We start from the raw sequence: 72,089 nt of genomic DNA, 5'->3' as shown, positions 1-72,089 counted from the left end.
CACTTGTTCTTGACTTCCCGTATCCTCTGTGCAAAACTCTCAACCGATTCATCATTACGCTGCCTTAATTTGACCAAATCGGTGATCTTCTTCTCATGGACCCCAGAAAAGAAGTATTTATGGAATTGTTTTTCCAGATCGGCCCATGTAATCACTGAGTTGGGAGGTAGCGATATAAACCAGGTAAAAGCCGATCCAGGCAATGATGATGAGAATAGACGAACCCTCAACTCGTCCCTGTTGCCAGCTTCACCGCATTGAATAATGAATCTGTTGACGTGCTCCATGGTTGACGTGTCATCCTACCCAGAAAACTTAGTAAAATCCAGTACCTTGTACCGATGTTGAAGCGGGATCAAGTCGTATGCAGGAGGATACGGTGTCCGATAAGAGTAAGTATTGACTTTGGGTTTTATCCCGAATTGGTCTCTCATTACTTCAGCAATCTTATCGGCCCAATAAGCATCGGCGTCTTGCCGATGGGGCGGTTGCGGATCAGGCGCCTGCTGGTAAGCCTCCACGTGCCTGTTCGGCGCACGATCTGCACGGAACATTGGGTTGATCATCGGGCCTCCAACCTGTGGACCACCAAGCTGTTGCCCGCCAATCTGCTGTCCGCTGACCTAGTGCCCGAGATTCATTGGCTGGTTAGAGATCCCCTGATTCTGGAACCCGGGATAGATCTGTCCTTGCTGGAACCCTGTAGCCTGATGACTCTGTTGGGGCGTTTGCGGAAAGACTTGCTGCCCAAGCCATCCATTATTAGCATTCATCGGCATAGGCCCTGCCGATGACTGGTAATTGGGCATCATCATTGAATTGACATACCCTGATTGAGCCATAGACCTCTGTTGCATCAGCATCGAGTCTGCCGATGCGTTAGGCATCTGGAACAATGGAGCTTGAGAATTCCCAGTGTAAGGTCTTGCAATAGTAGTTGTAGTGTACTGGGGACTCTGGTTCATCGGCATATTGGGAGGTGCCGATGCCATAGGAGTCTTGCCTCTCATATCAGTCGTCTGCGATGTACCCGGCGTTAACTCTGGAGGCATGCCATAACCCCACCAGTTGGGAGGAGGAGTTAACCCTGTCATTGCCGATGCTAACAGATCTGTGGCAAGTTTAATCTGTCCATCTGAAGTCTGTGGATTAGTTGTCATCGGCATAGACTGTCCATTGGTGACTCCCAACGTGCTTGGCGGAACAGGAATCTCCATACCCGAAGCGGCCGTAGCAGCCGATGGAGCTGTGACGACTGGTGACTTTGGCTGGTGATAAGTGGGGCCCACATAATCTGGTGGCAATTGTCCCTCCTTGAAAGTTCTTGCCACGGCATTGAAAACCGTATTAGACAGTACACCAGCTTGGTTGATCAAAGCACGGTTGATAGCGCTGTCAACCATCTCTTGAAGTTTGCCAGGATTGGACTCAAAAGTGACCTGCCAAGGTGCCGGCAGTGCATCCTTCTGAATCACCTCACCGCTCCTGTTTATGCTGAAGGACCTCAGGCATTGCTGCTCGTAATCCTCCATGGCTTTAGCAATAGCTTGCTTCTGCTCATCCTTGAGATTGGCTTGCGTCACGGGGACGACGTTTTCTTGATCAAACTCAGAAGTCGACATATCGATCTTGATCTTGAATCGGTCCCACCGAGTGTGCCAAAAGATGTGTTGGTGCAAAAGCTGGTCTGCAAACACAAAGGGCTAATACCCGATTCAAACGTTAAGGCGTGCCAGCCGATTTAACCTTACTATCGGCAAAGGTGGTGACTCGAATACTTTAGTCCTGACAACAGCGATGCGCCCGGATGTCATGGCTAAGAGGTACTCACGCGGAACTTGAGAACGCGCCGAGCTTAAGTCGACGAATTCCTAAGAACTCGTAATGAAAAGGAAAAAGTATGACGAAGTCGTCGAAAAAGTAGATGCTGGAATATGAGTAAAAACGTGTGTTTGATTGATTGATAGATGTCTCATTACAAGGCCCTAGGGTCTATATTTATACCCTGCTCAAAGAGCTACAATCAGACACGACTAGAACTCGAATTCCAAATTACACAGAATCCGTATACAAAATGACTTAAACAACTAAGGAAAACATAAAACTATCCTTCCGTGAAGAACTCAAACAACTCCACAAACCGATCGACAGCCTCCAGGCTCTTCCTCCATATCATCGGCATACTCCCTTGTCATCAGCAGACTTCCTTGTCGTAGCCATCGGCACAGACATGTCACCACTTATGGACTTAATCACGTTCGTTCACCCTTCCATCGGCGACCATCTCCATCGGCAACTCTCCCTGCAGACCAAACACCACCGCCTTATTCTGCCGATCTATACTTTTACCGATTATGGACACGTGCCCAAAAACGGTGTCAACAATCTACTATAGTCTTGCGACGCTTGGGAGGTGTCTCAAAAGCATTGAGAGCATGCTTCGGGGCTGCCTTTGGAGGGATGAAACGGACTTTGGCTGCTCTAATCCCTTTAAAATAAGGTCTTTCCTCCTCCGTAGTGTAGCGAATGCTGCTGATCACACCACTCTGGTTGGTCTTGACTCCAACAACCCTCTAATTGGGTCTAGGTGGAAGGATCCTCGTGCCGGTTGGCACCTTGATGGTGGTCTTCGTTTTGGATGATGATCCCTTGAGGAGTAGGGGTTGTGGCGGTGCAGTGAGAACTAGTTGAGCATGATAGGATTAGGTGGAGCTGCGTTGGCATAATGGCATGGCTTCTAGCTGTCGCTCTGTGTTGGCCGGGACGAGAGCACGGGCGTCGGGGTCTTCCGCAAGCTCCATGTTGAGGTTGAAGGGGACGACTTCCCAATTATCGTGGAACTTCTCGGCCATTGGAGCAGCAAGGAACTAATCAAGCTCTAATTGAAGAAGAAGAGAAGGCTTGGTGGTTTGGTGTTTGAAAACTAAGGTCAGGGGTCTGTTTATATAGGGGTCAAAAAGTGCCTCTAGGGGTTGTTCGGGTTGCTCCCGTCGATGTGCGTGAGAAACTTTCCATCTGAGGGATTATTCGGATTACCATAAGTGCATTTTCCATAACAGAGAAAATTGGGACCGAGGGGGAACAGGAGCTGGGCGCCCGCCCATCTGATCTGGGCGCCCGCCCTCTCTCTGTCTCCTCTGTGGGCCCGCTTGCTCGAGCGTGTTTCTAGATGCAAAACTATTTAGGAAAATATATGTATGACTCGAAAACGTCAGACTAAGAAGGTCGGGCTCTAATTCTTCATGGGAAGGTAAAAATGGTATACGTCTATTTCTTCTAATTCTTTATTGGGCTCTAAAAATAATTTAAGACGTTGACCATTTACCTTGAATAACGTACCTTCGTCATTTTGAAGTGTGATAGCTCCGTGGGATGATGAATTAATTACCTTGAATGGTCCTTCCCATTTGCTCTGGAGTTTTCCATGCCCAAAAAGCTTCACCTTGGAATTAAAAAGTAATACCTTATCTCCGGGTGTGAACTCCTTCTTCTTGATTCTCTTGTCATGCCACCTTTTGACTCTTTCTATGTAGATCTTTGAATTGTGATATGCTTTCTCTCGCCATTCTTCCAATTCTGATAGTTGCATTCTTCTATGGTCTCCAGCAACATCTAGGTCCATATTCCATCTCTTTATGGCCTAGTGTGCTTTGAACTCTAGTTCAACAGGTAGGTGGCAAGTCTTCCCGTACACCAATTGGTATGGAGACATTCCAATTGGGGTCTTGTATGCTGTCCGGTATGCCCAGAGTGCATCGGGTAACTTGTCTTTCCACGCCGTTCCCATTTCATTGACTGTCTTCTGAAGAATATTCTTGATTTGTTTGTTGAAAGTCTCTGCTTGGCCACTTGTCTGAGGATGATAGGGGGTAGCGACGTTGTGACGGATTCCATGTTTTAATAGATATTGCTTGAAGCGTTTATCGATGAAGTGTGCTCCTCCATCACTTATCACTACTCTGAGGACTCCAAATCTTGAAAATATAATTTCTTCAAACATCCTCTTTGAACTGATGTTGTTGGCATGCTTGCAAGGTAATGCTTCTACCCACTTGGAGACGTAGTCAACTGCCACCAAGATGTACTCACACTTCTTTGATGTAGGAAATGGACCCATATAGTCTATTCCCCAGACATCAAAGAGCTCAATCTGAAGGTTGTTGGTGAGTGGCATGGCATCTCTTGTATTTATGTTTCCGTGCCTTTGACATGGCCCACATCTTCTGATATATTGCTTCGTGTCTTCATACATTGTAGGCCAGTAGAATCCACACTGCCAGATCTTTGAATGTGTACGGAATGCTCCATAGTGACCTCCATATGGTGATGAATGACATCTGTCAATGATCATCCATCCTTCCTCAGTGGTCACACATCTCCTGAATAAGCCATCAGAGCAAACTCGGAAGAGGTATGGCTCATCCCATATATGTGAACGACTTTCTTGAATAAGCTTCTTCTTGTTTGCTCCTGGTGGTACATTCCCTGAAACCATAAAATTAACAATATCTGCATACCAGGGGTCAGACCTGGTAATGCCATAGAGCATGTCATCCCGGAGTGAATCATTGATGGGGGTTTCCTGTGGACTCTTAAAATACATTATAGACAAGTGATCTGCAACAGAATTTTCTACTCCCTTTTTATCTTTTATTTATAAGTCAAATTCTTGGAGTAATAAGATCCATCTAATCAGGCGTGGTTTAGCATCTTTTTAGTGAGCAAATATTTTAGTGCAGCATGATCAGTGTAAACAATTATTTTAGCTCCAACTAAATAAGATCTAAATTTATCAATGGCAAAGACAACAGCCAGAAGCTCTTTTTCAGTAGTTGCATAGTTAAGTTGAGCTCCTGTCAAAGTTTTACTGGCATAAGCAATTGCATGATGCTTCTTATTTTTAGTTTGTCCCAATACTGCCCCCACAGCATAATCACTAGCATCACACATAATTTCAAAAGGCAACGACCAATCAGGGGGTTGAATGATTGGTGCAGAGATGAGTGCTTTCTTTAATAAATTAAAAGATGTTAGACATGCATCATCAAATTCGAAAGGAGCATCCTTGGCTAGCAAAAGAGTAAGTGGTCTAGCAATAAATGAAAAATCTTTTATGAATCTACGATAAAAACCAGCATGGCCAAGAAAGCTTCGAATTCCTTTTATGTTCACAGGTGGAGGTAGTTGTTCAATTACTTCAATTTTAGCTTTGTCTACCTCAATTCCTCTTTCAGACACTAGGTGTCCCAGCACTATTCCTTCCCTAACCATGAAATGATATTTTTCCCAATTAAGGATTAAGTGCTTTTCTTCACATCTTTGCAAAACCTTGTCTAAGTTTTCAAGATAACTATCAAAATTTTTTCCATAAACAGAGAAATCATCCATGAAAACTTCCATAATCTCTTCAATCATATCAGAAAATATAGACATCATGCATCTTTGAAAAGAAGCTGGTGCATTACATAACCCAAAAGACATTCTACGGTAAGCATAAGTTTCCTATGGGCATGTAAAAGTGGTTTTGCTTTGATCATCGGGATGGATCGGGATTTGGTGATACCCTAAATATCCATCTAAGAAACAGAAGAACGAATGGTTCGCTAATCGCTCTAGCATCTCATCTATAAAAGGTAAAGGAAAGTGATCCTTTCTCGTGGCTTTGTTTAGTTTTCTATAGTCTATGCACATCCGCCATCCTGTGACGGTGCGTTGTGAAATTAGCTCGTTCTTTTCATTCATAATAACAGTCATGCCTCCCTTTTAGGCGCAACTTGTACTGGGCTTACCCACTCACTGTGCGGCACAGGATATATAATCCCTGCATGCAGCAACTTGATAACTTCCTTTTTAACTACCTCTCTCATAGTGTTGTTAAGTCTACGTTGGGGTTCTGTTGGAATACGATGGGTACAAATCATAGGACTGATTCCTGTAAGATCTTGGAGTGAGTAGCGGAAAACTGAGTGATGTTTCTCAAGAATGGTCATTAATCGCAGAGTTTGCTCCTGAGTGAGTTTATCACTAATGATCATAGGAAACTCTGGATTATTGTTTAGGAAAGCATAGATAAGACCGGGTGGTAAAGTTTTAAGCTCTATGGGGGGTCTAGGTGTTTCTGCAAACTCATCTAAGGGTTCAGGTTCAGAAGGTTCGGCGTCTTCTTCTATGAAGAAAGGAGTTTCGTCTTCTAAGTCTGGTTCATCTAAAAGTTCAAGAGATGCAGCCTTTACCTCCTCCATAGGATCAGGCAAAAGATATGACTCGGCCTTATTGTTTAAGGAGTGTGAAATTGTTATTGGGAATTTAAAGGTTTTTCCAAAAGAAATGTGTAGCTTTCCAGTATGGCCTTCATAAAGGAGTCTTCTAAAAGGTTGTCCTATCAACAGGTTGAAGTCCCATGTATCAAAGATATAGAAGTTCAAATGAACCATGGAGCCTTCTACCGTAAGAGGTAGGACATTAATAATTCCAAGTCTGGGGACTAATCGTCCTGAAGATTCCTTTATGACTTTCGTTGTGGGGGTTAAGACAAGATTTTTAAATAGTTTAAGTGCAAAAGATTCAGACATGATGTTGATCCCCACAATAGGATTATAGAGAGCATTAAATCGATCAGAATTATAAGCACAGCGTATAGTTATAGAGGGTGTGTCCAAACGGATCACATAAGAGGAAAGCTCTGATTCCTCCAACCACTCGCTACTCATGACTGAGATAAGCTCTCTCAATTGATATTCACTTGGCAAATAAATGCTAAACTAGCCGTTTTGGGGTTTGTCAATAGAATGGTAGTTTGAAATGTTTCCAAAATCGGCAAAAAGATCGGATTCTATATCCAACATGAAGTCCGGTGGTGGAATTTCTTCCTCTTGTGGCTCAGAACTTGGGATAGCTAAAGTAGATGAAGAAATTGGCAAAGTGTCTACTTCGGCTTCGTAGGTTTCATCATGAAGGGTATTATCCATCTCAGCTTCTAGGATTCTATCTAGGATCACTCTAGCTTCATCAGTAGGGATGCGAAAGAAAGAACCTCTAGACATTGTGTGTAGCATTTGTTTGTGATTTTTCTGAAGACCTCAAAATAAGTGAAATAAAAGAACAGGGTCTTCAAGATTAAGGTTTGGACCAGATTCTAAAAGATCAGAAAAACATTTCCAGGATTTTCCCAAAGTTTCATTATCTTTTTGTTTAAAAGATAGGACTTCGAGTCTAAGGTTGCCGATACGGTCGAGGGAATAGAAATCTAGACAAAAGTTGGCTCGTAAAACTCCCCATTCACCTCGTTGTTGACTTACCTTCTGACTGTACCATTGTCTAGCTTCTCACCTTACGGAAAAAGGAAAAAGCTTCCAACGTAAAGTTTTATCAGAAATGCCTTCAATGCGAAGACAATCACATGTTTGCTCAAAATCCTGGCAAAGATAGGTTTTGAATCATGGCAATCAACCTAGAACCTAACCTATACTGGGATGTTTGGATAGGCTGTGATGACTCCCATGGTAAAAGGTCAGTTTCCGAAGGTGTTGCAAACTGGTAGATTGATTTAGAATCTTGGTTTTCCATAAGGTAAGAGTAAAGAAAAAAGATAAAGAATATAAAAGATAAGAAAAGATAAAAGTATAGATACAAGCTAGTAGTAAGACTCAAGGTTATCTCAGCAAACCGTCTTTCTCCCCGGCAACGGCGCCAGAAATGCTTGTTGATATTTGGGAACGCAATAAGGAATTGATCCGCAAGCGCACGGATATCGGTGAGCACTTCACCCGGGAGGTTATCCAGAGTATCGTATTTATTTTTTTACCACTAGGAGAAAGAGTGCATCTGACTAACCCAGTCTATTACTACTAACCCTTTAGGCAACAAAGAATGTTTCTCGATGTGAGTGATAAATAGAGAAGACTACAACTGTAATCTCCTTCTAACCTTGGTAAGGATGATCTACTGTTCTATTGGGGAGGCTAACGGAATCTAGACACCACAAAGGATGTTCAACCCGCAATTATAAACCCTATCCTTCCTGCTAACGATATATGATCTGCAAAGGTAACTCAGAATTGTCACGTTCCTCGCTACTACCACGGTCTAGCTAGTCAGGGAATATCTATGAGTATCCTAGCTTAAACACCACGTCTACGCTAGAAATGATTACTCTAAACTCTACGTGAAGAGATTAAAATAAACTCATAAACCAAAAGAACAATAAAACAAGAACTTACTAGAATTTAGAAGTCGAAATACTGAAGAATTCTAGGAGCGTTAGGAGAACTTGATCCCGCAGGTACAAGCTCGGAGTAGACACCGATAGGTCGGGCTTCCTCTGATCTACACCTCCATTCTATCTCTCTCAATCTAGTAGAAACTAGAAGATCTATTTCTACTCACATTGGTTGCTAAGCCTAAAAATAAATTTTATTTAGAGAAGAGGTTTTCCTTCGAGGGCTCCCCTCAACTCTATGAGAAACTTGTCTCCTCCAGGGGCCAGGGGGTCTAGTTTTATAGTCCCCTCAAGTGAACATGAGCCGTTGGATCAAACCGACATCGATTGGACGGTTATCCTTGACCCTTTAGGTCGGTGGAACATCGTGTGCGAAAAGAGTCCTGATTGGAGTACAGAGGGGGGCGGGCGCCGTGGGCCTGGCCCCTTTCGGCCTGTGCTTCGTTCTCGTGGCTTCTGGAGTCTTCTAGATGGTAGAAAATTACGCGGTGCATTGATATCTCCATGTAGTCCCGACATGTGGGCCTTTCTTCCTTATTTCCTGATAACCCCCTGTAGAAACAGATAAACAACAAAACTCGTGGAATTCTGTCAGATCAAACCCTAATTCTAGGTGTTGTTTGTATATTGGTCCTTTCTCTTGTTTATTTGATAATTAAAATTGATACTTAAGAACCGTCAACAAGAAGGACACTTTGCTCATGAGTGTAAGGCACCACTACCACCACCCTTGCCCAAGCATGCAAGACCATTTGCCTTCAATGCTCACTACATTGTAAGAAAAGACAAGAGCAGCAAGGTCAAGGTTAGCTTCATGGGGCCGCCCAACAAGCAAAGGCCAAAGAAGATTTGTGTGCCAAAGCAACTAGTAGAGAAGGTCAAGGGCCCTAAGCAAATGTGGGTCCCTAAATCTCAAGCTTGATCTCTTGTGTGTAGGTAAACTACAAGACCGGTGGATCACATTGGGTAATTGATAGTGGTTGCACTCAACATATGACCGGAGATCCCCGGATGTTCACCTCTCTAGATGAAGATGTTGACAACCAAGAGAAGATCACATTTGGTGACAATTCAAAAGGCAAGGTCAAGGGACTAGGAAAGGTTGCTATATCAAATGACAACTCCATCACCAATGTGCTCTATGTGCAATCATTGAGTTTCAACTTGCTTTCGGTTGGACAACTTTGTGATCTTGGATTTGAATGCCTATTCAAGAAGAAGGAAGTAATTGTGACCAAGGAAGATGACAATGAAGTGATATTCAAAGGCTTCCGACACAACAACTTATATGTAGTTGACTTCTCATCCAATGAAGTTGATGTCAAGACTTGCTTATTCACCAAGACTTCACTTGGGTGGCTGTGGCATAGAAGGTTAGCACATGTTGGAATGGGCACACTCAAGAAGATGATGAAGAAAGAATTGATTAGAGGCTTGAAGGATGTGACATTTGAAAAGGACAAGCTTTGTAGTGCATGTCAAGCCGGCAAGCATGTTGCAAACACTCATCCAACAAAGGCCTATCTCTCTACTTCAAGAGTGCTTCAGCTACTTCACATAGATTTATTTGGACCAACCACATATGCTAGTCTTCGAGGCAACAAATATTGCTTGGTCATAGTGGATGATTTCTCCCGATATACTTGGACATTCTTCTTGCAAGACAAAGCCGAAGTTGCATCAATATTCAAGAAGTTTGCAAAGAATGCTCAAAATCAATTTGATGTCAAGATCAAGAAAATTAGAAGTGACAATGGCAAAGAGTTTGACAACACCAACATTGAAGAGTATTGTGATGAAGTGGGAATCAAGCATGAGTTCTCCTCAACATACACACCACAACAAAATGGGGTTGTAGAAAGAAAGAACCGGACATTGATCACCTTGGCAAGAACAATGTTAGATGAATACAACACTTCAGAAAAGATGTTGGCCGAGGCAATCAACACCGCATGCTATGCTTCAAACCGGCTCTTTCCTCACAAGTTCCTAGAGAAGACACCATATGAGTTGCTCAATGAGAAGAAGCCCGATGTCTCATTCTTTAGAGTGTTTGGATGCAAATGCTACATCTACAAGAAGCACCAACACTTGGGCAAGTTCCAAAGAAGATGTGACATTGGCTACTTGGTTGGCTATTCATCAAAGTCCAAGGCATATAGGGTCTTTAACCATGCCACAAACATGGTTGAAGAAACATTTGATGTTGAATTTGATGAAACTAATGGCTCCCAAGGAGCAAGTGATAATCTTGATGATGTAGGTGGTGAACCATTGAGGGATGCCATGAAGAACATGCCGGTGGGAGACATCAAGCCAAAAAAAGATGATGATGATGTGCAAGTCATTGAGCCACCATCCACCTCACAAGTACCACAAGATGAAGACAAGGATGTGAGAGATGCTCATGAAGATACTCAAGTCACTCGTGAGCAAGCGGTGGCACAGGCACAAGATGTTGATGCTCCCCAACCAACCGCTCAAGTGGCGCCAAGAAGAACATCACATCTCCTCCAAGATCACTCTCAAGATCTCATCATCGGGAGTCCATCACGTGGTGTAACTACTCGTTCTAGACATGCTTTGCTTATTGAACATCACGCTTTTGTGTCTCTTGAAGATGAACCAAAGACCATAGAGGAAGCTCTTCGTGATGCGGATTTGATCATGGCCATGCAAGAGGAGTTGAACAACTTCTCTCGCAACCAAGTATGGACACTTGAAGAGTGACCCAAAGATGCGAGAGTGATTGGAACAAAGTGGGTCTTTCGGAACAAGAAGGATGATCAAGGCAAAGTGGTGCGCAACAAGGCAAGGCTCGTGGCAAAAGGCTTTTCACAAGTAGAAGGTCTTGACTTCGGTGAAACTTTTGCACCGGTGGCAAGACTTGAAGCAATCCGTATCCTACTTGCATATGCATCTAGTCATGATATCAAGTTATTTCAAATGGATGTGAAAAGTGCTTTTTTGAATGGATATATTAATGAGCTTGTCTATGTTGAGCAACCCCCCGGTTTTGAAGACCCTAGGTACCCCAAGCATGTCTACCGGTTGTCCAAGGCTCTCTATGGTCTCAAGCAAGCTCCTAGAGCTTGGTATGAGAGGCTTAGGGACTTCCTCATTGAGAAGGGCTTCAAGATTGGGAAAGTTGACACAACACTCTTTACCAAGAAAATGAATGGGGAAATCTTCATTTGCCAAGTTTATGTTGATGATATTATTTTTGGCTCTACTAATGAAGTTTTTTGCAAGGAATTTGGTGATTTGATGTCCAAGGAGTTTGAGATGTCTATGATTGGCGAGCTATCCTTCTTCCTAGGATTTCAAGTCAAGCAAATGAAGGAAGGAGCCTTCATCTCTCAAGAGAAGTACACTCAAGATCTTCTCAAGAGGTTCAAGATGATGGATTGCAAGCCAATCAAGACCCCCATGGCATCAAATAGGCATCTCGACTTGGATGAGGGAGGTAACCCAATTGACAAGACTCTATATCACTCCATGATAGGAAGTCTACTCTACCTCACCGCATCTAGGCCCGATATCATGTTTAGTGTGTGTATGTGTACTAGATATCAAGCAATGCCTATGGAATCTCACTTGATTGCCGTCAAGAGAATTCTTAGGTATGTAAAATACACACCTTGCCTAGGTTTGTGGTATCCCAAAGGTGCAAGATTCCAACTTGTAGGCTATTCTGATTCGGATTATGCCAGGTGCCGGATTTATAGAAAAAGCACATCCGGAGGGTGCCATTTCCTAGGTAGATCACTTGTCTCTTGGATGTCAAAGAAACAAAATAGTGTTGCCTTGCCAACGACCGAGGCAGAATACATTGCCGCCGGTGCTTGTTGTGCACAAATACTCTACATGAAACAAACTTTGCTAGACTATGAAGTAGTACTAGACAAAGTACCTTTATTGTGTGACAACGAAAGTGCCGTAAAACTTGCAAACAACCCGGTTTAACACACCCGCACAAAACACATTGACATCCACCACTACTTCCTTAGGGATAATGTTGCTAAAGGTGACATATCTCTAGAGAATGTGGGAATGGAAAATCAATTGGCGGATATCTTCACAAAACCCCTAGATGAAGCTAGGGTTTGTATGTTGAGAAATGAACTAAATGTGCTTGATCTCTCTAACTTCACTAAAAGATAAAGTTGTGTGTTGAAACTTGTAAATAGCTTTTGCTTTGTGTTGGGTATTCTTAACATCATTACCAAAAGTAGACTAAATTCTCTAAATCTAGTAACGGTGCCAAAAATGCCAAACCTATCCCTCATACCACTTAAGCCAAGTTGTCATCCCCAGCATGACATGAGAGACGCGGTATTGAAATATGCAATTGCTCTTCTAAATAAATAATGAATGAGATCTGCAAGCGCACAGATTAATACCGATGTAGCATTTTAACCGAGAAGTTCCAGGTATCATTATTTATATTTTTACCACTGGGAAGGGATTAGCAATCATCAATATTGATTACAGAATAGAATATGAGATTGAGTATCTATCATTGCATGTATAATTGAGAACATTTATCTAACTCTTTCATACAGGGGTAAGTGTCACATAAAGGATGTATGAAATAATGAACAGTGACAAAGATAATTGATCTGATCTAGCCACATAATAAATATTATAAGCACCTCAATTAGATACTCTAGAGAGTCATTAGCATGGTATTAGAATGAACTACAAGAATATTCCCTAAGTTATTCTCAACTATATAGTCTAGCATTATCATAATTAGTGCAAGCATACTTAGCAATCATTGCGAGACAAGACTACGCCCATGCATAGTGATATTAGCAAGGTAAATGAGAAACATAGCAATTACTCCCCTGTAATAATATTGCTCTGCCAGCCCAATACACGAGAGGGAGACTATATAAGAATCAATGAAGCTGTCACTATCACGAACTACCCCACGATCTGGCATATTGGGTACAATCGCAGATAAATACGGTATAAGCACCACGCCTACACAATATCTATCATTTACCCATGGATCCAATGGATAAATGCTATACGATCCTAAGCATGTATATAGATCCAATCTAACTAAGCCAAGTACGTAACTATGATAAACTAAGAACAATATAATCTTGAATATAAACAAGTAGAGCAAAGTCATAAGCAATATATTGAAGTAGAACAAAGTCATATTTATAATATTGAAGAACAAAGATAATTAGAAAGCAATTAGAAGCACAATTAGAGAATTACTTAGAATCCTCTTGACAGATCCGGAAACCAATCGAAGATTGACTCCTTCTAGTTCTAATCCTATGTAGCTATGCTAATCTAGATGTCTAATTGATGTGGTGGCTCTAATCTTGATCAGAGGCTTCTTCTCCCTTGAGAATAATGAATTAGGGTTGAGAGGCTCTCTCCTCCAGGGGCCAGGGGGTCTGGTTTTATAGTCCCTCCAAGTGAATATGGGCCGTTGGATCAAACCGACATTGATTGAACGGTTATCCTTGATCCTTTAGGTCGGTGGAGATCGATCCCGAAAGAGAGTCCTGATTGGACTCAGAAGGGGGCGGGCGCCCTGGTCACCTGGGCGGGCGCCCAGGGCCAGGCCCCGTTCGGCCTCCGCTTCCTTCCCGTGGCTTTTGGAGTCTTCTAGATGTAAGATAATTGCGCGGCACATTGATATCTCTATGTAATCCTGACGTGTGGGCCTTTCTTCCATATTTCCTGATAACCCCCTGTAGAAATAGACAAACACCAAAACTCGTGGAATTCTGTCAGATAAAACCCTAAGTCTGGATGTTGATTTCATTTGAATCATTTTCTATGTTTATTTGATAATTAAATTTGATACTTAAGGACCGTCAACAAACTCCCCCAAGCTTACCTCTTGCTCGTCCCTGAGCAAGGATAGACTCAGCGATGGATCAGAAGTTGTTGCAATACTTTAAAAATTGACGGTAGACATGCTTTTAAATAAGATCTCATCTCTGAGTTAGAGTAAACTGTCAAGACTTAAAACTTACTTACTTTACCTTTCACCATGGGACTTGTAACCGTCACTTCTGTCTTGAGTAGTTATAAGATAGAACAGTCTAGTCAAGTGCCATGTCTCTTATTCTTGATCAGCTATAGCTCTAGAGTTTTTGCAGATTTTCAAATAAAACCTAGAGATTCCTTTGTATGACTCTCTCATATCTCTCTTTTGTGGTATTTCTGGATCCTTACCAAGGCAGTGATGGTATATGCCTTCTCTCAATATATGTAGTATTTGTGGTATGAAGCATAGTGACATTGCCTTCTCTCTCACCCTACTCTAATAAGGCTTTAATATCTGGAGCTCATAGGTGGGAGATAAAGTACACATACTTACAAGACATTTATTGCATAGTCAAACCATGGATCCAAAGAAACAAATCAATAAGTCAAATCAAGATGTGCATGTGTGGCGAATGAATGGTGTATGGTGATGATGGTGGAAGTCTAATTCTACTTTGCTCTTTTGAGGGGATACATACCTTTTTTGCGTTTTTGAAACTTTATGAGGAGAATGAGATGCTCTTATTTTTCTTTTCTCTCGAGTGGGTATCTTGTACCCCTAATTCTACTGTCGGACACTTGTCCATTTTTACCTCTCGTCTCACTTTTTCTTTTCTTTCGAGGTTCCGGGCACTTGCCCCTTTTTATTTCCCCATATCTTTTTTTTTCAGAGCACTCATCTCTTGAGATAATATAGCAAGTGGTAGTAACAAGATAACTTGAGCATTTATTTCATAGGGGAAAAACAGAAATGTTTTTGGTTATTCTCTCCTGGATTAGGAGTAGAATATTTTTAGGTGATTCTGGAGATGGAAATGGATGGATATATGTGGATGGTACTTCCGGAGTAGAAGTAGCATATATGAGTGAACGTGCAAGTGAAATCTTGATTTAACCACATGACAAGCTCCTAAGGGTCTACACAGCTTGACCACACTCAATGCTCATAAGCAGTAAATAGTAAATGCGTGGCTCAAAGTCTAGCAAGCATGTATATATGGATGTGGTAGGAATTTAAACTCTCATCATACAGGAACTCATCATGCAATATTTTAAAGATTTTAAAAGATAAAATTCTCCAGAATTCTAGCATCTCTAGGAACAGATAAACAGCAGCACAACCTTCCCATATCATATCCGTTAACAACTTAGACTTCTGATCAAGTTTTCATCACACAAGTTTTGGTCTAGAGCAAGCTTTAAATTATAACAGTTATGTCTAAACTTGAGAGAGAACTTAAAATGTGCGAGTTTGGCAGAGCAACTATTCATCATATCCATGCTTGAGTTTTATTATTAAGATACAGATTAGCATAGCCACTTTATTTATTTATTAAACACACTAAGCAAAAGATATATATATATATATGTAAGCATAAAATCTTTATTTGGTTTTTCATAGTTATATATATTTATATTCTAATATAATATAAGTGTAACGATAGATAGAAATACTTATCGGGATAAATGGGGGTGCTCTCCCCCAAGCTGAATTTTGATGTAATTTCTCTTGATGTAGCTAGCAGGTGGTAGAGGTGTATTTGAAAGTCAGCAGCATTCTGACAGCGATTAGAATGTCCTCTGTCTGCTAGTCTTCTTGATTCTTAAATTCTGTGGAGCTCAAATAGACAACAAAGCTTGTGGAACTGATTAAGTGTTAGCATAAATATCTTGCCTTTATCATGTTGAGACTCAATAATAATTATTACTTCCTATTTTTATATTTTTATTTTATAAAGCAGAAATGAAATATTTATTTTATTTTTATGCCACCACAGTGAATGTACTTGTGGGTTTTATGCCACTCGTATACTCACATGGGGCTTACTGTTTTTTAATATTTTTATTTTATTTTTAAGATAGTATGAACATGATTAACTAAGTAAACTATTTTAAAATAATTAAAAGGGAAAGGATAACTAACAAGTTTACCTCTTGGTAAGGCGTTCGGTGTTTTTAAGTCCTCCGAACGGGACTCTGTGTTTTCTCAATGGTCCTGGGATTCGTTGGGTGGCGTAGTCGGTACTTCCGGCGGCGCCTCCTCTTCATGTATAGTTATCTTCTCTTTCCATACCTGACTCGGTGCTTCGGTCTCCTCTGGATAATTCTGTTTAAACTCTACGTCTTCTGACCTTACAACTTCTCCTTCATAGTCTGCCCATCCGTCCTTGATGATCTGCCTCCTCTGGTTGCGGTTGCGTCGTTTTCTTACCTACTTAGATTCTTCAAAGATGTAGTTAAGGTCAATAAAATAACGGCGTACCTTCTCTGAGGGGAAGTGCATATGGACTTCTTCGGTTTCAATGTAGATAATTGCTTTAACGGTGCTGAGGAACGGTCTTCCAAGGATGATGGGTGGATCGTATTCATCTTCTCCCATGTCAATAACTTGAAAGTCTGTTTAGACAAAATGATCGTCTATTTTTACTGGGACATCAGTTACTGTTCCTTTAACTTCTCAAAATGTCTGATCTGCCATCTGGAGCTGAATGTATGTTGGTCTTAGTGGCATGGTTCCGAACAAAAGCCGATAGGTGACTGCAGCCATTATGTTGACGTCCGATCCAGTGTCGCAAGTCGTCTTGTAGAAGTTTTATCCATTTATGGAGCAGTAGATGCTTGGCATTCCTGGGTCGTCCTTCTTGGTCAAAAATAGTGACTTGAGTTGATGATCTTGACCTCCATGAACTACAGTGACCATCTTAACTGACTCGGTCCACACTTGCTTGTTCCTGTTCCTCCTGTTGGTCCTCTTCCTTGATTCACGTCTGGATTGATCTGGAATTTGTGTAGTCTTGTTCTTGAAGAAAAACGTCTCCTTCCACCCTTTGATGTAGAAACTAATTTTGGCAGCACTAGCGTAGATGATAGCTCCCGAGGTGTTTAAGAATGGCCTCCCTAAGATGATGGGTGCCCTCTCATCATTACCGGTCTCTACCACTACAAAGTCTGCTGGGGCATATAAGGTACCAACTCGGACACAAGGTTCTTCAATATTCCTTTTGGAAAACTTATCGTCTGATCTGCAAACTGCAAACACATGGTTGTTTCTGTTAAAGGATATGTAAAGAATTTTTCATAGAGTACCCTGGGTATAATGTTGACGCTAGAGCCAAAGTTGCAGAGTGCTTCTCGGACGTCCACCATGACGATGGAGATCGGGATGACGGGGCGTCCTGGATCGCCTTTCTTGACCGGCAGAAGGTCAGTAGTGAATTCAGTGACGGGGTTACTCCAGTTATTACCTGCATCAATCATGTCTACAAGATTTGCAGATTCTAATCCTTCCGGTTGTGATGGTATACCGGGGTTAGTAGTAGGAATAGCAGCAGCTATTTGATTTAACTGAGATTCAATCATTTTATTAAAGCTAATTTGATTCTTGATGGCAGTAGAGAAATTATCCATTCTATTATTTATATTTTCTAGCATTTTATCATTACATGCCAATTTCTTAGATAGATTATCCATTAGCTTTCCTTGATTAGACACTAACTCTCTCAGAGGTGAAAAATTATTATTATTGTTGTAAGAATTATTATCTGGATAATTACCTGAGTAGTTAGGCCTCTGTTGATTCCAACCTTGATTTTGTTGAGGACGGTTGTAGTAGTTGTTGTTGTTATTGTTGATGTAGTTCACATCCTCAAGTATCTCAGGGCAGTGATTGCCTGAGTGTCCAGTGTCTCCACACTCCTCACAAGTCATGTGAGTGTCGTAGATGTGCATAACTTCTTTCTTGTCTCCAGCTCTATCATCGAGCTTCTTCATGAGCAGGTCTAGCTTTGCAGACAACATGTCTACCTCCTTGAGCTGATGCATGCCTCCACCTCTCTTGCGTGTCTGGGTCCTTTCTTCATTCCAGCCTTGATTGGACGCCATCTTCTCCACAAGAGCTGTGGCTTGTGGTATAGTAAGTGATAAGAATGCTCCTCCAGCTGCAGCATCCATGGTCTCTCGGGCACTGTTGCCGAGCCCATGATAAAACGTCTGCATCAGAAGCCAACTCTCCATTCCATGATGGGGACATTCTAGGATGTAGTCTTGGAAGTGCTCCCATGCTTCTAGAACAGATTCATCATTTTGTTGCTGAAAACTTGTAATCTTCCCATGGAGAGCATTGGTCTTGCCCATGGGAAAGAACTTAGCCAGGAAGTTTGTTGAGCAGAGTGCCCACGTAGTATTCTTCTCCTTTGTAGCGTAGAACCACTGCTTCGCTCTTTAGGAAGTGTTACATATCTCCAGGAAGTGTTGGAGATGAGCACTAGCATCTTCGTGTGCCTTCCCACAGAACTGGTTATATTGCACCATGTTGATAAGTCCAGGCTTGTGCTCAAAGTTGCCGTCGATCTCTGCAGCAGGTCCAGTGCGGATGTTGTCCGTAGTGGGAGCTGAGAACTCGTGGATTGATTTGTTCGCCATGGCTTCGAACTCTGAAGACAAGTTCCGGTGATCTTCTTGATTGGATGAAGCTTCTTGCTGAAGTGTTGATGATCTCTTCTTGAGCTTGGCTCTAGTTCTTTTGAATAATGCTTTAGGATTGTCAACAAAATTTCGTAGAATATGTCTTCTATTCATACATTCCCCTGCATAAGATAAAACAGAAAAATATCGGGGTAAAACTGTATGAGAGAATAGATAAGCTCAATCATATTAGTGATGCGAATGATAACTCAAAATCCTTTATTCCATTCCTGATTAGTAATCAACCTTCCCCGGCAACGGCGCCAAAAATGCTTGTTGGGTATTCTTAACATCATTACCAAAAGTAGACTAAATTCTCTAAATCTAGTAACGGTGCCAAAAATGCCAAACCTATCCCTCATACCACTTAAGCCAAGTTGTCATCCCCAGAATGACATGAGAGACGCGGTATTGAAATATGCAATTGCTCTTCTAAATAAATAATGAACGAGATCTGCAAGCGCACAGATTAATACCGATGTAGCATTTTAACCGGGAAGTATTCAGGTATCGTTATTTATATTTTTACCACTGGGAACGGATTAGCAATCATCAATATTGATTATAGAATAGAATATGAGATTGAATATCTATTATTGCATGTATAATTGAGAACATTTATCTAACTCTTTCATACAGGGATAAGTGTCACATAAAAGATATATGAAGTAATGAATAGTGACAAGGATAATTAATCTGATCTAGCCACATAATAAATATAATAAGCACCTCAATTAGATACTCTAGAAAGTCATTAGCATGGTATTAGAACGAACTACAAGAATATTCCCTAAGTTATTCTCAACTATATAGTCTAGCATTATCATAATTAGTGCAAGCATATTTAGCAATCATTGCGAGACAAGACTACGCCCATGCATAGTGATATTAGCAAGGTAAATGAGAAACATAGCAATCACTCCCCTGTAATAATATTGCTCTGCCAGCCCAATACACGAGAGGGGGACTATATAAGAATCAATGAAGCTGTCACTATCACGAACTACCCCACGACCTGGCATATTGGGTACAATCGCAGATAAATACGGTATAAGCACCACGCATACACAATATCTATCATTTACCCATGGATCCAATGGATAAACGCTATACGATCCTAAGCATGTATATAGATCCAATCTAACTAAGCCAAGTACATAACTATGATAAACTAAGAACAATATAATCTTGAATATAAGCAAGTAGAGCAAAGTCATAAGCAATATATTGAAGTAGAACAAAGTCATATTCATAATATTGAAGAACAAAGATAATTAGAAAGCAATTAGAAGCACAATTTGAGAATTACCAAGAATCCTCTTGACAGATCCGGAAACCAATCGAAGATTGACTCCTTCTAGTTCTAATCCTATGTAGCTATGCTAATCTAGATGTCTAATTGATGTGGTGGCTCTAATCTTGATCAGAGGCTTCTTCTCCCTTGAGAATAATGAATTAGGGTTGAGAGGCTCTCTCCTCCAGGGGCCAGGGGGTCTGGTTTTATAGTCCCTCCAAGTGAATATGGGCCGTTGGATCAAACCGACATTGATTGAACGGTTATCATTGATCCTTTAGGTCGGTGGAGATCGATCCCGAAAGAGAGTCCTGATTGGACTCAGAAGGGGGCGGGCGCCCTGGTCACCTGGGCGGGCGCCCAGGGCCAGGCCCCGTTCGGCCTCCGCTTCCATCCCGTGGCTTCTGGAGTCTTCTAGATGTAAGATAATTGCGCGGCACGTTGATATCTCTATGTAATCCCGACGTGTGGGCCTTTCTTCCATATTTCCTGATAACCCCCTGTAGAAATAGACAAACACCAAAACTCGTGGAATTCTATCAGATAAAACCCTAAGTCTGGATGTTGATTTCATGTGAAACCTTTTCTTTGTTTATTTGATAATTAAATTTGATACTTTAGGACCGTCAACACTTTGCATATCACGCATACTAAAACTAATAATGAACAAGATTTGTGTGTAGCGCTTGTCTAACATGGTTAAGATAACCCCCTTGTGTGTGTGAAAAAGCTTAACCTTGGATCAAACTTGACAAGCATTAGCTTACATTCAAGTATTGCATTTCACCTCATATCATATGCATGCTTGATTAGTTGACCATTTCTTTTCAGTTATTCTTTGAGCATCCGCTGTGTTCGTCCATAGACAGGGGGAGCATTCAAAGCTCATTGTATTTCAAACCCCTAGCTTTATGGCCATATGATGCTCCTTGGTGATTTCTCGAATTATTTTCATAAAAACTACTAAGCCTATGGCTAAAATATTTGTGAAAAATTGAGGGTTTGAGAGAGATCACTCATACCAGTTCCATTTGGTGTTTATTTGTGTGTCTTTGAAGATGGAACTTGGTTGGGTCAAAGTCGGACGCATTGCTAAGTTGGTAAAGGACTCAGAGGGGCACCGGACGATGCACCGAACGCTGTCTCGGTGCGTCTGGTGCGGTGAGTGTGCCAGATTGCACTCATCAGACGCAGGAACAGTGTCCCTGTAGCGTCGATGATGTGCGTCCGGTACTCACCTGGCGTGCCCTAGGGCACCGGACGCTAAAGCCAGCGTCCGGTGGCCATCGTCCGGTGACATGCCGTTTTGCATATCTCTCTGCGCATGAGTCCGGTGGTCACCGGACGCGTCCGGTGCCACTTTAAGTGCGTCCGGTGACCTCGATTCAGGCGGATATAACCCGCGCCCCAGATTCTAGCTCGGGCAGTTCTTTCTTACTTCCTCGCGAAGCGCCTGTGCCTAAGCCCTAGCCGAGGTCGTCAAAACCGTCGCCGGCCTTGTTTCTCTCCAAACTTCGGTGGATTTCTTCCTCCTCGCGCTAGATCTGCATAGGGATCTCGTCCCTTCCCTCTCCTCGTGCTATGGTTTCCTCCTGCAGGTCAGTTAGGGTTTTGGGAGAAGTTATTTGAACCCTGCCCACAAGGTGCTTGTTTGTATGTGTCAAAGGATTCGATTGAGTTTTTGATCTCGATCTCGTTTGTCTCCGCCTTGCAGCACCTTGAGGAGTCGTTTTGCGTTCTCTGGAAGACTTCATTCATAATACTTCATTCGGAATGCATCTCGTCGCTCGATCGTAAGCCATTCGAGCCCGTTCCTTATATATTCTTGCGATCTATAGGTTTTGCTCACCTCTAGCTATTATGGTCTCTTATGTATGCCCTATCTATTCTATCTCTTACAGCACGTTGATCTCCTGTCGCAGTTGGTCAGTTGCCGGCAGTTAGTTCAGACAGTTGTTCTTGCGATGACTCGTTGCAAGAACGTCAGTGGTCCGGCAACCAGCGCTGGAGGTTCCCCAGGACGTGATGGTGGAGGTGATCCTCCCCGTCGCCTGTCAGCGGCAGAGAAGGGCAAGGGCAAGAAGTTGGCCACCAAGAAGCGCAAGGCCAGTGACAGAGAGGCAGAGGTGGCCGAGGCAGTTGCAGCAGCAGCAGAGGCAACTGAGAGGGGTGGATGGTCAGGTGCCCTGAGGATAGGGGCCGATCTCACGCCACGTCAGAGGCGTGCCGTTCTTGAGGTAGAGGCTATGCATGGATCACCTCCAGGCACCATCATGATAGGAGGACAGCGAGTCAGGATCAATGTCAGAGATCCAGCTCAGGAGGACCCGGACACAGAGACAGAGGTAGAGGCCCAGGCAGAGTGTCCAGCAGAGGGACAACAGCAGGAGCAGCCTCTTAGGAGGTCGACTTGCACTCGTACTCAGGCCACTCCTCGGACTGGTACACAGGGCCAGTCTACCTCCGCTGCTCGTGCTACTCCAGCTCGAGGCACACCAGCTCCTCGTCAGGGACCAGTCAGGATACACAGGGACCTCACCCTTGTGTCAGCTAAGGAGATCCAGCAGTTGTGGTTCGTTTCTTTTCCCACTTGGTTTCCAGCTACTAGGGATCCCCGAGACAGTGCCAGGTTCTACACAATAGTCCAGGAGGACATCTATGAGGCATTGGTTCGCTCACAGTCTCAGTTCAGGGAGCACAAAGTGATCGACCTTTAGATACTAGAGAACATGGTTGGGGCAGATATCCGTCAGTACTTCACTTACCTCCACAGCCTCCCAGAGTTGCTGGCTCTCCCTGGTACTTACTGTGAGTAGTGGGTCAGAGAGTTCTATGCGTCAGTGTGGGTTTCTCCGGATCACAGCTATATCCACTACGCACTGGCAGGCACAGATTACAGGGTTATAGCACAGCGTGCCCGAGAGGTGCTTTGTTTGAGAGTCTACTCCACCAGGATTCACCAACTATGCTACGGGAACTTCGAGCCTCCTCGTCGTCCTCACGGTGGTGAGATACCACCGGTAGACTTTGTGGCTCCCTGTTTCCATCCGCCTTTTGGAGAGGGCTCCAGCAAGACAGTGGGAGATTTGACACGCCCAGCCAGGATCCTTGACTTTGTGTTGAGGAAGACACTCCTCCCTAGGACAGACTACAGAGATGGCTTCACTCGGATTTAGCAGTGGCTCGTCACTCACCTTATCTCTCAGACTCCATTTGACTTGTGGGATCTGATAGTCTCAGAGATCGAGGACACTATCTCAGAGAGCTTCAGGGGACGGCGTCAGTTGCCGTATGCACATTGGATCACCCTGCTCATTCTTCGTGCTAGGCCCATACCCCTGCCAGCTCACCTGCAGAGAGAGCTGACCGACTCCGACACCGTCTTCCCTCACTAGGACCCAAGGCAGATGTTGCGAGCACACCACGACCTCAGAGCTACACCACCTCCTCATGCACCACGTGGCCCGGTGCCCCCACCTTCTCCTAGGGGCACCCGCAGTTCAGGAGCGGTACCAGAGACCGAGGAGCAGCAGGACATAGCCATAGGAGCTTTTGCAGATGCGGAGGCTGAGGGAGAGTTTGACTTTGCTTCGGATAGCTCGGATGATGATTGTCGTCCTCCAGTGTCAGACCTTCCCCCGAGGGCACACGACCACGAGGCAGGAGGCTCCTCAAGTGCTTCAGACCCCGCTCTGCTTGCTATATTAGAGGGGATGAGAGCCGATCAGCTGCGGGCAGCTAAGGAGCAGGCGAGGAGAGATAGGGACCAGGCTGCCATCAATGCAGCCATGCAGGCTAGGAAGGATGAGCTCCAGCGACAGCTTCTGACCTTTCAGGAGCAGCAACTTGCGTTTTAGGCTCAGCACACAACGATGATGGCCGCTATTATGGCCGCCTCAGGGCTTCAGATTCCTCAAATACAGCTTCCAGGCACTTCGTCTGTCAGGCCTCCTACTCCAGCACCTCAGACTCAGAGTCAGTCTCAGCAGCCACTATAGCTCCCTGCTCAGAGTCAACCGTTTTCGACGCCTCAGCACTAGGTCTCCTAGGGTGCTATCTCCTCTGGCTTTGAGCAGGTACCGCAGTTCACGCCTCTCCACTTAGGTTTCACGCCCCAGTCAGCGACAGCGTCACAGCTTGTGTTAGACTCGTTGAGAGACCAGCACCTCAGCTTCTCCTACAGTGCTCTGACTGGTGACCCTACACCTCCACCCCTGCAGGCTCCTGTAGCTTTTACGGCTCTAGTCACCACTACAGAGCGTCTGTCGTCGTCAGTAGCGTCGTCTGAGCAGCTTGCACCGTCGTCTATCGTGCCAGATACTTCAGCTACAACGACCGAGTCTTTGCCAGCCTCGTCAGCAGGACTTGAGCAGCCCACACCGCCCGTGACAGCTTCAACGCCTCCAGAGCAGACCCAGACGGCTTCGCCAGCTCATGCAGCTTCAAAGGGTCACTCCACCTCCTCCGCCTCGACGGCCGATGGTTCAGACGATGCAGCTCGCTTTGAGGCCGTGATGAGGGACTTCACTGCTCTGCCTCCGCCTCCGTCGTCTTAGGTTTTTGGCGCTTGATGCCAAAGGGGGAGAGAGTTGTGAGTATGAGAGTTAGGGGGAGCTAGAGGTTAAAGATAGTTTTTGGCTTTGTTAGTTATTTTGATATACTCTTATGTGTGCTACTCCATCATGCATCACGTTTATCTTTATGCATTGCTTTTGTGTGAGATACACTATGGTTGTGAGACATGACTTGTGCTTTAAAATGTAATATCTTTATGTCATGTGTTTGGGTCTTATTACCTTTGCTTCCGCGTTTCACTACGATGTACTTATGAGCCTTGTGTTTATATCCTGTTGTTTACCACTCACATATTTGGTTGCAGGATCTTAAACTTGGTTGATATAAGCATGCCTAATCCCTTAGTTCTTATTGTATCATGCTCATTGAAACCAAGCCATTTGAAAACCTCAACTCTTTTCATACTCGAGGTTATTGTCATCAATCACCAAAAAGGGGGAGATTGAAAGAGCATCTAGGCCCCTAGTGATTTCGGTGATTAATGACAATGTTGATTTCTATGACTAACGTGTGTTTTGCAGAGGCAAAGTCATAGGTAAGGTGACGGTAACAGGTACTCGATGGACAGGGACGTACATGCCTACTTAATAGTGGAAATCGTTTCAGTTTTCAAAGGATGGATGGACATCGTCAAGACTAGACTAGGTCTAAGTGCCATATGGTGAAGAAGGGCACTTAGAGTAGTTTAGGACTTTGTTTTCTTTGACCGTACTATTAAGAGGGGATTTGATCTAGTAGCTTGACTTAGGCAAGGCTTTAGGTTTAGCTGTGGTGCACACTTGATAAACCTAGCACTAGGCAGCTCAGAGATAGTCCTATCGAGAGGAACCAACTTCGTTTTGGAGCGATCGCGTTTCGACGAAGTTAGGGTGCCCAAGGGGGCACCAGACGCTGCACCGAACGCTCTGTGAGTGCGTCCGGTGAGGTCCTTAGCCGTTGGGAGTTCTCAGTGCTTAGGGTTAGGCACCGGACGCTAGCACCGGACTCACCGGGTAGCGTCCGGTCCCACACCCAGGGTGGATGTAAACCTGCCCTGAGCACCAGACGCTAGCACCGGACGCACCGGGTAGCGTCCGGTTCCATACTCAGGGAGTATGTAAAACTCCCCGGAGCACCGGACGGTGCGACCGGACGCTGAGAGTTAGCGTTCGGTGACCTGTCAGACGCAGGTACAGTTAGCCGTTATGGAGCACCGGACGCTCGGTGCAGAGCGTTCGGTGCAACATAAAGAGCGTCCGGTGACCCCGTTTTCAGTGGAAAATAGTTGGCTGACCTTTGGACTTCGTGGGGTGTATTTATACTCCTCCACCTCGTCCATGAGAGCTCTCTTGCCCATTTGAACATCTGAGAAACTTGTTGTGGAGCAAGAGAGTAGCAAGAGCCTAGGGAGGATTGAGATTTGAGTGATTTCTTGAGAGAATCCTTCTCTAGTGGATTCCAAGAGTCAAGTGTGCATCCACCACTCTCTAGAGCCTTGTTTGGGTCAAGTGAGAGTTCTTTGCTTGTTACTCTTGGTGATCGCCATCACCTAGATGGTTCGGTGATGATTGGAGGCACGAAGACCGCTCGGAGTTCTTGTGGGTGGCTCGTGACAAGCTTGTGAGCGGTTTTGGGCGATTCACCACGACGGAGTGTCGAAGAATCAGCCCGTAGAGAGCACTTGGTCCTTGCGCGGACCAAGGGGGAGCAAGACCCTTGCGTGGGTGCTCCAACGAGGACTAGTGGAGAGTGGCGACTCTCCGATACCTCGGCAAAACATCGCCGAGCACTTTCTTCCACTACTCCTTTACATTCTAGTTTTACTTTGTGTTTTTACATTCTTAGAATTGCCATGCTAGAATAGGATTGGAACTAGGTTGCACAAGGGGTTGAATTGGAGCTTATAGGTTGCTTAAATATTTAGAGAAGCCCAATTCACCCCCCCTCTTGGGCATCTTGATCCTTTCAAAGCTCTCGGCATTCTTCATAATATGTCTTCAAGACATCATCTTTGCACTCATACAGGCCAAGCAACTGATTGATCACCAATTGTGAATCACCATAAACTTCAATGCTCTCGGCCTTTACCAATTGTGAATCACCAAAAGATTATTTTATCAAAGTAACTATAATTTTGTAAATTAATATATAAAGGCCATATACCTATGGTTAGCTGTAGTGATGAGGGCAACTATAAAACATGATCGATTTGCATACAAAAGCATAAACAACTAATATACTAATGAACTTCTTGTAAACTTCTTGCCTCTTTTCTATTAGTGACACACGAGAATACATGAAGCTCACGATGTAATGTACATGACTCGGACTCTAACTTTAGACATCTACCACTTCAACGCTTTGTCGGGGTGACTTTCGATCTAGATTACACAAGATTTCAAGGTAACGTAGATAGTTAGAAATCGTAACCAAAATATATTCTTTCGATCCCGACTAAGTTGAATATAAATTCTTTCAAAAATAGTTGAATAGAAATTTTAACCTAAATAAAGTCGAATGGCATGTTTAATTATGAAGGTGAACATGAATAGCATGATTGCAGATATGATAAAATCAACAATTGGATCATGATAATTCATCCAATAATTATATAGCTTATCAACAAGATATCTATATTTTGTATTTAATTTGATATAAGTTTCACTGGACATTGTCATATTATTACCAATTTTAACTTATATTATAGATGTCAAGGTTATCCTAAAATAGATTAGAGGCTTAAACTTCATAGAAAGGAAAAATATAAATAGACATGCAGTACTTCCTATCGTCATTTTATATGAATGTACTTGATACTCCCTCCATCTCAAATTGTAAGTTATTCCATGAATCTTGGAGAGTCAAAGCATCTCAAGTTTGACTAAAATTATAGAAAAAATTACAAAGCTTTGTGGCTTCAAATAGATATAATATGAAAATATAATTAATGAAGAACGTAATGATACTTGGAATGACTTACAATTTGGTATGGACGGAGTATTATTTAGCTTTCGTTGCAAAGCATAGGCATATTTGCTAGGATAATATGTGTCTCAAGCATGGGCAAGGTTCTTGGAATGACTTACAACGTGGGTAGTGAATTTCTAATAAACTAAACAACAACTTTTCATAGTTAAGAAAACAACACCTTTTTTAGTGCCATGGAAATAAGTTTCCTTTTCATAATCCTAGGCAACTATCGAACATAAGTTTAATTGGAACTTCATGACAGCCAGTAAGATTAATGAAAATATGTGTCTCAAGCCTGCGAAAGCTATGATTCAAGGCAGCGACCGATTACAACCAATTAAGAGCTGGTGAAACCACGGAAAGCAGTTCTTCAAGCACTTGCAACCGCGACGGGGTTGAGGACAATGAGCGACCACCGGGGACGGAGGCGACGGAGGAGGCCTGGTGCTAGCCCTCTGGGGCCGCCGTCCAACCGATGGGCGCCTGCGGCGCGGCTGGGATTAGCGAGACTGGGTCACAGGGGACAGGGTCACAGCGTTGGACGGGAGGCCAGCGAAGGCAGTGCCGGTGTTTGGGGTGTTGAGCCCGTGGCTGGCATGCTGGGGCGGATGCCCAACAGGGCGGTGAGCACAGCGCGGCAGACGCGGCTAGAGAAATGGGGATGGAGGAGGTGCAGGCGACGTGACGTTGTCATACAAGGGGAGACGCCCAATATGGCGGTGACCACGGCGTGGCAGACGCGGTAGGAGCACTAGGGACAGAGGAGGTGCAGGTGGCGTGACATTGTCGTACAAGGGCAGAGCAAGCACCGGGACCGACCGAAGAGGTGTGGAGGGCACCGGCTCACCAAACCCAAACAGCCTGGAGGGGTGGATGACCGAGAAGCGGGGGAGAGGCACGATCGGGTAGGGGTGGAGGCCGCCGTAGAAGGTGAAAAAGCTAGGGGAGCCGAGGGCTATGCCCAAGCCATAGAAGGGGCGGGGAATGTCCCGTTCAGGAGGCCGTTCCAGACCGAAGCGTGGAAGAGGATTGTTGCCGACGGAGCTACGGGGCCCGTTGGCTGGGTGACCCAACAGAGGTAGACCGCGACCACCGTTGCCCCTGTTGCTCGGGAAGAAGGGTCGCAGGCGGCCATTCTCGTCAAGCTGGTCCTCATGGCGCTAGGTGCGGAGAACGTCGATCTGAAACGTGGCGCTAAGGACACCAGCATTGGCAACACAGAGGACATCCGGGATCCTGTCCGGGAGACTACGCTCGATGACGACACGCACCGAGGAGTATCATCCTCAAGGCAGTCGGAGTGGATCTCCACCATAGTCCCCAGCTGCCTAAAGGCTGCCGAAATGCCCACCACGTTCTAGTGTTTAGCAGGAAAACGGGTGGCCGAGACAGCAACCAGCCATTCTAGGTCGTTCTCCACCACAGTCCCAGCTGCCTGAAGGCTGCCGGAATGCCCACCGTGTTCTAGTGTTGAGCAGGGAAACGGGTGGCCGAGACCACAATCAGCCACTCTGGGTTCACGTGGAAGCGGTTGTTGGTTTCCTCGGAGCGCACAATCGAGAGGCTGCCGCCACCATGGACGATGGGGGACACGTGCACCAAAACATCATGCTCAATCGTCGAGTCAAACACCAGCAACATGTGCCCCTGCGAGGAGGTGTACATCCTAAAGTGGACATTGCTGGCCATGGAGAACAGGGCGGCCTTGATGAAAGGGGCCGGGCTCGAAGCTGGTGCGCCATCGTTGATGGTGGCGTAGGCGACGCGCGAGGCGAACTCCGTGTTGCTGGGGGGCATCCACAGCAGGCCAAGATACAGCCCCCCAGTAGAGGAAGGAGGGGTCGAGCCATGGATCGCCGAGTCATCAGAGTAGACCTCACTGGAGCTCTTAGAGACATTGTCGTTGAAGGCATGGGTGGGAGGGTCCACATGGATCCCTGCATCCGCCTGAAGGGGGGCAGGAGCCAACACCACAAGCACCGGGTCGCTGGGGGGAGGAGAGCGGCCACCAGAGGATGCCGGAGACGAGGGAGCGAAACATGTCGAAGTGGAGGGCAAGATTTTTAGCTCACGGAGAGGTGGACAGTTAGGTAGAGAGCGGCGGATGGGGGTGGTGGTGTTGGTCCGAGCGGAGGCGGAGGTGGCGGTGATGACCGAAGTGGTGGGCAAGTGGTGGCGTTAGGGGAGGCAACGAGGGGTGGGAACTAGGGGTCGGGAGTGCTGGCACCGGAGGAGGCAACGAGGTTTGATGGAGTCAATGGTGGGGGGCGGGGGGGCGAGTTGGGAGGCAGCGATGCAGAGCGAGAAGAATCAAACAGGAATACAAGGATAGGGTTCACCATCACGTGAGGCGTCGCGAAGCTGCGCGGCGTGTCCGCCCATCGCTGTCGCGGAGGGCTGGACGACCTGCAGTTGTGCTCCATGCGGCCGCAACCACCGCACCGTACGATGGCACTGGACGGAGCGTCTAGGCGCCGTGCGGCATGAGGATGAGGCGGTACACGGCCAAGGTAGTAGGCCGGCGCCAGGCCGGCTTCACCACCGCTTCAGGGTCAGCCGAGGCAGAGGATGGTTTGGGTGCTACAATGCACATGAATCGCTGTCTCGTCACATTAATGGGAGCGTTCACGTATCTTCCCTCGGTTTTCGTACGTGTCACCAATCTTTTACTTCACTGTAGCAAATTGGACCATCTTTTTTCTTCTAATAAATCTTACAGATACGAGTAGTACTTCATATTCATAGCATGTATAACACTAGCCTCCTTTGATGAAATGGAAGAAAAACAATGGATTCAATTATTTGGCCTCCTTTGGAACGGAGGAAAAACAAAGAATTCAATTTTTGTGGATTGGATTCCTAAACTAGCCTTTCTTTGCAACTACATACTAGCCTTTGGTTTGTAATAATTGATTATAGTAAAAGAAATTTTCCTTTCGGTCCGATTCCACTAGAAAAGAACAATCCGTCTATACCTCGTTGAAAAATTCCCACACATAGGTTGGGCTCACATAGGTGTGTTCTTACAAGAATACTCTATAGGATATTATCTTGCTATAAAGCCTCAGAACACATTAAGACAAAGTCAACATGCGTTACAAAAATGAGAGTACTGCATCTCCAACGGAGTGGGTCAAATTAAAACGGTTGTACTCTCCCATTAACCAACCACTTGTTCTTCCTAGGTCCTAATTCATGGGATCTCTGATCACATAGGTTGGGTTACTACTGAGGTTAACTCACATGGGTCTCAATCCCATCTCCATCGATGCATTGTAAATCTCAGTGCGTGATAGTCCCTTTGTAAAGGGATCTGCTAGGTTTTTAGCTGTCTAGATGTAGTCCACAGCTATTACTCTGGAGCTTCTTAATTTCCTAACAGACTTCAGTCTACGCTTTATATGTTTGCTGGACTTTCCCATTATCCTGACTATTCTTCACCTTTGTGATCACTGTTTGATTATCACAGTTTATGAGAATAGCATGAATTGGTTTCTCAACCAAAGGCAAGTCCATCAACATATCTTTTAACCACTCAGCCTCAATAGAGGCTATATCCAGAGCTGTAAGATCTGCCTCCATTGTAAGTATTGTCTGCTTACAAGACCTCCAAGTTACAGCACCACAACCCAAAGTGAATATGTATCCACTAGTGGCCCTAAGCTCATGAGGTTCTGAAATCCAGTTTGAATCACTATATCCTTCAAGTACCCCTAGGTACCCTAAATAGTGAATTGCATAACTCACTGTACCTTTTAGGTAACGCATTACTCGATCAATACCACGCCAATGAACACTTCCTGGATTAGAGGAAAATCTACTCAACTTGCTTATAGCAAATGAGATATCAGGGCGGGTTGCACTGGCTAGGTACGCAACTTGCTTACTGCATCGGTTGATTTCGACCTTTGGTTTGCTTGTAAGTATTGTCATGGTTCATATGCTTCGGCCACAAACCTTAGGAGGAGTAGGAGTAAATCTCGACAAGACCTTCGATAAATCGAGTTGCATCGATTGATTTTGACCTTTGTGTTGCTTGTAAGTATTGTCATGGTTCATATCTATTTAACTAGGGCTGTATCATTTGATCTCGTGTTAAGCTTGATTTGAGCTAGTTATCGGTTTACATCATATTTTGTAAGGTTACATTGCTTCAATCTCTTATATGTAAGTGATCTAAGCTAGTTATCGACTCTACTAGATCGGCAACTTGGTAGATTCATTAAGTTATCAATATTGTTTGTAGTTAATGATCTATTTATTACAACAATATTGTGCCCAATCGAGATTTGGTATATTAGATTAAGCTTCAAATTTGTCGTAATGAATTGTAATAAACATTAATTATTAAAATAATCGACCAAACATATCTTAGCTAGTCTGTCGATCTTGATTGTTACATGTTGTGCGTTCGAGATATCTATTCAATCATAATGAATCTAGAAATTAATCCAAATCTGATTGTGATCGTGTTCGTTCTTCATGGGCCCTGCATCGTCTAAATAGACAATCCACTTATGCTTCAACAAGTAGTGTGTGCATGTGGATTCTATCAAGACATTAGATAAACTAGTAATGTACTAATGTGTGTTAAATTTATTGAAACCCACTGGCCTTTAGACCAGAGGTGAATATAAATTTAATGCATTTATGAAAAATAACTTGTTAAGACCGCAGGCCTCTAGACCAGTTTTGATAAGGCATCGCTTATTTAATAGATGAAAAATAACTGTTTCACAACTAATTAGTCGATCCAGTCACCTTTGTTCATAGTACGATCATACAACCTGTTTTAACGAGCGATTTAAATGAATGAATGACATGGATAACGAGTATCATAATCATTCTATTATTATTGAAGTATTGTTAGGAGTTGACTTTTTAGTCAATTTCCTCTCATCAACGGCTATTTTAAGCTATATATTTTGGAAATGTCTAACAGCAACAGTTAGGTAACATAATTTGATATTTGCTTTTCTCCTTGTCAATTATAGGTCAAATTGACCGGCACACTGCAGATCTAAATCACCAAGCTAGGCTCGTGTGTTGAGGCTCAGGAGATAAAAAAAAGCTCCTAAACGAGCCTTCGAGTGTGTTCACGTGAACCATTCACGCTAACACAGCCATCATAGCGCCATCTTGCGGCTAAATAGTAAATTTGATCTTTATAAGAAAAAAAGGAGGGATTTTTCCACAAGGTCTCCAAGCTTCAAATTCACGAGTTCCATGTTATATCCAGTGTCTTGTTCTTGTGTATGCGATTCTAGTTGCAGTTGGAATCAGGTGCAACCTAGCAGTATTGGTAAAAATTTGTTTTGACTGATCAAATGGAGTCCGAATGATCTGAAATGTTTACAGCAGTTAACGAACTAACAGATGCACATTTCTACCAAATTTCATGCATATTGGACCAGCGGTCTGAGAGATATGAATTTCTCTAAGGAACACATAATCTAAAAAACTGACTGTATGGAATTGGATTGCATTGTAACAACAAGTTTGAATTGGCTCTCAACTTGGTCATGAAGAATCATTAGAAATGAGAAGCATCTGTTTGGTCTAAACGAGTTTCAATGAAATTAAAGGACTCACATCACAGATGGGTCCAAACAAAGATGGAAATTTCTACTCGAAATCCGAAACCTGATGAGTAAAAAACCCTATTAGGGCAAGAGTATGGCTATTTTTTCACCCATGGGTAAGTAAATGGGACAGAAGTCTTACCCAGCGGGTAAAGCGGGTAAGGGTATGGGACTGCGTTGCCCATACCCTTTAACCCATAAGTAAATTAAACTCGACCCAACTCTATGAATCATGGGTCAAAATTACCATCACACAGCCTAAACCCTAGGTTTTAACCTCTCCATCCCACTTCCTCCCTCCCCTCTCGCCTCCCCTTATGGCGCCGCATCTCATGCAGACACACATGTGGAGACCGCGACCGTGAGTTGCCGTGACTCCGGACGTCGCTGCCCCCATTCCTCGTGACTTGAGACGTCAGATTTAATATTAGACTATTTGATCATGTGTTCATATAGCTAGTTTGTTTGATTAATCTGTTATTGATTTGTGGTTCTTTTGCTGAATTTGGGAGTGTAATATATTGATACATGATATTGCAAGCGTTCTTAGATCCATGGGTAAGGATAACCCACGGGTAGCCCGTAGCCATTACCCCCGCATGGGTAAGGGTTTGGGAAAGAACTCTTACCCGTGTATGGATATGGGTAAATTAGTGGGTAAAATATTTCCTCATGGGTAAGGGTATTTGCCATCTTTAGGTTAAAATGAGTTGCAATCAAATATACAAGCAGCAGCGAGAAGTTGTAACAAGTCGGCACTAGAAGATATCTGTTGCAAGTCTTCGGAAAGAGCTTATAGAATCAGTTGATACTAGATGAAACTAGTTTGAATTCAGCAGTTGCTTGTAGCACAAAGGATCGATTTCACCGTCTGGGGCGAGCTTGGACGCGTTTGCCCCTGGCGCGTGTGTTTCGGCTGCCGTTTCGCTCGCCATTATCCTAACTGCCACTACCTCTTTGTTTCACTCGCCAGTTGCCGCCGGAAATGGAGAGTTTCATGTTCCAGTTTCCAACATATCTGATGTTGGAAACGAAGAGTAGTGGTTAAGAATTCGAACCATGGCCACACGCTGACATGCCTTGCGATTGGGTGGCGATTCATCAATATTATTATATATATGGGGCGAACCGAGGCAACCCCCGGCTGGTTGCTCTTCTCAGTCTCACTTCAAACAACAAAACAAATCGAGAGCAAGAGGGCTTCATCGTCACGAAGGAGCCGGCCGACGCCGCCCTAACTCGTCGCGAACAAGAAGATGGATGGTGATGGCGCACGCGCTGCCCAGGTGTTGTGCTTAATCCTGATGCTGCCGAAGGAACTTCTCGTGAGCGAAATCATCCTTCGCGTCATCGAGAACGGTGGCAACATCTTTGAGTACCTAAAATTTCGTAAAGTTTGGAACAGGTTCCAAATAAATGTCATTCTGAGCTATATCTTGTTTTTGTGCACACCATTTTGTTTCATTATTCTGATTCGATTTGATAGGTTCCGAAGGATTTGCGACGAGAAGACGAAGATCAACCTCCTATCACTTCGACAGATTCGATACTACTGCCGACCTAATTTGCCCGTACTGGAGTCAAACACCGAGCAGCGGTTCCTTTAGGCCAATCATCCAGAGGCCTTATGCTACAGCGGCATGGAAAAATTGATGGACTAGGGAAGGGATCGCTTCGGCCAGGCACTCGTCAACCAAGCTGCTGAGGCTAGAGACAACGGCGCAGCTTACTTCAAAGCTATGCTGCGGTATCGTTCGAACCCAGCTGACCCTGAAGCACTCGCCATCATGAACAGGATCAGCAGCGGCCAGTTACCAGACGGGAGGTGGGACAAGCACGGCTTGGTGAGGCTGCGCACGTGCATCCGAGAAGACATGCACATCATTGCTTACCGCTTCAGACTTCGTTATCCCGAAGACACACCGGAGCTGCTCGTTCACGATCCCCACATCTGCATTTGAGAAGAATGCAGGCGCTACAGGCCGAAGCAAAACAACTGCCCGTTGCTCATCAAATACTGCAGCCCAGGCTGCCTCATACGCCATGAGTTCGACCTCTGGACTAGGGGTATGAGCGAGAGGGTCGCCTACCGTATCACCAAGATGAGGTTGTGAAATGTGTTGAAATATTTCATACCAAATATTTTTGTAATGTTTAGTTTGATTTAATTACTGTGGTTTCCATTAATTGATTTGCCACTCTGGATAATGTTACAGTAACCATTTTACGGATCCTATGTACTGATATATATATGTGTGACATAGTTTCTTCTCTAAGGACTTGTTTAGTTACCAAATTTTTTTGGGTTGGAGTACTGTAGTACTTTCGTTTTTATTTGACAAATATTGTCCAATCATAGAGTAACTAGGTTTAAAGGATTCATCTCACGATTTTATAGGCAAACTATACAAGTAGTTTTTATTTTTATCTATATTTAATGCTCCATGCATTTACCGCAGAATTCGATGTGACGGGGAATCTTGAAAAGTTTTTTGGTTTTTTGGGTGAAGATCTACTATATACTCCGTAGTTTTTGGCTTAAGTAGAATCACATGAAGTTCAGTTAAATACGTACGAGATTTTTTAGCTTTTTCCTTTTTTGTTTTTAATTATTTTCCACCTGGATGTCACTTAACTATACTGTGATAAACTTGTCATTCCAACACGGATTCTATATTAGCAGTTGATGGTTCAATTTTTGAGTATCACGAATTTTGGTTTTACAATGAACTACATCAGTACGACGCTTACAAAGATAGTGGCTAATAAATCATTAACTCAAATGAGATAAATAGTTGTGCACAAAAATGAAATATAGCGACCTACCCCATATATGAGCTTAATCTTTGTTTTTTCAAAACAGACGATACTTTCATTACCTTCTTGAGGTACACCCTTTACCCCAAATTGACTCGGCGGCTTCATTTATTTGGGCCATCCTAAGGTACACCCTTTACCTTGCATGAGGTAATATTTCAAATAAACACATTGATTTTTTAGATTTTATGAATTACTTAATAAATTAAGTAACATAGAAAAAGAAAAAACATTGTCTCCGCATGCCCATATATAATCACGTACGGGAGGGGGAAATCATGCATGCCGCCCCAAATGGAAACTTCCATCTATCCATCCTTTAATCACGTTCGTTCCCTCTAAAAAAAATTATTTTTCTATTGCGTAGTGTTATACTACTCCATATACATAAATTAGCTGTCGTTCTCGAAGGAGTAAAAGAATGTCGCTGAGGTGAGAGATAGAATTGTGTTGATTTCATGAGAATATTTTATTCGGCATGAGTTGATGGCGTGACCCCTGCAGCAAATCGATGCATAGAGTGTGTCAAGAACCGATTCATACCGAATAAAATAGTATTAATGCCAAAGATGTTGAGGAGAGAAGGGATAGGAAGCACGGGTTCGCTTGTGCATGTGTCTTAGAACAAAATAATATTTTATTTATTCCTTGGCCCATAGGAAAAGTCGACTCACCACTGCAGATCTTTTACAGGAATCGACTCACCACTGTGGAGACGCGACTGTGGCTGGCGCTCAGCATTAGGAGTAATCGCATAGCAGCAACCCACACTGCTGCAGGATTAGGCATTAGCACCGGTCCGGAATGGCCTGTTGTCTCGGTTCCCGAACCGGTGCTGCCTTTCCGGGACTAAAGGCCCACCCTTTAGTCCCGGTTCGGGGAACCGGGGCTAAACCCCCCCTTTAACACCGGTTGGTAATACCAGCCGGTGTTAAAGGGTCCTGCCAAGGCTGCCACGTTGGTTCACTTCTTCGGTTCTGTTTATTATTTTATATAATAATAATAGGTTTTTCAATACATATTTTTGCTGATACAATAATATATTTATATTACACGCATATTAAGCATATATAAATTAAAATTATAGACTTAGCTTAATAATTAAGCTTTGCCTATAATAAAATAAATAGGCCACATCAAAAATTAAATAGATATGTAAAAAGCTTTATATATATATAGTTTTATATGTATAAAATTCGTAACACATATATACATAGAGTTTTTTCTCCCAATGTCTACAAACGATAGAAATGATCATCATTGTTTGGAATAAGAGTTTCGTTGCCGTTGAAGTGAAACTCGCCGTTTGGATTGATCACTTGCTCGCAGAGAAATCCTGCTATCGTCTCTTGGATAGCTTTGATTCGGTCTTTTTGTATGACCTTTTCCCTCAACCATTCTGTCTTTAATTTGAAATAAACAAAAAAGGTATTAGTTATCTAAGTTATTCAATATAATTGAGAAGATAATGAAAAGAGACATGTAACGTACTCTGAGCGTCTCTGTGGGTGTTTGATTGACTTGTGCCATCATGAATTTGCACACGTAATATGCACATAGATTGTTTCCCCCTTCTTGTCTCAAACACCACTGTACGATATATATATAAAAAATATTCACGACCACTACAATAAGAAGGCTAAAAGTTAGCGAAAGTTTGCTAGTTAGTAGAACTTACTTGTGGATGTATTATGTTAAGCGGCGCTTTACATCCATTGAGATGTTCACGGTCAATGAATCTTTCTCAAACCCTACACACAACCATTGTGGATCGTGAACTAATAATTACAGAGTCATATTATGATATTCTTCTAGCTGAGATCGACATTACGTACCTTTGAATAATGTTTACCATTTGTTGATAATTTTTTTGTGGTTTTCTCATTGAGTCAAAGATTATCAACCGGTTCTTTGGAATTTCAATGACCATGAGTATCCAGTGAAAGCTGTTTACACACACATATATAGTGAGGCCTATATATAACTATATAAACTTGTCTCGAGTAATAATTATTAAAATAAAATATGCATGCACTTAATAACTATATAACTCACTCGAAGATGAAGGGGAAGAGTATTTTTTGTTTTTCTTTTTGGTTCACAAAGAACCTCATAAGATTGGTGCAGACTTCTGTCTCATGAGCTGCTGTCCACACTGCCTGCGGAGCTTTAAAAACAATATAAGGGTCAACGAACCCAATACTATTGTCATTTCTGATTCTAAGCTCTCTCATTTGGTGCCTGCATATATACATACAAATCCAAAGTGTGTAAGGATTATATACATGTAATTAAAGAAGTTACAAGTATAATAAAAAGAAAAATATACTTACAGACAAAAGCAGCTGACAAGAGATTTGTCGAGAGCGTCGAGGTGACATAATTGGTGCAATTCTTCAAACTGCACGTATATGAGGTCATCTCCATAGAAGTAGTGATGTTGTCCAATACGAACAGAAATGCAATTCTCTCCCCTTTTAGACGCCTCAATGCACCATTTGTTTATTGCAAACATTTGTGTGCCGAGGTCATGTAAACGCTGAGGGTCGAATAGACTTCTGCCCGGTTCATATCTTGCCCTCCATTGATCAACTACCTCAGCTTTTTCAAATGTTTGGCATCCAAGAATGGCGGCAATTTCTTCCATATTTAAACCGCTCTGTCCAAAGTAACGCTCAAGCGAGTCTAGCTCAGACAACGCTAAGAATTTCTTTGGCATCAAGTCTTCATTTGAGCCATATTGATTTGGCACAATCAAAGGGGGCACCGGTTTTGATACTTCTCCGAGCTGTGGGACCCCCTTTCCTACTCTCTTTCTAGGCTATGAAGACTTGACCAGAGACCGCTCATAGTCCGAAAGTGCTGGCTTTTTCTGAGCTTCGCGTTGCTTCTTTTGCTGGTCCGCCACCTTCTGCCTCAGTTACGATGGCTTTACATAAAAGTACGGCTTTTCTGGGTTCAGCCGTTTTTTTCTATCCTCCTTCAATTTATCAAAAAATTGTTTCACCTCAGCTTTGGATGCAGCAATTACCTCCTCTTCACTCTTTTCGTAAGGTAATTGTTCTGCCATCTTAGCTCTCTTTGCTGAGGCAGCCTTCTTTGGAGGTGGGACCGATGACTTCGGTCGTCCTTGGGCGGACCGCTTCTGACTACCTCGCTTTGGAGGCGAGGGGACCGACCGTGCACTCTTTGGAGAGGGCGGTGCAGGCGGTGGAGGTGGTGGGGCCGATCTTTTCGGTGTTGGAGAATGCGGTAGAGGAGTTGGAGACCTCGGTGGAGGAGGTGGAGACCGTGGTGGAGGCGGTGGCGGGGTCGGTGTGGCCGCCACATGTGTTGGAGGAGATCCAGCATTGTCACCGCCCGCAGCACTATGATGCGCTGGGGAGAGAACTGGACTTAGGTTGGAGGAGTCCCTGAAAAGAAAACAATTACAAGTTTTGTGAGCAAACTTTTTTTAAATTCAATACATAATAAATAATATAAGAAGTAAAATCACACACAAACCTATGTTGAGGAATAATTATGAAGCGCTTGCGCCAACAAATAAATGTCTTATCAGCTTCACCTAAGGTCTTCTCTCCGTCTCCCCCTTCTATGTCTAGAGGCAAATTGCCACAACCTTTCTCAACCCTATCAACCGAGACGCTAGCATATCCACAAGGTACTGGTCGATTATGGATTCTTGGATTTCTCGTTCGGTCGTTAGGGTTGACAACAGCGATAGCCACCTTTTTGCTTGCATTTCCATCTGGTACATGCAGCTCACAGGTAGTAAAAGCCTCTGTGACATCATCCATGGGGAAGTGTAGCTTCGTGTCATCCTGAATGGTTGGTACTTCTATGGATGCGCAGTTGCTTTTCAACTGGCCTGGGGGGCTAACGTTGACCTCAGGCTGTGATGTACCTTGCCCTTTCGTCATTTGACTAAGTGCTGCTTGCACTTGCCTTTGAATCTCCGCCTGCATCCATTCTTCACGAGCTTTCTCGCGCTCTTCTGACTGTAGAACAAAAGCTTCCAGGCTGCGGATCCACTCGGCCTCCTCATCCTTCTTTCTCTGGCGGTTTCTGTAGGTATCTTGATCGGCTTGGAATGATTGCAGCCACGGAACTGCCCCATAGCCTCTCGTACGCCCACCGTGCTCAGGATTTTCAAGCGCATAGGTGAGTTCATCCTTCTCCCTGTTAGGCCTGAACTCACCAGAATGAACCGCCTCTCGTGCACGGACTAGTCTCTCTGCTGCTCTAGAGATTTCTTGGCCCCAAACTAGCGCCACGGTGTCTGGGTCCATGCTTCCCGCATGACCGTAGAACCAATGCTTGGAGCGCTCGCTCCAATTCTTTGCTATTGTCTCGGGTGTGACCCCCCTAGCAAGCATCTCCTGTGCCATTCGGTCCCACTTGGGAACAACACTCTTATAACCACCTGATCCCATATGATAGTGGTATGTCTTTTTACTTGCATTCTCTTTGTTTCTAATGGCTCGTTGCTCGCCCTCTTCTGATGTTTTGTACTGCACGAAGTCATCCCAGAAGGCCCTCAGCTTTACGTATTGCTTGAGGTTGAAATTTGGAGTCTCGTTTTTCTTGACAAATTTATTGTACAAAGTCTTCTTCCAATTCTGAAACAGTACCGCCATCTTCTTCATAGTCCAGTCATAAATTCGCACCTTCAACTCTTCATCGTTGGTGTCGAAGGTGAAAACGTCTGTGACGGCTTTCCAAACTAACTCCTTGTCACGATCAGAGACAAAACTGATCTCACGAGCACCTCACTTCTCTCTCCATTCACGAGCACTCATCGGTATTTGATCTCTCACAAGGTATCCACAGTGACTAAGATATTTAATTGCATGTTCACCAAGTGGTCTGCCTGTAGCTATTTCAAACTCGGAGATTACATAGCGGCCCTCCAATGGCTTCTTTGGCCCTCGTGGAGGTATGCTTCTCCCTGTAGAGGTCGATCCAGAAGGCTACACGTAGGTATAGAAACAAAAATACTAAATTAATAACCAAGTAAGTCTAAAACCTAATGTAAGAGATACATTATATATGTTTAAATTTACATACCTCACCGGTATTTCCTTCTTGTTGCACGACAAGTTGTTGCTCAGGCGCATTGCCCTGTTGCTCAGGGGCATTGCCCTCTTGTTGCTCAGTCGGATTGCCTTGCATGACCTCGTTGTAATCAATAAAGTACTGACTACCGTCTTCGATCATATTTTGAATGGCATCTTCCATATATTCAGGATCATCGTGAGGACGGTCGGCCATTTCTATGTCTGAAACCATACATATATATATTCTATATAAGATAAGAAATACACTAGAATAATATAAGTGCTAGAGTGCTCCAAACTAAAAAATAATACGAACAATAACACTAGAATAATATAAGTGCTAGAGTGCTCCAAGCTAAAAAATAATACTAAAAAAATAATACGGACAATAACACCAGAATAATATACTAGCACAATATATTTCATAACAATTCAAAACACTACAATTCATAATATACTAGAATAATATACTAAAAAGTCTTTTAAGCCAAGTAATATACTAGAATAATATACTAAAAAATAATACTAAAAATAATACTAGAATAAAAGTATAAACAATAATAGTATATGTTTTAAGCCAAGTAAAACACTTGCACCTAGAATAATGTACTAAAAAATGTGATTAGGATTGGCTAAAAATTATCCAAATGGAAAAATTAATAATATATAAAATGTAGATCTTGATGATCTCTAACAACTTTGTATTCAAAAATTTTTCATTTGAAGTGATCAAATGGGCCATTTGATCAAGTTTGACCAAAGTCAAAGCATTGGTTTTTACAAAAACACTCTTTGACCGAACCCTAAATTGTTCCAAATGGAAAAGTCATGAGTACAAAGTTTGTTACACACATCAAGTTCTACATTTTGTCTAATGGTCAACTTTTCTTTTGGAAAAGTTTGAACCACTAAATTTTGAATTTTTAGAGAATTCATAGCCACGCAGCGGTTTTGGAACCCTAGATGGTCTCGAATGGAAAAGTCATGAATACCAATATTGTTCCACTCATCAAAATCAACATTTAATATATAGACCACTTTTGCTTTTGACAAAGTTTTAGGAAGGTGTAGTTGAAAAATCCACAATTGACACATATAGTTTCATATAGTTTGTGTGAGATTCTAGAATTGGTGGATATTGTTAACTTAAACTTTCTCAAATGGAAAAGTTGTGTATATAAAAAGTTTAGATCTTGATGATATCTAATAACTTGGTCTTCAAAATTTTTTCATTTTAAGTAATTTATTTTGTCATTTGACCAAGTTTGACCAAAACCCGTCTTGGATTTTATAGAAATGTGATTAGGATTGGCTAAAAATTATCCAAATGGAAAAATGGACAATATATAAAATGTAGATCTTGATGATCTCTAACAACTTTGTATTCAAAATTTTTTCATTTGAAGTCATCAAATGGGCCGTTTGATCAAGTTTGACCAAAGTCAAAGCATTGGTTTTTACAAAAACACTCTTTGACCGAACTCTAGATGGTCCCAAATGGAAAAGTCATGAATACAAAGTTTGTTACACTCATCAAAATTCACAATTCTCAAATATAGTTTCATACAAAGTTTGTTACAACACATACTATTAAACATGACTTTATGTTAAGCCGACACAACAGTGAACTTCTTCTTGACGTATGACCCTTGGTTATGATCCTGCCGTAACCATGGAGTATCCTCATTGTTTAACAGAATGCTTGGGTCTTTGTTGACTATGAAGGGCGGAATTCGATCATCCCTTTCGTAATCGCCTGACATGTCTGACTTGTCCTCAATTCCGACAATGTTTCTTTTCCCAGAAAGGACAATGTGGCGCTTTGGCTCATTGATGATTGAGTGGTCATCATTTTTCCTCTCTTTGCTTTCGTAGACATATCTTTGACAAAGAACACCTGACTCACGTCTGCAGCAAGGACGAATGGTTCGTCTTTGAACCCACTATTGTTAAGGTCCACGGTTGTCATCCCATACTCCTTGTCGACTGTTACCCCACCTCCGGTCATCTTCACCCATTGGCACCGGAACAAAGGAACTTTAAAATTAGCTGCATAGACTAGTTCCCATATGTCTTCTATACGTCCACAATATGTTTGTCTGTTCCCATTTGGATCCGTGGCACCCACGCGTACACCACTATTTTGGTTGGTGCTCCTTTTATCTTGGCCAACTGTGTAAAATGTGTTACCATTTATCTCATACCCATTGTACGTGAGGACATGCCATGCTGGTTGCCTGGCTAACAAATAAAGCTGCTCATCAATGTTTTCATCACCTTGACATTTTTTGCGCAACCAATCGCCAAAAGTTTCCATGGGCTGACGCATTATCCAAGATTCATTCTTCCCGAGCCACTGGGACCGTAGGAAATCTTTGTGTACCTCAACATATGGTTCCACCAATGAGGAGTTCTGGAGAACTGTGTAGTTTGCTTTATTGAAGTAATCGTCTCCCGTACCAATATATGTTTTCTTCCCAAGTGTTCCCTTACCACTGAGTCTGCCCTCGTGTCGAGATTCAGGAATGCCAATTGGGTCAAGGTCTGGAATAAAGTCAACACAGAACTCTATGACCTCCTCTGTTCTATAGCCCTTGGCAATGCTTCCTTCTGGCCGGGAATGACTATGGACATATTTCTTTAGGACACCCATGAATCTCTCGAAGGGGAACATGTTGTGTAGGAACATAGGACCGAGAATACGAATCTCTTTGATGAGATGAACTAGGAGGTGTGTCATGATATCGAAGAAGGATGGAGGGAACACCAACTCATAGCTGATGAGACATTGAACGACATCATTCTGCAGAGTAGCTAGTTGCTCTGGATTGATTGCCTTCTGAGAAATTGCATTGAGGAATGCACATAGCTTTACGGTGGCTAGACGTACGTGTGGAGGTAAAATTCCTCTTAAAACCACCGGCAGGAATTGCGTCATTAGAACGTGACAGTCATGGGACTTCAAGTTCAGGAGTTTCTTCTCTGGCACATTAATTATTCCCTTGATATTGGAGGAGAATCCAGATGGGACCTTGATGCTGCTAAGACATTCAAACATGCTTTCCTTCTCTTCTTTGCTTAGAGTGTAGCTAGCAGGGCTTAAGTAATGACGTCCATCATCTGTCTTTTCTGGATGCAGGTTGTCTCGTTCTTTCATGCGCTGCAAGTCTTGTCGTGCTTCAAGTGAATCCTTAGACTTCCCGTAGACACCCATGAATCCGAGCAAGTTCACACAAAGATTCTTTGTCAGATGCATCACGTCGATCGTGTTGCGGACCTCTAGGACATTCCAGTAAGGTAGCTCCCAAAATATAGATTTCTTCTTCCACATGGGTACGTGTCCCTTAGCATCCTTGGGAATAGGTTCGCTGCCTCGTCCCTTTCCAAATACCACTTTTATATCCTTGACCATTTCGAGTACATCATCCCCGGTTCGATTGAGAGGCTTGGTCCGGTGGTCTGCCTTGCCTTTAAAATGCTTGCCTTTATTTCGTACTGGGTGGTTCATAGGAAGAAACCGACGGTGGCCAAGGTACACGACCTTTTGACATTTTTTTAAAAATACACAGTCAAGGTCTCCATAACAATGTGTGCATGCATTATATCCCTTGTTTGACTAGCCTGAAAGATTACTCAGAACTGGCCAATCATTGATTGTTACAAACAGCAATGCTCGCAGGTCAAAGTGCTCTTGTTTGTACTCATCCCACACGAGAACTCCTGGTTTGCTCCATAAAAGTTGAAGTTCCTCGACTAATGGCCTCAGGTAGACATCTATGTCATTGCCAGGTTGCTTCGGTCCTTGGATAAGCACCGGCATCATAATAAACTTCCACTTCATGCATAGCCATGGAGGAAGGTAGTAGATACATAGAGTAACTGGCCAAGTGCTATGACTACTGCTCTGCTCACCAAAAGGATTCATACCAACTGTACTTAAGACGAACCGCAAGTTTCTAGCATCATCTGCAAAATCTGGGAATTTTCTATCTATCGCTCTCCACTGGGATCCATCGGCAGGGTGTCTCAGCATGTTGTCTATCTTATGGTCTTCTTTGGGCCACCGCAACAACTTAGCATTGTCCTTATTTCTGAACAGACGTTTTAATCGTGGTATTATAGGAGCATACCACATAACCTTGGCAGGAATTTTCTTCCTATGACGTTCTTCACCCTCAACATCACCAGGATCATCTCGCCTAATCTTATACCATGATGCCTTACATACTGGACATGCATCCAAATTCTCGTATTCCTCCCCACGGTAGAGGATGCAGTCATTAGGACATGCGTGTATCTTCTGGATTTCTAATCCCAAAGGGCAGACAACCTGTTTTGCTTCATACGTAGTGGTGGGCAATTCGTTTCCTTTCGGAAGCATCTTTTTTATGATCTTCAATAACTGCCCAAATGCCTTGTCAGACGTACCATTCTTTGCCTTCCATTGCAGCAATTCCAGTGTGGTACCCAGCTTTTTTTGCCCCTCTTCAGCGGTGGGATATAGCAATTTCCTGTGGTCCTCTAGCATGCGCTCGAACTTGGCTTTCTCTTTATCACTTTCACATTCTCTTTGTGCATCATGGATGGCATCACCAAAAGCATCATCGCCCCGATCATCTTCTGCCGCTACCTCTTCTTCATTATCTCCCCCCATTGCAACATCATTGAAGCCACCGTACTGAGCAATAATATTGGCATGGTCCAATTCTTCTTCTTCTTCTTCACCTTCATCCATTATAATCTCGCTTTCTCCATGTTTGGTCCAACAAATATAGTTTGGTACGAAACCAGACTTTAATAAGTGCGAATGAAGAGTTCTTTAGTTAGAATATTCCGTCAAATTCTTGCACACGGCACATGGACAGCACATGAAACCGTCCTTCTTATTTGTCTCGGCCACACTTAAGAAATAGTGCACGCCATTAATGAACTCTTCGGAGCGCCGATCGGCATTATACATCCAATTACGTGTTACCATCTACATTAAATATAACATATATATTATGAAAACCATGCACACATATAGTTTCTCATCTTATTGCACAACATGTCTAAGATACATAGTTGATTAATTTAGGAAAGCTTGGCTACAACAAATACAACCGCAACTAGCACTAAAAAAACCAAAACTAAAATGCACTTAAACAACATAATTAGTTCACGTCCGATCCCAACTATAATAGATAGATCATTCGCTTGATCAACATCATTGAACTCCTTTCATCGGCTCACTGCCTCACCACCTTCAGCCTCAACCACCTGTGCATAAGATTTCTTAATGTGTTCAATGTATTCTTCCTCCCAGTACCAACCTGTACATCCGCCGGTACCGTCCCACTGAAATTAAAAGAGAGAATCAAAAGTTTAATTAATATCATTTAAAAAAATATGCACATATATAAGTAAATGTCTGGAAATAACTCACATTACGATCCGAACACTTGTAGAATATACGACCCTTGTTTACTCCCTCTTTCGACACTTTGTACTCCATCACAATCTTCTGCCTACACTTGCCACAAGTAATGAGAGGGAGTTCCGGCCGGTATCGCTTTTGAACCCGTTGAGAGACCGAGACCCGGTCACGGTTGCCATCTACTATCCGTACTCAATTTTTAAACAATTATAAATTCCACATTTACTAGTAAACATGTATGATTAAAGAAGAACGTAATAATATCCTTTATTTGTCTAGTTACTTCAACAAATCTTCTAAATTATACAATGGACATTATGTAGTAATAAAAATAAATCAAGTGATATTAACAAACCAATTAATTTGAACTATCCTACTTTCTAAGATCATAAAAAGATACTATAATTCATTCTTGCAAACTACATTAATACTAGGTCAACCATGAAATATGATATATATATATATATATATATATATATATATATATATATATATATATATATATATGGATACTAATTCATGTGAATGATTCAAAATAACAAAGTGGATTTGAGCTAAAAATGATGAGAACATCACAAGCCAAAAACAACATGAAAAAGACAAGAAATCCTGAAGTTAGTCACCTCTAAGCACGAAGAGACGATGACGGAGTCGAAGAAGATCAACGATGGGCGTCGCAAATGAAGAACAAATGAAGAACAAGCAAGAAGAAGCTCCAAGAACAACAATGGTGCTCTCGGTTTCAAATGGGCAGAGGGGGGAGGGGGCGGGCCTATAAACCGGAGATTTAGCACCGGTTCAGGGCAAAAACCGGTGCTAAAGGGTTTGCCTCGGCCTGTGGCACTGGCTGGTGCCAAAGGGGACCCTTTAGCACCGGTTGGTAACACGAACCGGTGCTAAAGGGTCCCTGCCCCAATAGCACCTGTTAGTAGCCGTTGGGCAGGACTCTCTAGCACTGGTTCGTGTTACGAATCGGTGTTAAAGGGGCCTTTAACCCTGGGCCGCAAAAAGGTCGGGGTTTTGGGCCATTTTGGGCATCGACCAATGGCTCATTCTGTAGTAGTGCCAGCGTCCCAGCGAGCGCCTTGCAGCACACGCGCCGTCCGGCATTAATCGCACCCAGCCAGCGCCATGCAAGCGAGCCAGTGCAATATCATCTGTAATGCAAAAATGCCAAAAAAGCGCACTTTGTGGGGACTTGAACCATTAACCAGCAGCCTTTTAGGTCAAAATAACTATAAAATATGTTTACATATTAAACCTATTTCCACAAATAATTATTCAGACTATATTTTTTATAAACTTGATCAAACATAAGAAAGTTTGGCTTGTTGGATCAAAAGACTTGTTGTACCTAAAAGTTAAAATAATAAAATATTACCTGCACTAACATGTTATCAACTCATGTTACCTGTGCCGATCAAACATGCACGTATATGCTAGCCATGTACACACGCAGTTCATGTACACGAACACACACCCTAACCCCTCAACTACAAACTATACCAAGCATGCACACGCGCGCTAAAATAAAAAGGAATTTGCTATGTCAATGAGATCATGCATGCATCAATTAAATCTAGGAAAATATTTTTTATATCTAAAACTTTCCTTATTTATTCTATTTTCTAAGACAATAAAATAAATAAATATACATTACATCTATTATCTCCTACAAGGTAACAGGTGATTGTGGCCATCCGATCGAAATAAATGGATGGCTCACAGTGTCATTTAGGAGTACCACAACAAAGCCCCATTTACATACATCAAACCAAGCTGTCTGGTTGATTAGCCGACTTATAGCTAATACATGAGCTACCTCATTACAATTGACTAACAAAGACAAAAAGAAATATCACTAAAGTTTCTTTTCATCATCTTGATGTGTCTTGGAAGATTGCTCCTATATATGAGACCTATCAAAACTTTTTTTGCATCTAGCTTTCGTACCTTGCAGCAACTACTCTTTGAAGTGTTGATCACAGATGAACTTTAAAGCCCATCGGACATTCAAAAGCTTCAGTCATGCATTCTCTGGTTTTGATACTCAGCAAAATACTTGGTTTGCAGCAGCCAAGAAACTTACATTGTGGATCCATATCACAGATCCAACTCCTATTCTCTGATTCGCTAAAAACAACAGCATCAACATTTAGCTTAACCCAATCTTCTTGCGGTGGAAACCATCGTTTGTTAGATATATTAGGCTCACACCTATTGAAAAAATCAGGAACATCATCGCAATGCAAGTTATATATATATATCCCCATTTCTAACACCATATACCTATATATTATTCTAGATATATGCCAGATAATTAAAGTAAAGGTAGTAGTCGTCAGATGGATTAATATTAGCAAAAAACTCCCATGAGGCCATGATGAAAGAGCATCTAGGCACCTAATGGTTTTGGTGATTAATGACAATGTTGATTACTATGACTAACGTGTGTTTTGCAAAGGCAAAGTCATTAGTGAGGTCATGGTAATAGGTACTTGATGAACAGGGACGTTTCGGTTTTCAAAGGATGTCGTCAAGACTAGACTAGGTCTAAGTGCCATATGGTGAAGAAGGGCACTTAGAGTAGCTTAGGACTTTGTTTTCCTTTGACCGTACTATTAAGAGGGGCTTTGATCTAGTAGCTTGACTTAGGCAAGGCTTTAGGTTTAGGTGTGGTGCACACTTGGTAAACATAGCACTAGGCAGCTCAGAGATAGTCCTTAGATCGAGTGGAACCAACTTCATTTTGGAACAATCGTGTTTCGACGAAGTTAGGGTGCCTAAGTAGGCACCGGACGCTCTGTGAGTGCGTCCGGTGAGGTCCTTAGCCGTTGGAGGGCTTCGGTTCTTAGGGTTAGGCACCGGACACTGGCACCGGACTCACCGGGCAGCGTCCGGTCCCATACCCAGGGAGGTTGCAAACCTGCCCCGAGCACCGGACGCTAGCACCGGACGCACCGGGTAGCGTCCGGTCGGACTTTGTAAAACACCCCGGAGCACCGAACGGGGCCACCGGACGCTGGGAAGTAGCGTCCGGTGACCTGTCAGACGCAGGTACAGTTAGCCATTGGGTGGCACTGGACGCTCGGTGCAGAGCGTCCGGTGCAACATCAACAACGTCCGGTGACCCCGTTTTTAGTGGAAAACGGTTGGCTGACCTTTGGACTTCGTGGGGTGTATTTATACTCCTCCACCCCGTCCATGAGACGTCTCTTGCCCATTTGAACATCTAAGAAACTTGTTGTGGAGCAAGAGAGTAGCAAGAGCCTAGAGAGGATTGAGATTTGAGTGATTTCTTGTGAGAATCCTTCTCTAGTGAATTCCAAGAGTCAAGTGTGCATCCACCACTCTCTAATGCCTTGTTTGGGTTAAGTGAGAGTTCTTTGTTTGTTACTCTCGGTGATCGCCATCACCTAGACGGTTTGGTCCTGATTGGTGGCACGAAGACTGCCTGGAGTTCTTGTGGGTGGCTCGTGTCAAGCTTGTGAGCGGTTTTGGGCGATTCACCGTGACAGAGTGTCGAAGAATCAGCCTGTAGAGAGCACTTGGTCCTTGCGCAGATCAAGGGGGAGCAAGACCCTTGCGTGGGTGCTCCAACGAGGACTAGTGGAGAGTGGCGACTCTCCGATACCTCGGCAAAACATTGCCGAGCACTTTCTTCCACTACTCCTTTACATTCTAGCATTTACTTTATGTTTTTACATTCTTAGAATTGCCATGCTAGAATAGGATTGGAACTAGGTTGCAAAACTTTTATCCGGTAGCTCTCTAATCACACTAGGCACAAGGGGTTGAATTGGAGCTTATAGGTTCCTTAAATTTTTAGAGAAGCCCAATTCACCCCCCCCCTCTTTGGCATCTTGATCCTTTCAATTGGTATCGAGCCTAGTGCTTGTTGACACTAGCTAACACCACTTAGATACTAGGTTGTCATCCCCAGCATGGTGCCAGAGTGTACAAAGGTATTTATAAATGTAAAGGCTTTCTAGAAAATAATCTATTCTATCCGCAAGCGCACAGATAAAACACCTCATTATAGCATTTCACCAGGATAAGTATTCCAGGTATCGTTATTTATAATTTTGCTCGAGAGAACTAAGGAGATTAAATTAAGGGCAAAATCTATCAAGGCATAGACTAGAGATAAACTTGCAAGAACATGATTACTAATGAGAAACTCGTCACACAGTCACATACTTAAGCAGGGGGTAAACCATAAAGATAATGATAATGAATTATAAGTTCAAGGGATAAATAACGCAGCGATTAGAAAATAGACTACTCCTCATATATGTAGGTGATGTCGGATTAGCTAGAGAATGGATTCTAAGTTATCTACTAACTACTAAGTCATAATCTACTCTAGTTATCTACAAGATCATATATAGCATAAAAGACTCTTCATTCATGTATAAGGAACATTGATAAAGTAAATCAGAGCATCGCACGACTTACTCCACAATACCGGTTCTGCCTGTCCTATCAACGGAGGGTGGACTATATAAGAATCAACGAAGCTATCACTATCGCAAACTACCACACGACCCGGCCAATAGGATACATTTGCAGATAAATAACATCTAACCACCACGCTCACATGTGATCTATCACCTAACTCCCTCGCGTCAAGAGCTAAGCGCTTTGCAAACTTATACATAAACTCATTATCAATTAGAACTATATCAAATATAGAACTAGAGAAAACTAAGAACATAATAATTAGAGACATAATGCAATTAGAACAAAGAATTAGAGAAAGATATGAATAATACCAATCTTTATTACCGAAGATCCAAATCCAGAGCGTAGTGCTCTACTTCTCTAATTGCTATCTAATCAAACCTCTAAACTTGAAGGATTAGGGAGTAGGTAATTCTAATTCTCTGTGGGAGAGAAGCTCTAAACCCTAACTTTGATGGCTACCTCTGAATAATGATTTCTTCTCTTCTCCTCTCTCCTCCAGGGGGGAGAGGCCTTGGTTTTATAGTCCTTTCAAGTGAATTTGGGCCGTCAGATCAAACCGACATAGATTGTATGGTTTAGATTGATCCTTTAGGTCGGTAGAGTTTAGCCCCAAAGCAGAGTCCCGATTGGACTCCAACCCTGGGCGGGCGCCCAAGGGGGGTGGGCGGGCGCCCTGCCCCCGAGCCCGATCGTGCTCTCGTTCGTTCCCGTGGCTTCTGGACTCTTCTAGATTGAAGAAAATTGCGCGGCACGTAATTATCTCGTTGTAAACATGACATATGGGCCTTTGTTGACGGTCCTTAAGTATCAAATTTAATTATCAAATAAACAAAGAAATGGATCCAAATAAAATCAACATCTAGACTTAGGGTTTTATCTGACAGAATTCCACGAGTTTTGGTGTTTGTCTATTTCTGCAGGGGGTTATCAGGAAATATGGAAGAAAGGCCCACACGTCGGGATTACATAGAGATATTAACGTGCCGCGCAATTTTACGTCATCTAGAAGACTCCAGAAGCCACGGGAACGAACGGGAAGGTGAACGGGCCTGGGGGCAGGGCGCCTGCCCACCCCCCTTGGGCGCCCACCCAGGAGTTGTAGTCAAACACGTCCAACTTTGCGGACCAAGCTCCACCGACCTAAAGGATCAAGAATAACCGTTCAATCAATGTCTGTTTGATCCAACGGACCAGGTTCACTTGAGGGGACTATATAACCAGACCCCCTGGCCCCTAGAGGAGGCACCCCTTAATCATTATTCATTATTCATAGACACAGCAAAAGCTACAGTTTAGAGATGAGAGCTCTCCTCTCTTCTCTAAACTAGAGTAGATCTAGATAGTAGAGAGATGGAGAGCGAAGGGGGATTAGAGGAGAGGCCGGCCTGTCGGTTCTTCCTCCGGTTGTACTTCGTCATGATCAAGCTCTAATCAAGCTTGCTCATGGGATGACTCTGGTAATCTACTTCTAATTCATTATGCAATTACTAATTATGTATGTTCTGGTTCACAACTCTTTTGAGTACTTTAATCTATAGGACGCTATAGGTGAGAGTTGTAGTATAGGTGTAAGCTTGGTGCTTAGACCTAGATTACATGTGGATATCCCCTGTCTAGCTGGATCATGTGGTAGGCCGCGTAGGTGACAGTTACGTTGGTCCTCTGTAGTCCACTTCTCGTTAGCAGGACGGGTAGGGTTTATCGGCCTAAGGATAAGCATCCTTTGTGGATATCCCCTGTCTAGTTGGATCATGTGGTAGGCCGCGTAGGTGACAGTTACGTTGGTCCTCTGTAGTCTCCTAGCTTTTATATCCCTGAGAAAGAGACAGAACCATTTCCTAGAAAAGAAGAAGAAGTTTCGATAGCCAGATCACAACCACTTCAATTCCAAACTTTAGCTATTGATCCTAAACCATCAGTAACCCAAAATTCTCCAAGGGAGGAAGGAATTCCGACCTTAAATCTTTCAGATGCTGATAGTTTAGACTTCTGGTTCCATAAGAGACCCTCGAGCAGGGATAATTCAAATCCTCGCAATAATGGTTCTCTTAGAGAATGTCCTGGTTCCTGTTATGAAGAAGTCGAGAATGACACATCAAGTAAAGGAGAGCTAAGCCATATTGAAAATTCTAACACCTCCCCTTTCCTAATCACAATTTCTAAATGGCTAGAATGTGTAGAATGGATGGATAAGGAAGAAGCCTTAATGAATTCTGACTTTGGTTCAATTTCAAATGGTGAGTTCTTGACTCCCTTTGAAGATGTGATTCATCCAACTATAGAAGAGGACATAAGTGAGACCAATCCAAGAGAAACTCTGAACATTCAGATTGGAGACGAAGATAACATTAATGAGCATGGAATTTATTTCATAGCCACTTTGTTTACTCCATGCTCATATGCAACATCTTCCCAATCTATTGGTCTCTCCAACATCACCACATTTGAGATCTCCAACCCCCTCTTCCTTTCTATTTATAAAAACATTAAAAGGGCGGTTGTCGATGCATATGTCTATAATAAATATTGCAGATCTCGTTGAGTTGATCTTGATTTAGGTCAGCGTTGGAAGGGAAACCACTTCGCTGACATAAATTGATGGTTTCCCAAGGACAAGCTTGGTGTCCTAAAATAAGCACTGATCAGATCGTAACATGAGTTTTTAATTATTTACAACATTACCTTGTGTATTGAGCATATAAGGATAATTGTAAAAATATTCCTTCGGGTATTCTTGCCACTAACCTTTCCAGGATTTGAACAAGAAGATCAGATGAATGACAAGCAAGTACAAGGAAGTCCTGAGATAAACTCACATCAGAGACGAAGAGATGAATGACAAGCAAGTACAAGGAAGTCCTGAGATAAACTCACATCAGAGACGAAGAGAGTGACACATGAAGTTTAACAATTTGCACAAGAAGGACATAGCTCATTCATCATAGAGAGATGGTCCATGGAGGGTGCCACAAACACGATGCACAACCGCTAAGAAAGGAAAGCTTCCACAAGGTGATACTGTACCATGACTCTTCAAGCAAGGTAACATCTTAAGGTACTTGACTATCACTTTTATAAGCTTCTCCTTGGTTCTGGCGTTCAAATAAATAAAAGAGACAAACATGTATGATTTACAACTCTAGATTAACCAACCCAACTGATTCAACAGGTTTAGTCCTTTAATCCTTGTTCTTAGTACTACCTCCATGATCCCACACCGAATCATATGAGCTAAAATCTTACACATTCAATCATTGAGAGATATAAAGAAAAAGACATATACATAGATAGATTATCTTTCCATAAGGTTGAGCGATCTGATCTGACAAATGTTATAAGTGCTACACTCATGAACTTTTCATCCATCAACTTTGTCTTGCTCACTATGCTTAGGGTTAGAGAAGAACAAATACACTTTAGGTTCTGTTGGTGTTTTCCACCAACAGGACCCATGCACTTGATCTCTGCCTTGTCTCTATGAGCAGGTACACTTCGAGCAAAACACGGAGGAGTTTTATAACTCTCAGACTCTACCAAGTGAAGGACCTGGATCTACGAGCACAAACACACTGAGCAGGATACTACCAACGCCACACTTCGAACTGCTGGGCAAATGAAGAGGTTCAGACGTCAAGGTCCGCATCTGAATCAAATGACACACCTGAAGAATGAACACGGTGAGAAGTCTTGTTAAGAAGACTTAAAACATTGAACCCTCACCGAAAGGTAAGATCGGTAGTTATCCATATTTATCCTTTCTGAATTCCCTTTTCCCTTTAATTATTTACTTTCCTTAAATAGATTATTAGTTAATCATGCTATCTTGAAAAGAAAATAAAATGTTAAAAAAAATACTAAGCCCCATGTGAGTATACGAGTGGCATAAAACCCATAAGTACCTTCACTCTGGTGGCATAAAAATAAAATAAATATTTATTTTCTGCTTTATAAAATATAAATATAAAAACAGGGAGTGATATTTATTGAGGAAGCTCAACATGATGAAGGCTAGATATTTATGCTAACACTTAATTAGTTCCACAAGTTTTGTTGTCTATTTGAGCTCCACAGAATTTAAGAATCAAGAAGACTAGCAGACGGAGGACATTCTAATCGCTGTCAGAATGCTGCTGACTTTCAAATACACCTCTGCCACCTGCAAGCTACATCAAGAGAAATTACGTCAAAATTCAGCTTGAGGGAGAGCACCCCCATTTATCTCGCTAAGTATTTCTACCTATCTTTATACTTATATTATGTTAGAATATTAAAATACATAAACTATGAAAAACCAAATAAAGATTTTGTACTTATATATATATCTTTAGCTTAATGTGTTTAATAAATAAATAAAGTGGCTATGCTAATCTGAATCTTAATAATAAAACTCTAGCATGGATATGATGAATAGTTGCTCTGCCTAATTTGCAAATTTGAAGTTCTCTCTCAAGTTTAGACATAACTGTTATAATTTAAAGCTTGCTCTAGATCTAAACTTGTGGGATGAAAACTTGATCTGAAATCTAAGTTGTTAACGGATATGATATGGGAAGGTTGAGCTGCTGTTTATCTGTTCCTAGAGATGCTAGAATTCTGGAGAATTTTATCTTTAAAAATCTTTAAAATATTGCATGATGAGTTCCTGTATGATGAGAGTTTAAATTCCTACCACAGCCATATATACATGTTTGCTAGACTTTGAGCCACACATTTACTATTTACTGCTTATGAGCATTGAGTGTGGTCAAGCTGTGTAGACCCTTAGGAGCTTGTCATGTGGTTAAATCAAGATTTCACTTGCACATTCACTCATATATGCTACTTCTACTCTGGAAGTACCATCCACATATATCCACTCATTTCCATCTCCAGAACCACCCAAAAATATTCTACTCCTAATCTGGGAGAGAATAACCAAAAATATTTCTATTTGTCCTCGTGAAATAAATGCTCAAGTTATCTTGCTACTACCACTTGCTATATTATCTCAAGAGATGAGTGCTCTAAAAAGAAAAAAAAGAGAGAAAAGAGAAGGAAAAAAATAAAAAACGAGGAAATAAAAAGGGGCAAGTGCCCGGAACCTCGAAAGAAAGAAAAAGTCATGGACAAGTGTCCGACGGTAGAATTAGGGGTACAAGATACCCACCTGAGAGGAAAGAAAAAGAAGAGCACCTCATTCTCCTCATAAAGTTTCAAAGAGCAAGGAAGGTATGTATCCCCTCAAAAGAGCAAAAGTAGAATTAGACTTCCACCATTGTTATCATCATCATCACCATACACCATTCATTCGCCACACATGCACATCTTGATTTGGCTTATTGACTTGTTTCTCTAGATCTATGGTTTGACTATGCAATAAATGTCTTGTAAGTATGTATTAGTTGTCTCCCACCTATGAGCTCTAGATATTAAAGCCTTATTAGTGTAGGGTGAGAGAGAAGGCAATGTCACTATGCCTTATACCACAAATACCACATATCTTGAGAGAAGGCATATACCATCACTGCCTTGGTAAGGATCCAGAAATACCACAAAAGAGAGATTTAGAGAGTCATACAAGGAATCTCTGAGTTTTATTTGAAAATCTGCAAAAAACTCCAGAGCTATAGCTGATCAAGAATAAGAGACATGGCACTTGGCTAGACTGTTCTATCTTTTAACTACTCAAGACAGAAGTGACGGTTACAAGTCCCATGGTGAAAGATAAAGTAAGTAAGTTTTAGTTCTTGACAGTTTACTCTAAACTCAGAGATGAGATCTTATTTAAAAGCATGTGTACCGTCAAAATTTTAAGATATTGCAACAACTTATGATCCATTGCTGAGTCTATCCTTGCTCAGGGACAAGCAAGAGGTAAGCTTGGGGAGTTTGTTGACGGTCCTTAAGTATCAAATTTAATTATCAAATAAAAAAAGAAAATGATCCAAATGAAATCATCATCTAGACTTAGGGTTTTATCTGACAGAACTCCATGAGTTTTGGTGTTTGTCTATTTCTGCAGGGGGTTATTAGGAAATATGGAAGCAAGGCCCACACGTCGGGATTACATAGATATATTAACGTGCCGCGCAATTTTACGTCATCTAGAAGACTCCAGAAGCCACGGGAACGAACGGGAAGGCGAACAGGCCCGGGGGCAGGGCGCCCGCCCACTCCCCTTGGGCGCCCGCCGAGGAGTTGTAGTCAAACACGTCCAACTTTGCGGACCAAGGTCCACCGACCTAAAGGATCAAGAATAACCGTTCAATCAATGTCGGTTTGATCCGACGGCCCAGGTTCACTTGAGGGGACTATATAACCAGACCCCCTGGCCCCTGGAGGAGGCACCCCTTAATCATTATTCATTATTCATAGACAGAGCAAAAGCTAGAGTTTAGAGATGAGAGCTCTCCTCTCTTCTCTAAACTAGAGTAGATCTAGATAGTAGCGAGATGGAGAGCGAAGGAGGATTAGAGGAGAGGCCGACCTGTCGATTCTTCCTCCGGTTGTACTTCGTCATGATCAAGCTCTAATCAAGCTTGCTCATGGGATGACTCTGGTAATCTACTTCTAATTCATTATGCAATTACTAATTATGTATGTTCTGGTTCACAACTCTTTTGAGTACTTTAATCTATAGGACACTATAGGTGAGAGTTGTAGTTAGGTGTAAGCGTGGTGCTTAGACCTAGATTACTTGTGGATATCCCCTGTCTAGCTGGATCATGTGGTAGGCCGCGTAGGTGACAGTTACGTTGGTCCTCTGTAGTCTACCTCTCGTTAGCAGGACGGGTAGGGTTTATCGGCCTAAGGATAAGCATCCTTTGTGGTGTACTCTTATCACGTGGTTCGTCCCAGACATAGACATACCCCTTTGAAGTAGAGAAACCATAGTTATACTCTCTATTCTGCTACCATCGCCCATATACTAGAATTGCTCTATTCTCTATTCCCATATTATCACTCATTGTTATCTTACCTTTAATATTGTTCTTATTCAATTCTACCATCTTTCCTATTTACACCTATCTATCTATCTTGGTTAAGTTAGAGCGTAGTTGGTTCTCCCGTTTCCCTGTGGATACGATAAAACCTTTAACCGGGTAAAAGCTTCAACGGTATCCGTGCACTTGCGGATTATCTATGTGCGTATATATACCATAGTACACTCTAGTGCCATGCTGGGGATGACAACCTAGTATTCAAGTGGTGTTAGCAAGTGTCAACAGCCTTCTCTCCGTATTCTCTGATAACCCCCTGCAGAAATAGATAAACACCAAAGCTCGTGGAATTCTGTCAGATAAAACCCTAATTCTAGATGTTTGTTTCATATTGATCCTTTTCCATGTTTATTTGATTATTAATTTTAGTACTTAAGGACCGTCAACAAACTCCCCCAAGCTTACCCTTTGCTCGTCCCTGAGCAAATAGCTAAACTCAGACGGATCAGGAGTTGCTTCGATGTTTTCTTTCCTGACAGGCACACATGCTTTTACATAAAAATTCATCCAGATTAGAGTGAAGTATTATGGAGTTTAGTACCTGCACTTAAGTCTTAAGTAATCGAAAGACAAAATAATTAAGTTTGGCACTATTCCTCCTGTTTATACTTCACTTTTATTCTAGAGTTTTTTATAAGTTTTTAAAATAAAACTCAGAGTTCCCAGCAATAATCTCTCAAGTCTCTCCATATGTGGTATTTGTGGATCCTTACCATAATGTCACTTACCTATAGCTAATGGAATATTTAAGTGGAGCTCATAGGAGTGAAAAACAGCTCATACATATGTTGTCTAATCGAGCCATGGATCCAAAGGAACTCAACATATAATTAAATCAAGATGTGCATGTGTCGTGGAGTAAATGATAGTGATGGTAAAAATGTATAAGTAATAATAAAACTTGGTTCTCATTGCTCCTCATATTGCTATCTCTCCTCCTCTTTAACCCATGCCTCTTCTGCATCGAATCTTTCTAGAGAGAGAGAATAACAATATTTGGGACAGTGAGTGATAATATTTTTAGCAATTTTAATGAATGGTGATGGATGGTGTAGTAGATGTGTGCAAGTGAATATCTTAATTTAACCACATGAAAAGCTCCTAAGGGTCTACACAGCTCTATCAAACTCAATGTAAATATAGTAACAAATGTTATAGCAAGTATGGCTGTGGTAGGTAGTTTGTTATGCTAGGAACCCATCATGTGATTTGTAAGTTTTCAAAATAAATCTCTAGAACTTAGTGTAGTAGGAACAAGATAAATAGCAGCTCAAACTTTATATTATGCCTTTCTCTTACCTAGACTTTAGTTTTATGCTTCCCAAAGATAGTAATTTCAGTTTTAGTAATTCCTGGAAGAACTCTAATATAGAAGCTAGGTACTTGAAAGTAAGCAAACAGAGCAATTGTTCATCATTTCCATCATATATCTTTTTGGTCTTTTATATTTCTAGAGATTAAACTTAGCAGGAAAATAAAGCACACTTATCTACACACTCTTTTTATTTTGTTTTCATGTTTATAATATGCAGTAAATTAAAGCAAGAAAATATTTATTGAGTTTTCTAAGTTTTTCCTTTTAAGATAAAATACTAAAACAGAAAAGAATAAATAGGAAAAGCAAATAAAAACTTACTTGATAAATTGGGGAGGAACTCCCCCAAGCTGGATGTTGCTGTCGGTCTTACCCGATGTTCCAGAACCGCATCATGGTTGTGATGTTGTCGTTCATTGTTATTGTATCTTGTCTCAGCTCTTGTACCGCAGCGGCATGGTCCTGGTTCCATTTTTGTTGCTCTTCCAGGAGTCTTCCATGTTCTGCTTGCGTGTTCTGGATGTCGAGGAGGGTGTTGTCGGTACGAGTGAAGAAAACACCGGCCTCTTGGTAGTAGTCATTCGTGAAAGCGTAGGAGGCGTCGGAGTATCGCCCTGCATCAAATTGGGGTGGAGCTCTGGATCCTGAAGCTCCATATGGATCAGTGGAGTACCTGCCCGTATGAAAAGGCGGGTTTGTCCACTGGTGATCTTGGCTCTCCGGCCATGTCTCCTCTGTTGGCTCTTGTGGTTGCGCATGTCGAACCCATGGGTCTCGAAGGACTCGGGGGTTGTAATCGCAATAATGCAGGTGCACTGCTTCTTCTGGTCCAGGGTCAGCTCCATACCAGATGCGTTCTCGGTGAGTGGTCATCCTTTCAGATGCCACTCGCTGTGGAGTTCTCTGGTTCACTGGTGTTGCTGCAATCTCAATCAAAAAGTTTTGAACAACGTAGAGGCCAAGGTTCGGGTTAGGTAACTGAATCTTGCCTTTATCATCATATAGAATATACATTACATTCCCCTCTTTCTTTAACATCTGAGCTTGTCTAAATGTGTCATAGCCATGATAAATTCTTAACTCATCTATGAAGTCCAGCGATGAGTTTTCTAGTAAGTGAAGATTAAAGGCTAAATGAGTGATAAGTGAAGTACATCCTACTGGCCCCTGAAGACTAGGTATACTAAGCCAATGAGAAACTAAAAGTGTAACAGGTGAAGTGGGTACTTTATTAATAGCAGCATATAAAAGTTGTAAATCTCCTACTCTTACTTTCCTAATATCATCACGATAGAAAAGATTGTACCCAAGCCATTTGTGGTACATCCTAAGAGTGGGGTGTTCCATGTCACTGGTTCGGGCTTGACTATAAAAATTATCTCTAGATATTTCTCTCCAAAACTAGTGTCTCTCAGAGTTGGGTAAATCGGAGTCAATGTTCAGGATGCATCTTGAAGAGAAACCAAGATGGTCACTCAGCTCTCTCCAAGACAACATAATCTCCTGTTTGAACATCCGAAAAACAATTCCCCCTCATAGTATTGTAAAGTGCAAAGAAATTCGAGGGTGAGAAGACGAGAACCCAGCTCAGTTATATTCCAAAAATTCGTCCAACCTATCATCTGGAAAATTAAGACAAATTCAGTGTCCATACCTGTTTCTTGTAGTAAGATTGGATCGAGAGTAGGGGTGTGAATGAAATCTTTGTTCTTCAATTGCTGATAGACTTCATTCTCTCTTCGGGTCTTCAGTCCAAGGTCTCCTATCTTGAGAAGGACCTTGACTTGTTGACTTGATGAAGATGATGGAGCTTGTGTGGGTGTCGGGTCGACGCTCATCTCTGATGGTTGTGAGGAGTGTCGGGCTGAACTCCTTGTACCAATGTTCTTGAGAGCCTTCCCTGCATTCTTCACCTTCTTAAACATCCTGTAAACAAAAGTTGGCAAAACACAACTAGTGGAAAATGTGAGAGAAAATGTTAGTGGTCGGCTGTCCGGAGTGTCAGTAGTCCAGGGGTTAATCGTTCAAGACAAGTTTCTATTTTGGTAGAGCCTCCCCCTAAACAACTTTTACTTCCGCTTGGACAGCGGGATCACTACTTACTAGGTGAAACTCACTCTCTCACTCAAACTACCAACTTCTTTCCCACTCTTCTCTTTCTTTCTACTCTCTCTTTTCTTCACTGCAAGAGCTCCTTCTCGGGAAACTGAAACTTGTGTGGTTTTCTGGAGTGTTTGTGTGAAGAATATGGAGGTAGAAGGTGGCTATTTATAGGAGGAAGAGGGGCAGGGCGGGCGCCCTTGGTAGGTGGGCGGGCGCCCACTTGTGATGCCCATCCTGGCTGCCCTCTCTCCACTATCTCCTTTGCTTAATCTTTAAGCAAAATATTGCATCACGGGTAGTGGATGGCTGGTGGAAAAGTGCTGGTTAGTGGAGACATGTTGGTGGATGAAATAATGTGATGGGATGTATGTGAGGTGTGGTGTATGACATGTGGGACCCAAGGAGTGTGGGTCATGCTTCTAGAAGATTAATAAAATGCAGGAAAATTTATGAGAATTGAAAATTAAAATGATAATGGAAAATATTTTTGTGCCTCCACAATAATTAATAAATATGGGTTGTTACACACTATGAATATTATTTTATATGGGGCTTTTTATTATTATAATAATTCTATGAATAAATATAACTAATACAAGAATTAATTATGCAAGAATTAATGATGCAGATAAATACCGATTTACCTCCCGGTGAGGGTTTGGGATTTTTAGGTCCCCCAAGCTGGACCTCCAAATCTTTTAATCTTCTGAGTTACCTTCCTCTGGAGATGGTGTCTCCAGTGGTTCTTCATGAACTTTCTTCACTGTAGAGTCTCTTTCTGGTCTGGGTTTGAATGTGAAGTGTTCTTCTTGTCCGTTTATGTTGAACTTGATTTCTCCCTTCCCGACATCAATGTGGGCATTGGTAGTGCTCAGAAATGGCCTTCCAAGGATGATGGACACTTTTGAGTCAGGACTCATGTCCAGTACTATGAAATCTACTGGCACCAGGAAATCTCTGATCTTGACTGGAATGTTCTCGGCGATGCCCAACAGGTGTCGAACCGATTGATCCGCTAGTTGTAGGCACATTGATGTTGGTTCTAGGGTCACATGCTCAAGCTTTTTGTAGACTGATGCTGGCATCACACTGACAATTGCTCCGAGATCACAAAGTGCATTGTTGAAGTGTTGGTTTCCGATCAAGCAGTCAATAGTGGGACATCCGGGATCTTCCTTCTTCTTTGGTGGCTTATTGAGGATGGCCGCACTACATTCTTCTGTCAGCTTGATAACCTCAGTGGTGGGCAGTGGTCTCTTCTTGTTAAGAATATCTCTGATGTACTTTGCATATGTAGGTACCTGTATGGCATCGAGCAGAGGTATGTTGACATATAATTTCCGAATGACCTCTACAAACTTACCAAACTGCTCATCCGACTGCAGTCCTCTGTTTCTTCTGGGAAATGGCAAATAGTTGGTGTCGTAAAAATCTTTCCTCATTTCTCTAGTTCTTGGTGGTTGTAGCAGATCTTCTGCTTCAACTGGGCTTTCTTCTTCTATCACTACTGGTTGCACTGGTGCTGATGTTCTTTGTTTCTCTTTTGGGTATGGGGGATCTCTGGTAGTTTTGCCTCCTCTAGTAGTTATATTCTTTACCTGCTCAATGTTAGTAGCAACAGGCAGTGCAGTAGCTAACTTTATTAATTTAAGCTCTACCCTTTTATTAAGAGTGTTTTGCTCACCAAAGGCAGTTAGTAGAAAATCCATTTTATTGTGTATATCTTTTAGAGATGATTCATTTGTATCTAGCCTTTGTTTAACTTCATCATTAATTTTGGTTTGTTGAGCAATTATCTCTTTTAATGAAAGTTGCTTGAAAGTATTACCTGAATTCATACCTTTGCTATTGGGTTGACCCGAAGTTGGTTGATATTTGTATGTTGTCTCAATGGCCCTTTGATCTTCTTTGAACTTGGCCCTCTGGTCAATCCAATGGAGCAAATTTTCCATTTTAGTTGATAATGCATTTACTTCTTCTGGTATTTCTTCAGTTTGATGACATTGTTGAGTTTTATCTTGGAACCAGCTTTGGTTTTCTGCTATCTTATCTAAAAGTATCTCTGCTTTTCCAATTGTAAGCTCCAAGAATGATCCTTTAGCAGATGCATCTAGGCACTCACGAGCCTTCTGGGTTAATCCATGGTAGAAGGTCTGCATAAGTAACCATGTGGCCATTCCATGGTGAGGACAGTCTGATATGTATCTTTGAAAACACTCCCATGCTTCTGAAATGGCTTCTGTCTTCTGTTGTTGGAAACTGACAATATTTCCTCTTAAGGCAGTTGTTTTGCCTATAGGGAAAAACTTTGATAGAAAGGCATCTGACAAGTTTGTCCAGTTGTTGATGTTATCTTGATGAGTGTAGAACCACTTCCTCGCTTTCCCTTCTAGTGAGAATGGAAAAAGGCGAAGCAGTATGACGTCTTTGTCAACTCCGTTGATGTGGATTGTGCTTCCAATCTCTAAGAAATTCTGCAAGTGTGTACTAGCATCTTCATGCGCCTTTCCACTGAATTGTGTAGCTTGCACCAAATTGATGAGGCTTGACTTGAGCTCAAACTCGGGTACTCCTTCTTCTACTGCAAATCTTGGACCAGTTGGAATGTTCTCAAGGCTTGGAGCAGATAATTCTTGTAGGGTCTTCTGTGCCATAGCTTCAGCAATTGGTAGCTAGCTTCTTGTTCTCTTGATTGCTTTGGTTCTGATGATGAAGAGTTGAATGTACCCAAAGTCAATCCTGATATACCCTGTATAAAAATATAAACATAGAAAAACAACAGGGTGAACCTGCCAAAGTAGAGGTGCCTTGTTATGATTTCTCACTTAGTAGCTGTTTTTATGCAATTATTTCTCTATAGTCTAGTCTAATATTTTATATGAATAACCTTGACTGATTTTCTGGCTTTCCTTACCGTTCCTAAGTATTACCCTTTTGTTCCCCTTTATGACTTATTCATGAGACTCCCCGGCAACGGCGCCAGAAATGCTTGTTGACACTAGCTAACACCACTTAGATACTAGGTTGTCATCCCCAGCATAGTGCCAGAGTGTACAAAGGTATTTATAAATGTAAAGGCTTTCTAGAAAATAATCTATTCTATCCGCAAGCGCACAGATAAAACACCTCATTGTAGCATTTCACCAGGATAAGTATTCCAGGTATTGTTATTTATAATTTTGCTCGAGAGAACTAAGGAGATTAAAATAAGGGCAAAATCTATCAAGGCATAGACTAGAGATAAACTTGCAAGAACATGATTACTAATGAGAAACTCGTCACACAGTCACATACTTAAGCAGGGGGGAAACCATAAAGATAATGATAATGAATTATAAGTTCAAGGGATAAATAACACAGCGATTAGAAAATAGACTACTCCTCATATATGTAGGTGATATCGGATTAGCTAGAGAATGGATTCTAAGTTATCTACTAACTACTAAGTCATAATCTACTCTAGTTATCTACAAGATCATATATAGCATAAAAGACTCTTCATTCATGTATAAGGAACATTGATGAAGTAAATCAGAGCATCGCACGACTTACTCCACAATACCGGTTCTGCCTGTCCTATCAACGGAGGGTGGACTATATAAGAATCAACGAAGCTGTCACTATCGCAAACTACCACACGACCCGGCCAATAGGATACATTTGCAGGTAAATAACATCTAAGCACCACGCCCACATGTGATCTACCACTTAACTCCCTTGCGTCAAGAGCTAAGCGCTTTGCAAACTTATACATAAACTCATTATCAATTAGAACTATATCAAATATAGAACTAGAGCAAACTAAGAACCTAATAATTAGAGACATAATGCAATTAGAACAAAGAATTAGAGAAAGATATGAATAATACCAATCTTTATTACCGAAGATCCGAATCCAGAGCGTAGTGCTCTACTTCTCTAATTGCTATCTAATCAAACCTCTAAACTTGAAGGATTGGGGAGTAGGTAATTCTAATTCTCTGTGGGAGAGAAGCTCTAAACCCTAACTTTGATGGCTACCTCTGAATAATGATTTCTTCTCTTCTCCTCTCTCCTCCAGGGGGGAGAGGCCTTGGTTTTATAGTCCTTTCAAGTGAATTTGGGCCGTCAGATCAAACCGACATAGATTGTATGGTTTAGATTGATCCTTTAGGTCGGTGGAGTTTAGCCCTAAAGCAGAGTCCCGATTAGACTCCAACCCTGGGCGGGCGCCCTGCCCCCGAGCACGATCGTGCTCTCGTTCGTTCCCGCGGCTTCTGGACTCTTCTAGATTGAAGAAAATTGCACAGCACGTAATTATCTCGTTGTAAACATGACATGTGGGCCTTCTCTCCATATTCTCTGATAACCCCCTGCAGAAATAGATAAACACCAAAGCTCGTGGAATTCTGTCAGATAAAACCCTAATTCTAGATGTTTGTGTCATATTGATCCTTTTCCATGTTTATTTGATTATTAATTTTAGTACTTAAGGACCGTCAACAGTGCTCATTATTTAGGCTTCACCACCTAGAGAAAGATGTCTAACGGGGATGGACCGCCACACATGTTCAATGGGGATGACTTCCCGTATTGTAAAATACGGATGGAGTCATACCTTGAGGCATGTGACTCAAAGTGCCTAAAAGCCGCGACCGAAGGGTTTACCCCTCTGGCAAAAGACGTCGTTCTTACTCCACAAGAACAAGAAAATGAAAAGTGGAATGCGAAGGCCAAAAAACACATCTTTAGAGGCCTTTGCAAAGAGGTGTTCAACCGCGTTCGGAGCCACAAAACCGCACATGCTCTATGGAAGGAACTTTATGCGCTCCATGAGGGATCAAAGAGTGAACGCGAGGAACACTATCACTTAGTGATGAACAAGCTTAATACATTTGAAATGCTTCCCAAAGAAAATGATAATGAAATATATTCTCGCTTGAATGTGATTGTAGAGGAGCTTAATGGACTTGGGCTCACTCAAATGAGTGCGGCGGATGTCGCAAGGAAGATACTATGTGTGCTTCCCAATGAGAAATATGGGCACATAATAACGGTACTTCATCAATGTGATCTCTCCACCGCTACACCAACCGCCATATTGGGGAAGATAAATGCTCATGAGATGTATATGCACATGAATCCCCAAGATGGCTCCTCATCGACCAAGAAGGAGAAGAAGGACTTGGCCCTCAAAGCTTCTCTCAAGGGCAAAGCCAAGAAGATTGAAGTTGAGTCATCAACTTCAAGTGATGATGATGCATCCATTGCCCTCTTGGTGAGAAGGACCACCAAGATGTTGAAGAAGCTCAACAAGATTGGAGTCAACTTTGACTTCAAGAAGAAGAAGTTCTTCACAAGTAGCAAGAGAAAGCCCATCTCTGAGATGGATTGATACAATTGTGGTGAACTTGCTCATCAGTGTCCAAAGCCCAAGAAGGACAAGTACAAGAAGAAGAACAAAGAGCAAGATAATTCAAGTGATGATGAAAAGAAGCCATACAAGAAGAAAGGTGGCAAGAAGAAGGAGCACTACAAGAAGAAGAATGGCAAGGCTTACATTGTTGGTGATTGGCTCACCGACATTGAGAGCTCAAGTGGTGACTCCTCCGGTAATGAGAGTGATAATGAGAAGGTTCCCGCCATTGCCATTGATGCTTCATCACCATCATTTTCACCACCATCTACATCCTGTACACACCTATGCCTCATGGCTAAAGGTGACCGGAAGGTACAAAATGAGGATGAGAGTAGTGAGAGTGATAGTGAATATGAATCACCCTCTTATGATGAACTTGTAAAATTGCTAAATAAATATACAAAAGTCATAAGAAAATCTAGAAGTGATAATGAGAAGCTTGAACTTGAAAATGAAACACTTCTAGCAAAGCTTAAATCTAGTGATGAGCTTAGAGATCAAAATGAGATCGTGACCGCTAAACTTAAGGAGCTCAAACTCTCTTTAAAAGAGCTCAAAGAGAAACATGATAAACTTGAGAGTGTTCATGATGAGCTTATCACTAGATATAGAGCAATGAAAGAAGAGCTAACAACTCTAAAAGCAAACTATGACAACCTTGAGATAGCTTATGAACGTGCAATTGATGAAACACATGTTGCTACTAACCATGTTGCTAAGCTTGATGTAGACACATCTTGTGATGACTTACTTGTGGAGAGCACAAGCAAATGCGTTGATTGCAAGGGCAAGAAAGTGATAGTGGCCGAGAGCTATGAGGACACTATCAAGCTCAAGGAAGAAATTGTCATGCTCAAGAACGAGTTGCAAGAGCAAGCCAAGCACAAGACCATTGTGAATGAGTCACTTGATCAAGACAAGAAGCTTGCATATGAGAACAAGTTGCTCAAGGAAGAAAATCAATATCTTAAGCTTGGTTTGATGTATGACAAGCAAGAAGAAGATGAGACATTCATCTTGGATGAGTTAGCTAGCAACAATGACCCAATCATCAAGAAGCTAACTCAAGAGAATAGCAAGCTCAAGAAAGAAAAGGAACATCTAACCAAGGGGTTAGCAAAGTTCACAAAAGGGAAGGACCTTCAAAGTGAGCTTTTCATGAACATCGTCATGAAGATGGACAAGAGTGGAATTGGCTACAAGGCTCATCAAACAAAGCTCATCAAGTCTCTAGCCACTCATGATCAACCAAGCAAGCCAAAGCCAAAGAGATGCTTTGAGTGTGGTCAAGAAGGACATTTTGCTCATGAGTGTAAGGCACCACTACCACCACCCTTGCCCAAGCATGCTATACCAGTTGCCTTCAATGCTCACTACATTGTAAGGAAAGACAAGAGTGGCAAGGTCAAGGTTAGCTTCATGGGGCCGCCCAACAAGCAAAGGCCAAAGAAGATTTGGGTGCCAAAGCAACTAGTAGAGAAGGTCAAGGGCCCTAAGCAAATGTGGGTCCCTAAATCTCAAGCTTGATCTCTTGTGTGTAGGTGAACTACAAGACCGGTGGATCACATTGGGTAATTGATAGTGGTTGCACTCAACATATGACCGGAGATCCCCGGATGTTCACTTCACTTGATAAAGATGTTGACAACCAAGAGAAGATCACATTTGGTGACAATTCAAAAGGCAAGGTCATGGGATTAGGAAAGGTTGCTATATCAAATGACAACTCCATCACCAATGTGCTATATGTGCAATCATTGAGTTTCAACTTGCCCTCGGTTGGACAACTTTGTGATCTTGGTTTTGAATGCTTATTCAAGAAGAAAGAAGTAATAGTGACCAAGGAGGATGACAATGAAATGGTATTCAAAGGTTTCCAACACAACAACTTATATGTAGTTGATTTCTCATCCGATGAATTTGATGTCAAGACTTGTTTATTCACCAGGACCTCATTTGGTTGGTTGTGGCATAGAAGGTTAGCACATGTTGGAATGGGCACACTCAAGAAGTTGATGAAGAAACAATTGATAGAGGCTTGAAGGATGTGACATTTGAAAAAGACAAGCTTTGTAGTGCATGTCAAGCCGGCAACCAAGTTGCAAACACTCATCCAACCAAGGCTTATCTCTCTACTTCAAGAGTGCTTGAGCTACTCCACATGGATTTATTTGGACCAACCACATATGCTAGTCTTGGAGGCAACAAATATTGCTTGGTCATAGTTGATGATTTCTCCCGGTATACTTGGACATTCTTCTTGCAAGACAATGCCGAAGTTGCATCCATATTCAAAAAGTTTGCTAAGAATGCCCAAAATCAATTTGATGTCAAGATCAAGAAAATTAGAAGTGACAATGGCAAAGAGTTTGACAACACCAACATTGAAGAGTATTGTGATGAAGTGGGAATCAAACATGAGTTCTCCTCAACATACACACCACAACAAAATGGGGTTGTAGAAAGAAAGAACTAGACATTGATCACCTTGGCAAGAACAATGCTAGATGAGTACAACACTTCGGAGAAGATGTGGGCCGAGGCAATCAACACCGCATGCTATGCATCAAACTGGCTTTTTCCTCACAAGTTCCTAGAGAAGACACCATATGAGTTGCTCAATGGGAAGAAGCCCGATGTCTCATTCTTTAGAGTGTTTAGTTGCAAGTGCTACATCTATAAGAAGCGCCAACACTTGGGCAAGTTCCAAAGAAGATGTGACATTGGCTACTTGGTTGGCTATTCATCAAAGTACAAGGCATATAGGGTCTTTAACCATGCCACAAACATGGTTGAAGAAACATTTGATGTTGAATTTGATGAAACTAATGGCTCCCAAGGAGCAAGTGATAATCTTGATGATGTAGGTGGTGAACCATTGAGGGATGCCATGAAGAACATGTCGGTGGGAGACATCAAGCCTAAAGAAGATGATGATGTGCAAGTCATTGAGCCACCATCCACCTCACATGTACCACAAGATGAAGACAAGGATGTGAGAGATGCTCATGAAGACACCCAAGTCACTCATGAGCAAGCGGTGGCACAAGCACAAGATGTTGATGCTCCCCAACCAACCCCTCAAGTGGCGCCAAGAAGATCATCACATCTCCTTCAAGATCACTCTCAAGATCTCATCATCGGGAGTCCATCACATGGTGTAACTACACGTTCTAGACATGCTTTATTTATTGAACATCACGCTTTTGTGTCTCTTGAAGATGAACCAAAGACTATAGAGGAAGCTCCTCGTGATGCGGATTGGATCATTGCCATGCAAGAGGAGTTGAATAACTTCTCTCGCAACCAAGTGTGGACACTTGAAGAGCGACCCAAAGATGCAAGAGTGATTGGAACAAAGTGGGTCTTCTAGAACAAGAAGGATGATCAAGGCAAAGTGGTGCGCAACAAGGCAAGGCTCGTGGCAAAAGGCTTTTCACAAGTGGAAGGTCTTGACTTCGGTGAAACCTTTGCACCGGTGGCAAGACTTAAAGCAATCTGTATCCTACTTGCATATGCATCTAGTCAAGATATCAACTTATTTCAAATGGATGTGAAAAGTGCTTTTTTAAATGGTTATATTAATGAGCTTGTCTATGTTGAGCAACCCCGCGGTTTTGAAGACCCTAGGTACCCCAAGCATGTCTACCGGTTGTCCAAGGCTCTCTATGGTCTCAAGCAAGCTCCTAGGGCTTGGTATGAGAGGCTTAGGGACTTCCTCATTGAGAAGGGCTTCAAGATTGGGAAAGTTGACACAACTCTCTTCACCAAGAAAATGAATGGGGAAATCTTCATTTGCCAAGTTTATGTTGATGATATTATCTTTGGCTCTACTAATGAATATTTTGCAAGGAATTTGGTGATTTGATGTCCAAGGAGTTTGAGATGTCCATGATTGGCGAGCTATCCTTCTTCCTAGGATTTCAAGTCAAGCAAATGAAGGAAGGAGTCTTCATCTCTCAAGAGAAGTACACACAAGATATTCTCAAGAGGTTCAAGATGATGGATTGCAAGCCAATCAAGACTCCCATGGCATCAAATGGGCATCTCGACTTGGATGAGGGAGGTAACCCAATTGACAAGACTCTCTATCGTTCCATGATAGGAAGTCTACTCTACCTCACCGCATCTAGGCCTGATATCATGTTTAGTGTGTGTATGTGTGCTAGATATCAAGCAATGCCTATGGAATCTCACTTGATTGCCGTCAAGAGAATTCTTAGGTATCTAAAATACACACCTTGCCTAGGTTTGTGGTATCCCAAAGGTGCAAGATTCCAACTTGTAGGCTATTCCGATTCGGATTATGTCGGGTGCCGGATTGATAGAAAAAGCACATCCAGAGGGTGCCACTTCCTAGGTAGATCACTTGTCTCTTGGATGTCAAAGAAACAAAATAGTGTTGCTTTGTCAACGGCCGAGGCGGAATACATTGCCGCCGGTGCTTGTTGTGCACAAATACTCTACATGAAACAAACTTTGCTAGACTATGAAATAGTACTAGACAAAGTACCTTTGTTGTGTGACAACGAAAGTGCAGTAAAACTTGCGAACAACCCGGTTCAACACATCCGCACAAAACTTATTGACATCCGCCACCACTTCCTTACGGATCATGTTGCTAAAGGTGACATATCTGTAGAGAATGTGGGAACGAAAAATCAATTGGTGGATATCTTCACAAAACCCCTAGATGAAGCTAGGTTTTGTATGTTGAGAAATGAACTTAATGTGCTTGATCTCTCTAACTTCACTAAAAAATGAAGTTGTGTGTTCAAACTTGTAAATAGCTTTTGTTTTGCATATCATGCATACCAAAACTAAAAACTCAAAAAGATTGTGTGTAGGGCTTGTCTAACATGGTTAAGATACCCCCTTGTATGTGTGAAAAAGCTTAACCTTGGATCAAACTTGACAAGAATTAGTTTACTTTCAAGTATTGCATTTCAACTCATATCATATGCATGCTTGTTAGTTGATCGTTTTTTTTTGGTTATTCTTTGATCATCCGCTGTGTTCGTCCATAGATAGGGGGAGCATTCAAAGCTCATTACGATTTAAACCCCTAGTTTTATGGCCATACGATGCTCCTCGGTGTTTTCACTTGACTATTTTCATAAAAATTACTATGCCTAAGGCTAAGTATTTGTGAAAAACTTGAGGGTTTGAGAGAAGTCACTCATACCAGTTCCACTTGGCGTTTATTTGTGTCTCTTTGAAGTTGGAACTTGGTTGGGTCAAAGTCGGTCGAGGTGCTAAGTTGAAAAAGCACCCCGAGGTGCACCGGACGATACACCGGACGCTGTCTCGGTGCATCCGGTGTGGTGAGTCCGCTGGACAGCACTCACCGGACGCAGAAACAGTGTCCCTGCAGCGTCCGGTGAGGTGCGTCCGGTGCTCTCCAGGCGTGCCCTAGGGCACGGACGCTAAGGC

The sequence above is a fragment of the Sorghum bicolor genome, chromosome 4, assembly GCF_000003195.3.
Source record: "Sorghum bicolor cultivar BTx623 chromosome 4, Sorghum_bicolor_NCBIv3, whole genome shotgun sequence".
Lineage (NCBI taxonomy): Eukaryota > Viridiplantae > Streptophyta > Magnoliopsida > Poales > Poaceae > Sorghum > Sorghum bicolor.
Note: the sequence above shows the minus strand (reverse complement) of the source record.